Raw genomic sequence first — 72089 nt, 5'->3', positions numbered from 1 at the left:
TTTTTAATGACACTGATGTCTCACTTCAGACAAGTGTTACAGTGTAGGGAAAACAAATGTTGCTAGACAGGTTTTTAGTGAGAAAAACGAGCAGTGAGCCACAAGCAGGTCCTAGTGTGGTATGTGGGCAAAATGTAGGAGAGTACCCCAGAAAAGTCATCACTGCCTGATGGTACTGTATAAAGGAAGGGGACTTCCCTTCCAAACACTAACGCCTCTCCTCCCCACCACCTCACCGTCTTCTATACACCAACATGAGTCCTCATTCAAGGTAAGATAAACATACAGAACTGTATTGTAGCTAGTGCAAAATGAGTGTTATTTGGTATAAAATGTATTTCTAAGTTAATATTTTTGGGGGTGTTAAGTTAATATTTTTGGGGGTGTTCAATGGATTAATTCAATTTACTTTATTTCTTATGGGAAAGTTCGTTTCGACTTACAAATTTTTGACTTACGACCCGTCTTTGGGAACGGATTAAATTCGTAAGTCGAGGCCCCACTGTATAGTAAGTACAGTATATGTGTGTGTGTGTGTGTGTATATATATACTGTATATATATATATATATATATATATATATATATATATATATATATATATATATATATAATAATATATATTTATATATATTTATATTTATATTTATATATTTATATTTTATATATATATATATATATATATATAATATTGATATTGATATTGTGTATCATTCCAAAAATCAAAGGGTTTTCAAAAAATATAATGTGCAGAAAAGCCAAATGTGTGTGATGTGAAGGGCTAATAATGCTAAGGCATGGGTGACTGGGCAATTTTTTACCGAGTGGGTGAATGAAGTGGTTTGCCCTGCCATAAAAAAATATCTGCAGGAGAAAAGGTTGCCACTCAAGGCCCTGCTCCTCAACAATGCTCCTTCTCATCCTCCAGGCTTGGAAGATGCATTGTTGGACAAATTTAATTTTGTTACAATGAAATTCCTTCCTCCTAACACCACTCCTCTAATTCAGCCTATGGACCAGAAAATCATATCCAATTTTACGAAACTTTATAAAAGGGCATCTTTCCGTAAATGTTTCGAAGTGACTGATCCCACAAACCTCACCTTCAAAGATTTCTGAAAAAAACATTTTAGCATTTGTAGTGCTCATTGACAAAGCTCATTGACAAAGCCTGGCAAGAAGTGACTCAAAGGAACCTGATCTCTGGCTGGAGAAAATTGTGGCCTGAATGTGTTTCAGAACTAGACTTTGAGGGATTTGAGTTTGGACCTGAAGTGCCTATTGTTGAGGAAATTGTTACTTAGGGCTAAAAATTGGGCTGGGAGTTGGCTGGTGCTGATGTGGAGGAGTTGGTGGAGGAACCCAGCGAAGAACTGACCACCGAAGAACTCCTGGCCCTTCACAATGAGCAGCAACAAGCAGCAGCTGAGGAAATGTCTTCAGGGGAGGAGGAAGCAGTAGAGAATGTCCCTTCGTCAACAATTTGGAAGTGGTGGGAAGAAATGCAAACTTTTGTTGAAAACTCGCCCAGAGCAAGCTGTAGTAAGCCGTTGCCTTAACCTTTTTAATGACAATGTGATGCCTCACTACAGACAAGTGTTACAATGAAGGAAAGAACAATCCACTATGGATCTTTTTTTTTTTTTTGTGAGAAAATCAAGCAGTGAGCACAAGCAGGTCCTAGTGGCATGCTGGCAAAACATGCCAGAGTGTGTACCCCCAGAGAAGTCTTTCACTTACCTGGTTGATACCTGGTTGATGGGGTTCTGGGAGTTCTTCTACTCCCCAAGCCCGGCCCGAGGCCAGGCTCGACTTGTGAGAGTTTGGTCCACCAGGCTGTTGCTTGGAGCGGCCCGCAGGGCCACGTACCCACCACAGCCCGGCTGATCCGGAACTTCTCTTAGAAAACCGTCCAGTTTTCTCTTGAAGATGTCCACGGTTGTTCCGGCAATATTTCTTATGCTCGCTGGGAGGACGTTGAACAACCGCGGACCCCTGATGTTTATACAGTGCTCTCTGATTGTGCCTATGGCACCTCTGCTCTTCACTGGTTCAATCTTGCATTTTCTTCCATATCGTTCACTGCCTGATGTTATAATGGAAGGGGACTCCCTTTCCAAACGCAACACCTCTCCTCCTCACCATCTTCCATATGCCAATAAGAGTCATCAGTAAAGGTAAGTAATAACTTGTACATACTTTAGTACTGAAGATTTGGGTGAATTAGGTATAAAATTGACTTTGAAGTTAATTTTTTTGGGAGTCTGGAACGGATTAATTCATTTTATATTATTCCTTGTGGGGAAATTCGCTTCGGTTTACTAATATTTGACTTATGAGCCATCTCTGGGTACACATGAAATTCGTAAGCTGAGGTACCACTGTGTGTGTGTGTGTGTGTATATTTATATTTATATTGTATGTGTTTACATATTTAATTGATCAGCAACAAATTTGTTTAAACACTTATTGTTCCTAGTAATAGTGCCTAATTATTTGTCTGCAGGGCGCATGCCAATCATGCTGCGTTCGTCAAACTGTGTGCTGTCAGATTGTCGCACGCACACTGAGCTGGCTAAGTATAACGAATGTCCTCATGACCCTGGTGGCTACTTCATCGTTAAAGGGCAGGAAAAAGTAAGTTACCATAATTATCTGTTGTAAAAACACTGAATTAAAAGCTGCTTATAAAATAATTAGGAGTATTACACTAGCAACAAAATTTAATTTTGAATCTGCCTTGAAAGCTACAGCATATTCATGAGAGATAGAGGACTAGAACATCTATCCCTCCCTTTATTTCTTTCGAAGATAGAAACTTTTGAGAGTAGTACAGGAATTGAATGCTTTCCAGGTTTATTGTAAATAAAAAATAATCTAGAAAAGTATGTATTTTGATTTGTTGCCAATTTATATACAACAAAAATTACCTAATATCTGTCAAATTTACCTTCCCAGTATTTTGGTTGAATTCTGTTTGCAACTTTGGGGTATTATTTTATTGTTGTTAATACATTGCTCTAGGACTTCCCAAGAGTCGATTTCTAGGGAAGAAATTGACTCAACGATTTTACACAAGGCAATTTCCTCAATTTATGAGGAAATTGCCTCGTGTAAAGTCTTCCTTAGATAGCTCAGTTTTATCAAGTGTCTAGGCTTTATTTAGTCACTTTAAAAAGTCAATATGGTAATGGGTATACCCCCTTCCCCTAAGCCCTCCCACTCATCCCTCTTTCACTCCTCTTCTTCTACCCTCTACCTTTCTCCTTCTCTGAGCTTTCTAACATTTCTTAGGTGACCAAGATCACAATCTCTATTTTTTGTGCTAAATAGCTCTTATGTGTTAAGAGTGCTTGGCTTTAGCCTGTGACCCTCCCACAATCAGTCAGTACTACTTCAGTTAACAAATTATTTAAAAACAAATAATGTCGAATATTACTTAACCCTTGGACAGCAGCTATGGAGAAATGGTCATACATTAGTACAAACTGTACATACATACATACATATATTACCCGCTTATGCACAAAATATAAATGTACTTATGTCCAAAATATAATTTTTTATAGAATTTTTAATTTGTATGCAAAATTGAAGAAAAACATGAAAATAGGTGAATATTTATTGTTTCACATGGAGGAGGCGCTTTATAAGGCTGTGTCTGGAACCTGTCAATGCCTGGTGCTTGACTTTTCCGACACTTCCTGTTTTATCCACGGATGTTTCACTGATTGTTTTATCAATTGTTTTTCTTTATTTACATCAACAGAGGGCTATTATATCTATTTGCATCATACATGTAAAACCCAGACAATAATTGTTCAACTCTTCATATAACGATGTCTGCATTACCCTGTGAATCGGCTATTGACGATGTCCACCATCCAAGGGTTAAATTACAATTATAAAATTGAAATACACATATTGTATGGCCTAATAGTTTATCAAAAATACTATGATATTTATTTTAAACACCTTCACACTTTAAGGAGCCAGTCAGTACTTTAAGACAGAAATAGATCACGTTCTCTCATTAATTGTTTGGGTTACATAATATTTTTGCTTGCTAATTATCATGTGCAGTATTGCAGCACTGTTATTAATCAAAAGTTTAGGAATAGTTTTCTTTAACCCACAGCCCATGTAAATGATACAGTAATGCATAGTGATTAATAATTATATATTCTTAATTGTGCATTTATTTTAATAGGTAATCCTCATCCAAGAGCAGTTGTCGAAGAATCGTATGATTGTTGAAGAAGACAAGAAAGGTGGCCTCACGTGCCAAGTAACCTCGTCTACTCATGAGAAAAAGTCTCGTACAAATGTCATAATGAAAAATGGGAAATACTACCTTAAACACAATACCTTAACTGAAGATGTTGCTATTGGCATTGTTTTTAAAGCCATGGGAGTTGCTAGTGACCAGGAAATTGTTCAAATGATTGGAACAGAGGACCGGATAATGACCTCTTTTGCTGCATCGCTTGAGGAATGTGCAAGATTAAATGTATATACGCAGATACAAGCGCTTAAATTTATGGGAAACAAAGTACGTCAGAAAAGATTTTTTGATCGTGGCCCTAAAAAGTCTTCTGTTGACGAAGCAAGAGATTTACTCGCTACCACAATTTTAGCTCATGTTCCTGTTGAAAAATTTAACTTTAAAATGAAATCAATATATTTGGCTTTGATGGCCAGGCGTGTGATTGAGGCTCAAGGGGACACCAGGACTGTTGATGATCGTGACTACTATGGAAATAAACGATTAGAGCTAGCAGGATCACTTATCTCTCTTCTATTTGAAGACTTGTTCAAAAAATTTAATTCTGATTTGAAGAAAAAAGCAGATATTATTCTAGGTAAAAAGGGAAAAGTTTCTCAGTTTGATGCCGTTCAGTACATGCAATCTAGCCAAGATGCTATAACCAATGGCCTAGAAGTAGCCATATCAACAGGCAACTGGACTATCAAAAGGTTCAAGATGGAGAGACAAGGAGTGACTCAGGTACTTGCAAGATTGTCATATATATCTGCCTTGGGTATGATGACTCGTGTGAATTCACAGTTTGAGAAAACGCGTAAAGTTAGTGGTCCAAGGTCTCTCCAACCTTCTCAGTGGGGAATGGTTTGTCCCTCCGACACTCCAGAAGGAGAGTCATGTGGCCTTGTGAAAAACTTGGCTCTAATGACACACATTACTACAGAAGTGGATCCTGAACCAATTATTGAGCTTGCTTTCAACTGTGGTGTTGAGGATATTAACCTGCTATCAGGAGAAGAACTGTCAAATAGAGATGTTTTTCTGGTTTTCCAGAATGGTAATATCATTGGTGTAACAAGAGATCACAAGAGAGTTGTGAGAGTGTTTCGTGCCATGCGACGCAACTCTGTTATTAGTGGGTTCGTGTCAATTTACACCCATTATAAGCATCGTTGTGTTTATATAAGCTCAGATGGAGGACGGCTTTGCCGGCCTTACATTATTGTTGATAATCAACGACTTACTGTCACAGAAGATCACATTATGAGACTGACTCGTGGGTTGATGGCATTTGATGATTTCCTCTATGAGGGTTTAGTTGAATATCTTGATGTAAATGAAGAAAATGATTCAAGTATAGCTATGTATGAAAATGAAATTGGACCCAAAACAACTCACATGGAAATTGAGCCATTTACTATTTTGGGAGTGTGTGCTGGACTGATCCCATATCCTCACCATAACCAGAGTCCTCGTAACACCTATCAGTGTGCTATGGGTAAACAAGCTATGGGCACTATTGGCTACAACCAGAGAAATCGGATTGACACCTTATTATATAATCTTGTTTACCCTCACAAACCTCTTGTGAAAACAAGGCCTATTGAGCTTATAAATTTTGAGCATCTTCCAGCAGGACATAATGCAATGGTGGCTGTAATGAGCTATTCAGGTTATGACATTGAAGATGCCATTGTTATTAATAAGGCATCGCTTGACCGAGGTTATGGCCGCTGTATTGTGTACAGAAATGCAAAGTGTTCTGTCAAGCGTTATGCAAACCAAACTTCAGACAGAGTTCAGGGGCCACTGATGCAAGTTCTTGAGGGAGGTAAACAAAAGCCAATCTGGAAGCATGAAACGCTTGACAGTGATGGCTTAGCAGCTGTTGGAGCAGCTGTTCTTCCCAGACAGGTGCTTATCAATAAGCAAATGCCTACTGTTACACAGTTGTCATATACTGATGAGCAAGCTCCCAGGCAGGTAGAGTTTCGGGATACACCAGTTGTACACAAGGGACCAGGTTCTATATATGTTGAAAAAGTTATGTTGTCAGCAGATCAAGATGAATTCAACTTGATAAAAATTCTCCTTAGACAAACTCGTCGACCAGAGATTGGGGACAAGTTTTCATCTCGGCATGGCCAGAAGGGCGTGACGGGTCTTATAGTACAGCAAGAAGACCTTCCTTTCTCTGATCAAGGACTTTACCCAGATATGATTATGAACCCTCATGGGTTCCCATCTAGAATGACTGTGGGAAAACTAATGGAACTTTTGGGTAGTAAAGCAGCTGCTCTTGAAGGAAAGTTCAATTATGGAACAGCATTTGGTGGAACACCAGTAAAGGAAATTATGGAAGAGCTAGTCAGACACGGATACAATTATCAAGTGAGTACTGTAGTCTGTATTATAAAATAAGGTGAGATCTATAAAACTAACATTATTCAGGTCATCTCATTATACTGAAGTGCACAATTTAAAATTGTTCTCTTTATAAGATATGGTCCAAATTGTTATACTGTACTGTTCTTTACTTTTAACTCACAGTTGGAGAATTTTAAATCCTGATTACAAATAATTTTGAGGATTTCAAACCAACTGACTTATACACATGATGCAGTAACTTCATTATTTTTTACAGCATTAAACAGCATTCTACTAACTCCATACTTTGCTCATCACTCTCTACAGCCCTTCTCTATTTACTGTACTATGTACAGTACTTAAAATCTCACATGCTTTATAAGATGTCTTGGTTCAAATATCTGATCTACACACCCTCTTTCACCACAGAATCTACCTTGTTCATTGATAATTCTCTGTAATCTGATTACTTTCCTGCCATGCACTTTGATTACACTCGGGGGAACTAATGCCTCTAAAATACTTCTCACTGCATTCTCATTTATTTTTGATAAAGTGGCACAGTCACGGCTAATTTCTGCTGAGAGCTCCTTGTGGCTCCCTGAAGCTACAGAGCTGATAGTGACAAACTACTGGCTGCCATAAGTTGCAGAATTCTTTTAGGCCTTCTGGGGACCACGAGCCAGAACCTGGCCCCCCTCTAAAAAGGCTCGGGAAGCTGTGGCACTGATCAAATTGTCAGTGAATTTTAATAATGTCCATCATCACTGGAAAAGGACCCACAACAGATCACTGTTGGTCAAAAGGAAATATTGATGCCTCAACAATGTAAACAAATGATTGAAAAGTTATGAAACTAGCGCACGCTCGTTCGCTGCACTTCCCCCCTCCTTGCTTGGGGAAGGAGGGAGGCAGACCATGTCAACCAGCTGTTCCATCCTCAGTTCTTCCTGATGGTAGACTGTGTGAGGTGTCCTCTTTATCACTCTGGTTCCCATGTTCTGTTTCACCTAATTGATGGTTTTTGCCTCTGAGGCTGTTCCAATACAAGTTTGTGCTGTGCAAGTCTGGAGTATAGTGTTTGGATCTGCATGTGCATAGGGTTTTCTTGCCCGTGTGCTGCCAGTCCTCTTCCCTGGAGTGTTTGGGGTTTGCTTCCTTAGAGGGGTTCCTCGTTTGTGGTGGTCCTCGCCCTGGGTAAGTCGGCTTGTTTTTGGTGTTTTGTCTTCCCTGGGGTCAGAAGCGAGTCTTGGCTGGCAGAGTGCATTGGAATTTGCGCAACCTTCGCATGGCATGCTGAGGTCGGTTTTCTCAGCCTTCGGAGAGCTAGGTTGGTCTACTTATACCTATTTCAGGATCTATCCAACACTTCCCTTCCTCTTTAATTCTAAAATAAGACTTACCTTCATTAAAAAAAAGTGGGGGGAAGGGGGGACCTGTTGCATAAATGGGTTTCAGTGTAGGAATCCCAGTGCCTGGGATTCCTACATAGCCATCCTATACAGTCCCTGGAAAACCCCTGTGGGTTCGGTGGTCCACTGGACGTCCCTGCTGAATCTGCACTAACGAGTTCTAGAGTTGTGCATTGTCTTTGCCACATGGCGATGCTCATACCTTTCTGCCTCAGCATGCTGCTTACTCGGTCAGTAACACTCGATCCTGAGTCGTGTGGAACTTGTTCTCTGCGTGTTGCTCTAACAGTCCCGTGTGGTGATGATCAGGGTTTTCAGGAAGTGACCGCTTTCCGCTTGAGGTCGTTCCAACAACTTCTTTTCATTTGGTTCCCGGCTTTTTCTGTTTTCGAATTGGAATTTTCCAGGTCTCTGGTTCTTCCTCGCTCTGTTTGGGGTGAATTGGTGCTTTCCTTGCCCTCTTTTTGGATGACCCAATTGTTTCTGGTTTGTCTTGTCCTCAAATCAGGTGCTTGTCTCCTTACCTGAACATCTTGGACACATCCTGGCATGCCCAGATATATCTATCTGGGGTTCAGGGATAGGTTAGCTTTGTATTGGGGGCAACAGGTTCTCGTTTTTGGGTCCTCCCGTTCGGCCTGGGTTTCAGGTGCTGCGTGTTTGGTGTTTGAACCTGGCCGTTTTCCCATGGCACTGCCTCTTTCGGTCGGTTTGGTGATGTACCTTGCCGGTTCCGCCTTCTTTGAGCATCATGTTTGGAGTTTCTGATGCATGTTGATCGTCATCTATATGGTGATCGTGTGGCTGGGGTCTTGGTGTCCTACCTGCGGTCCTCCACTTTGCAACAGTATGAAGTCTCGTGGAATGCTTTCCGCTACTTCCTCTCTCCCTTTGTCATTGCTCTTCGGGGTCTGTTTTGGTTCTCCTCTCTTTTCTTTCTGGGCTTTTTCTGGTTCAGCTGCTTATGCAGACTACTGTCGCTTCGTATCATCTGGTGCTGGCGGAGCCACTCCTTTTTGCGTTTGGGGGTGAATGCTTCCTTGGCCCCCCATTTCATAAGCTTTCTCAGGCACACTGTCACATCCAGCCTGCTTGGTCTTTGGACCGTGTTCTTTTCTTTTCTTTTCCTTCTTTCTGCTTGTTTTGCAGTGTCCCTTTTGGTCCAAGATTGTTTTCTTAAGATTTTGGCACTTGGTCTCCCTCACCTCCAGTTGTCACATGGGCAAGCTTCATGCTCTCCTGCAGCACTGGGGTGTTTGTTCCTTCAGTCCTGGAAGTCATTTTGTTCATCTGCAGCCAGCTCCTATTCTGCCGAAGAATGAATCAGATGGCTTCCTTAGGGGGGTCCATTGGTGTTTGAAGCTTGGTTGGTTCGCTCGATGGTGCATTATAATCTTTATCTGGTGGCAGTATTTTGCCACTACCTTTGTGCCCATGCTTCTTCTTTGGTGGACTCTTTGTGACTTTGTCTGCTTTCCCCTGGATCCCTGTTCCAGGGCTCTGTTTCTCAAGTTGTCCGCAGTGCGTAATTAAGGGCGAGAGACAAAAAATTCAAAATGCTCGGAGAACTGGAATTCTAAGAGCTGATATAGATCTAATTCTAATTAGTTCATTCAAGTTAAGTTACACTGTTTTTACTTCTCTCAAGATGTCCTATGGATAATATTCTAACTGATCATGGACTTAACATTTTTTACAGGGCAAGGATATTCTGTACAGTGGCACCAGTGGTGAAGCTTTGACTGGCTACATCTTCTTTGGTCCAGTGTACTATCAGAAACTGAAGCACATGGTCATGGACAAAATGCATGCCCGTTCCAGAGGCCCTCGTGCTGTGTTGACACGACAGCCCACTGAGGGACGTGCTCGCGATGGAGGCCTGAGGTTGGGGGAGATGGAGCGAGATTGCTTGATTGGCCATGGTGCTAGGTGAGAACCATCATTTAACATTGTCTTCTTAATGACCAAAGCTGACCACAGTAATTTCTAAACCTTTGCAATTTTTGCAGCTCTTGTATCACAGTACAGTATTGTAATTTTTCTCTATAATCTTATTAAATTTATTAAACTGGATATTTAGGAACTTGAAAACATTTTATTAGTAGTGCTAATAAGAAAGCTCAATGAAGGTAGCCATAAAGCTACAAAAGGAATGCTTGTTCTCCTTCTTGTATAACATTACAATGTGCTAATGAAGCTCTCAATGTGCCCTCTTCCTATGGACAGTTCCTAATTCTATGAATTAACTGTGTCATCCTTTGTTGTATACATTCAAGTGAATTTGTTCACTTCACCAAAAACTGAATTGTACAATGTAAACGGGCCTAACAAGGGTAAGATAACATTAGATGTCTTATTGCTAACACTTTTGAGTAAGAATCCAAGTACCCCATTTGCTTTATTTTGAACACTTGTATAATGATAATCTAGATATTATTGTCATTGCACTGAATACATTTTCCCCTCCTACAGCATGCTGCTGCTGGAACGCTTGATGATCTCGTCTGATGCGTTTGACATAGATGTGTGCAACTCTTGTGGCCTGTTGGGATACTCGGGCTGGTGTCATTATTGTCGCTCCTCGGCAAATGTCTCTTCTATTCGTATCCCGTATGCTTGTAAACTTTTATTTCAAGAATTACAGTCAATGAACATAGTGCCTCGATTAAGACTGGAGAATTATTGCACTTGAGAAGCACACCGATATTTTGTTATATTTTAGTCCTTATAGTGTGGCCATCGGAAAGTAGTGTCTTAATGAGTAAACAATTATTTGTTTACACATTGATGTGTAGATTATTATTTTTACTCACTTTATCTTATGAAATGGTAAATCTGTATGCTAAAGTATGAATTTCAAAAAATAATCCAAGCATAGAAGACTTATATGTTGGTGATTGATTGATTGATGAAGATTAAGTCACCCAAAAGGTGGCACGGGCATGAATAGCTCGTAAGTAGTGGCCCTTTTGAGCCATCACCAGTATCAATAGATGATACTGGAGATCTGTGGAGGTGCAACTGCACTCTGCGTGACGGGAGATGTCTTCCATGAATGTGCCCAAGATGACGATTAAGCCATCCAAAAGGTGGCACGGGCATGAATACCCCGCAAGTGGTGGCCCTTTTGAGCCATTACCAATATCAAGAGCTGATACTGGAGATCTGTGGAGGTGCAACTGCACCCTGCGTGACGGGAGATGTCTCCCGTGTATATGTTGGTCCCAGATAAGTGCTATAGACATAATATGAAGATGGGAGACTCAAATCTGAAGGCCATGTGACTACAAATTATGACTAGCAAATCAAGAGTTAAACTTGCCACTGTATCAGTGGTTAATATTAAATAACAAATTAGAATTACTGTAATCATCTTTCCTATCTTTTTAAGAACATAAGGAAAATGCAGAAGGCCTATATATATGTATATAAGTATGTATATATGTATGTATATATGTATGTATGTGTGTATGTATATATGTATGTATATGTTTATGTATGTGTATGTCTAACTTATGCTTGAAATCAAGTGTTAAACTGATTTGAGTAGTGTGGGGGCAAGTTACATAATGCCTGGAAATGGAGTTAATTTTTTGCGTGCTCTAGATTATTCTATTGAATCTTGAGCACAAATAGAAAAGGTGATAGAATGGTAATTAGAATGTAATGTTATGTAACATTTAACAAATTAAAAGTATTTTTTATAATAAGGGTTTTAATTTAACTTAAATCTCGGATGTGCTAAACAAAATAAAGTGGTAAGCCGTATGCTTATCACTTATCACAAGGAGAAAATGCAAAAATCCATGTATACTATAGCGCCACTTGTGTTGGCATGGTGATGTGGGCATTAGTCATAATGCTTTGCATGACCATATAATCATTTTAATTGTTCTATCACACTTTTGAGCAAAGCCACAAATGTTGCTCCCCCAAGAGTCATATCAGTGACATGGGTGAACCCGTGGCTAATATGCCAAGTCCCGAACAACTTTGAGCACAAACAAAAGTAAAGTAATTATCGGGAGAAAGCACTAAGCCAGTGTGATTGTGTAGCACATGGATGGAATGGGTATAAGGACGATGTGAAGGAATGGTGCCCAATCAATTTGACCATCACATTGAATGCCAACCCTGTAAGGTAAGACTGTTGCTGTACTGACTGACTGTACTTCTGAACTGTCTAAGTGGATGGACAAGTGAAGACTCCTAGACAAAGTAACTTTTCAAATGGTATTCATACAGGGCTATGAACACAGTGGAGGCTGAAAAGCATACCTTGCTCCACCATTGAGAACGACTGCAAAAGTTGTACCTACCTACCATGTGGAGGTTCCGGGGATCAACGGGCCATTATCAAGTCATTTTTCATCACACTACTACTGAAAGAAAAAGCAATGTAAAAGATTTAATGTTAATTATGTTGGACGACCTTACTTTTAAAAAACACAGCAAATTATCTGTCACAACTGTCACAAATGACAGGTTGGATAATGAGAAGCTTCCAAACAAGAAATACCACACCAATGATACTTTTCAAGTCATTAGTGCTCTATAGAGTGTAATATTGTTGCCTGCTAATAGTCCCATTCAAAGCTGGGGAAATTACTGACTTTAAGAGCATGCAAAGATCCTTTACTCCTAGAATCAACTCAATAAAACATGACTACAAGTTTCTTCCAATTCCAGCCTCCAGCCTAAAATGTTAAATTTGTATTCCTAAAATATAGGCAGGAGAAATGCATTATAATTTACAATTGGAAAATATTAATAGGACTGGTTTAAAAAATGCACAAAGAAATAACATCACATGAGAGTAGAAGGCATTGCAGGATGTGCAATATAGCCCCACTGAAAAGCAGAGGTACAATAGGCATGCTGTGAGAAAACTTCAACATCACAAGGCCCAAGACTTTTCAACACATTTTCTATACACATACAGGGCATAACTGGCCAACCTCTCGCAGTGTTCAAAAGAGAACTCCACAAGCCCCCTCAAAAGATGCCTGAGCAGCCAGATTGACTCGTACGTCACGCTACCATTATCCACATCGAACAGCCTGGTCGATTAGACTAGCAACCAGGAGGCATGGTCAGAGACTGCTGCAGGGATACTAATCCTCAGAATCTTTAACAGGTGGGTCTGTAGCCGCATTTTGCTTTGTCTTCTGGCCATATTGCACAAGTCTCCAGACTCTGCCTTTGGCTATTGTTACATTCCCCACTCAAGCTGCACCATGCACATCTGTTCTGCTCTTTGCTATGCTTACAGGTTTCTCTTGTGTTTTGTCTTGTACAGAATTGTGGTCCCATGGCTTCTGGAAGCTGTAAAGTTCCTGTGCAGATGCTACCTTGCTCTGGTGCTAATTAGCCTATCTCCCTATGCTCATTCTCAGTCTGCTGCTGCTGGAGAATACGGTAGCTGCTCTGGTTCTCTTGGGCTCTAGTAAGTGTTTCTGTTCATTTTCTTTTCCTGTACTGTAGCCTGCACCTCTGATGGGGCCAGATTCTGGTTCTGGTCCCTGGAAGGCTGAACTGAACTTCATGGCTGATGTGATTTAGTAGTTAGGACCTCGGTAGATAGCTTCAGGAAGCCACAAGGGGCTTTCCCCAGGAAATGATATGAAATGCCATATTCATTGTAATATTACTGTACCCTTTAAATGAGTACTCTGCATTACTGAAGCTGGAGTAGTGAAGCTAACTTATCTTAATCTTCCCTACTTCAGCAAAGTTAAACAATTATGACAAATTCAAATACTTGTTCTGTACTGATATCATCGGAGCAGTGCAAGTCTTGATACTCTATAATTTAAAAACTTTAAGTTTTGCTAATTCAAACAAAGAATGTGTTAAGAGGAGGATTAAAATTTTCAGATTATTTGGGTAGATCTAACCACTTGGGTAGATGGCCATGTAAGAAAAGTCATTCATAACATCTAAACTAATTATCAACATTCAAATTAAATTAAAGCTTCCATATTAATGTTAATATTTAAAATTAAAGTACTGTACGGTGGCCCCCCTCTGTTTACGAATTTAATCCATTCCCAGAGACGGTTCGTAACCCGAAATGAATTTTCCCACAAGAAATAATGTAAATTGAATTAATTCATTCCACATTCCCAAAAATATTAACCTTCAAAATACTTTTCATACCTAATACACACAAATATTTATAGTATGTACAAGTTATAGTTTATCTTTATTGATGACTTGTTGGCATATGGAAGACGGTGATGGAGGGGGGGGGGGGAGAGTGTTTGGAAGGGAAGTCTTTTATAAAATCAGACAATGATGACTTCTCTGGGGTACTCTCTCTCTCTCTCCTACATTTTGCAGGCATACCACTAAGAACTGGTTGTGGCTCACTGCCTGCTTGTCTTACTAAGAATCTGTAAAGGTATTTATTTTTCCATACATTTTAACACTTGTCTATAGTGAGACATCATATTGTCATTAATAAGGTCAGTGCAATGGCCTGCTAAAGCTTTATCTGGGTGAGTCTTTTCAGCAAAACTTTGCAGTTCTTCCCATACTGCACACATTTTCTTAATTAATGAGGAAGGGACATCCTTTACTGCTTCTTCCTCCCCTGAAGATTTGTTGTACTGCCTAGCTGGTTCAACAACCCATGTACCATTTTAATGTTTATGAATGATCTCTCTTTTTTTTCCTCTATGGTCATCCTCACATGTGTTTTCTTAGGTTGAACCCTACCACTGACTTTCTTTGAACTCATGGCATGATATATATAGTAATTACTTTTATGTTCAAAAGCCAAAAAACAATGAAATTCTTTACAAAGAATTCATTGGTGACTGTTATTCAACACATATTGACCTACATCTTTCACATATTTGAGTACGAATGCCAAACAATGTTTATTAAAACATACAATTAAATTAATGAATTAAAACTACCTTTATTCATTGTTGATAACTTCAACTTCAATTATCTCTGAAACCAGAGTTTCAACTTTGAGTGGCTTCTAAAATTCCAGTTTTTGACCAATTCTCACTATTTTGACATATTGTGTGCTCAGCTGTTTGTTCTATAATCCCTTCAGAATGGATTTTTCATAAACTTAATACATTTGGAGTTATAATTTTTTTTTGGTCTAAATGTGCCACATATTTCAAATGCCCTATTGACGATTTTTTTTTACAGTACCCCGTACTGAAAACCTATATTCTAATTTGATGAAAATGAAGATATGCTATTATCTGAAAAAATAATAACAATAAATGAACAATTGGTGATAGTTCATATTTTTTATTCTGAATTGAAAATCTTTAGTTTTCAATATTCAATTTTAAAATTAATTTTGATTCTCTTGTTTTTCAAGTTACGCTGTGATCATTTAGACAAAGTTGGAGCATTTGCCTAGTTGATTATGCAAAAAAAAAATTGTAAGGCAAGATTTAAAAACTTGTGTTAAATTATTTTATGTTGTCATATACGTATGTATTGCGCGGTCTAAGGGTTAATATAAGGTGGCAGTGCATTTACAAGCCATATTCTGGTACAATATAACTATTGAGCAACACCTTTCAGATCATATTGAACAACAATTTAAATTAATATTGCTTAAGTGCAGAGAAATCACATTAATGTGATGTCACAGCTCCTACTGATTGATACAAGGATTCAAACCTAAGCTTGGGAGTACCCGGAGCATAGGTTTGCATCCTCGTCACGGCTCCTGCTGATTTTCTCCTTTTTTTTTTTTCTCCATGATTTTTTCCATTTAAGTGATCTAGTGATTAACTGACTAACTCTAGTGATTAGTGATTAACCAAATATAGATGACAATTTATTGTTTATAAAACCTAACCTTTTAGAATGAACTGTTTACCTTCCACATAGTGATGGATAGTAAATAAATGTTTAGGTATATTCTACAACAACAGTCACCAACCGGTGGTCTGCGAGACAATTTTATTTGTGTACAGTATTGTGTATTTTCTTTAATGTTATATTTAATGGCATCAAATAGTTTGACTTTAATAACTATCAATTCTCGTTTGGTGGACTGCAGTATTCACATTAGTGATCCATGGGATTTTAAATTATGAATTTGGTGATCCGTGAGCCCTGAAAGGTTGGCGACCGCTGTTCTACAGTACTTGTGGTGTCCTCCCCTTAGCACTGCCTTGAAGGTCACTCCTGGAGATAGGTTTGAGCTCTTCTGACTGGAGAAAGCTCTCCTATAATGTAGAGATTACAGTGTTTTCAAGGTCAAAATAAAACTAAAGCTTTTATTGAAATAAAAGTATATTTTGAATTTACAATTGAATTATGTGTGAAAATATGTGACTAATATTAGTATGTGAAAATTACAAGGTTTACCATAGAAGGGCAGATGTCTTCAGTTTGTATACTAATAATCACTGTAATTTAAGAAGAGATGCAGCAATCCCATTGCCTATCACCATCATGTACAAACATACCTGTATTCCTTTCACAAAGGAATGGGAAGATTGGACTGGATACCAGTCTTCCTAAACTTCTTCCACATAGACTGCTGTGTAGAATATGAGAGAACATACGGGGCAAAAGAGTTTTTAAAGGGGAATGTCTGATGTCCTGAGTTTCTGTGAAACAAAAATAAGAGGAAGTGAGAATGAAGAAATGAATGTGTTAGGGATTATAAGAACAGGAGTAAAAGTGAATGAGAGGAATGGCGAGGGATAATGAAGAGTGGAATGAGGTAGTGAAAGACTTGTGGCACAGTTAAAGACATTGTGTTTCATATTTAGTGTTAGTGCATATGTTTTGTGTCATAAGTGAGAATAAAAAATACAATTTTTGGGGTAGTTTAGGGAATGAGAGCGGTACACAGTGATCCGTGATCCGACCTGGAATTCATAGATTTATTGGTATAGGAAATTTGAATAAGTACTGAAAGATAAGCTGCATCAGGAATATAACGCCTGTGCAGGTGAGAAGTGGGAGAATGACGATGATGAAGCTTAAAAACAGGTCCTTCTGTAGGTGCATAATTAAAAAAAAAAAGAACAAACATGACAGTTTTTTTTTTTAAGGAGTTTTATAGACTTTGCAAAATTATGGAAGTGCAATCAATATACAATGCAAATTACATGATATTTATTTTTAGTAATTTTGCATTACAGAAAAGAATAAATTCATGCAAACTTAAACAATACTTTTTTTTTATCTACTATATAATTAATTTTAAGAAAAGTAAGTAATTATCAAAGAAGGAACCATGATTAAGAAAAGTAAAATAACTAAAAAAAATGCTGAATAAAAACATTTATTTACTAAATTCACCTACTTAAGAGAAGTCCTCCATCAAGCACCTCATGATTATCATACATCTGAATACCTGTATATCGTCTATTATCATCCATTGCAATAATCTAAGAAATTTATATGATCAATGTAGGTAATGGAAGCATAAATAATGTAAGAGTATAAAAGATGGAGCCTCAGAGAACAGTCATGTGTGCAAGAATACACAGACTGACAGAGGAGGCACGATGCACGGCAGTACACTTGGCAAAGATGATTTAGTTTTGGAAAGAATAACAGTGTAAGTTATAGGGATGATAGAGAAGAGGTAAGCATGTGAGGGAAGGTGGTGGTTATTATGATGGGCAATATTATTAAATAAATAGTTCAATAGTCTTGATGAACAGATTGGATAGATATGTGGGTAAGAAGAAGATTTACACAGGACTCCTCTAATACGGGCCAACAAGTTTGCTGCTGTGCTCCTTAATTTTTGTTCTTACTTTATCTCCTTAGGGGTAGAATAGAGGGTATCACAACTATACACAAAATATCTTACTTTCATTAGTTTTCAAATGGTTCACACACATCCTTTTTTTCCATTGTTATGCCTTATGAATTAAGCATAAGTTATTAAAAAAACTAAGTTTTCAATTGTCTCCTAGACCAAGTAAATTTCCTAATGCAATTCAATTAGCCTACATAGTATATTTTCCATAGGAAGAGCATCCCTGTATTTGGTTGGTAAAAAGATTTGGCGAGGCTGCAGTTGTATTTACAGAATGAACTGTGAATGGTTGAGATTGTAAATATGTAGGCCGAATTTGGTCTGTTTGATTGCCTTGCTGATTAGGAAAGTGTGAGAAATTGTGTGTGACCTGAAGTGGCTTTAAACCCGGACTTATTGCCTGAAGCTGATTCGGTGGTAATAAAGATAGTTTGTTCAGTGAACCCGAGACACTTCTGTGGGAAAAGAATATACAATATATTATTTACTATTAAAAATAAAGGAAGCCATCAAAATTATTTTTAAGAAAGCTGTTTCATGAAAAGTAAGTTCTTGGTTGTTCAAGAAAATTAATTAGATCTCTCACTTAATTATTATTAAAGATTATTCTGTGTTATCAAAATAAAATAATCTGGAAAATGATGGAATACAAAAAGACAACACTCATTTCTTAATTTAGAGTTAAGTACAACATTGTGAAAGCAATAATTGTGCAGTACCTTGTCGGTGAATATGTCCTGGTAGGTGAGGGACTTTGACTCCTGAAGTAGCCAATACCTTAAAATTTATAAGCCTCATTTTAATACACAAATTCATCAATAATTTGGTGTTTATATTCTTATTGCAAGATTTAAGTAGCTCATATCTATTACATTACTGTATTTACATATTGTATGATGTTTTTATACATTTTTTTGCCAATTACATTGTCTTTATAGGTATTTCCTAAGTTAGCACTTTAACAACATGCTTCTGGTGTGTCTACAGTAGCCCCCTTTTATACGATTATGGCGAGACTTGGATAATTTGATTAGGGAGGTTCTTATCATTTAACTACCATACCTACACTTTAATAGCTTAGGGATCACTGTCCCTAAAACAAAGTTTAATTAGGTATGGTTAATGGAATGAGGTGGTGGTCTACAAACATTTCTTAACACTTAAAAATGTGGCTGCATAAACCACTCTATTGTGCAAACCTTGATATCATGGGGTAAAGAGTCTGTGCCACCCTACATATGACATTTGTTAGTACCAGTACTGTATATCATGACTCAAAACTCCTGCACAGTAAGTTGGATAGCAGATAGAAGCCTGAGGCCTCCACTGAGCATCAGCCATCTTGAAACAAATTCCCAGCATACTCCACGAGTAAGGGTAGGCTCATTTCCAAGCTAGCAACCATGGCTGACACGTACATCTTGAGCTCCCAGTCCACTAATGGGTTACATGGTTTAAAAATCACTCTCTAAGGATTAAATACAAGCCTATAATAATACAAGTATTATTTTGATAGGACCCTTATAGTGATGTTGATGACCCAAGACCTGATAATGACCTAACACAACGTCGGATACGAGCGATACGGACATTGATGACGATGATAGAGGCAGTGTGTACAGTACGGGCATCTCGTTAACACCACTACTATTATCACCATCACCTGCACCATCTGCCATTCCTGAATGCTGTGATAATGTGGAGATGACTCTCTTTCTGGGTGCAGATACAAGTAGTGTAGATGAAGCCAATGTGAGCGGCTTTCGTGGTGGCATTAATAGACAAAACTTTGCTGTCTCAGCACCACGTCCAGCCAAGCATCAGCATGTCTCCAGCCATGAAGACAATGATGATGGTGTCACCTCCACTTCAACTTTTTGTAGTCCGCCCAATACACAATGTAGAAGAGCTTCAACTCCTGGCCAACGAAGTTTTAGCATTAGAAACCAGAGCTATGGTGGTGGCACCGTCACAAGCAGCATGGGGTCACGATCATCATGTGGGATGATTGTGACAATTTTGTACCAGAAATAGCAACATTTGAAAATACCAATTTTCCCATATACTGTACTGGTGACAACATGAGTGAAAGTAGTTATTTTATGGCTTATTTTGATGAGCCATTCGTGCAGCATCTTGTTGTTGAAATGAACGATACGCAGTACAACTCATTGCAACTGGTGTAGTACCACCTTGTGCTACATGTTATCTTCTTATTTTGCCATAGTAAATCATTTTTATTCAAGAGAATTGGTACATAAGAATGTATATACCAATATACAGTATGAGAATATATACTTTTGATTTTTAAGTTGAAAGTAACCTAAGAAATATTCAAAATGATTTGATTCAATATGGCTGTTTATGTTATTTAGCATACAGCATAGAGCACAATGGATTAAATACCTCAAATTTACTTCAATCATTGCCCTAGCAAACTAAACAAACTAAATATGAAATAAATTCCTTAGTAAATAAATAACAAGCAATTCTTTTGTCAGCGATATGAGTGGACAAATATTAAATGCGTACCATGTCTGTTAGGTGTGGAAATATGTAATCCATTATTTGAGTGTAGGACTTGCTGATTCTGGTGGCCAATTACGTGGTACGGTTGAGGAGGCGAAGAATGCTGACTGACTGGTGTTCTGGGAGTTTGGACTGTCCCATATGGTATTGCATGTGCTGAGGTAGTTGCAGGTACATTTGTAGGACTACGGTTATGAACACCCAAAACAGATCCGTGGTTTGTTTTAACAAGGGTAAGACGTCCAGGGCTAATTCTCGTTCCTCCAGGAGACACCTGAGGACCATTTATTTGCTATAATGGAAAATAGAATGTGTTTTATTTTTCAGATTATTGGATTAAACAAAGCAATGGAGAAGTAAAATTTTAGAGCATAGTAGGTAACAAAAACGAATACATGTTAGAGATTTGGTACATGCTACATTTGTATTTTTTTGTGCACCCTGTTCTGTGTTAAACGGGTGTTGATCCTTAGTATTATATGTGGTTCTAAGATTAGGTTTTCTGGGAAAACCCCATGGCTCCCCATAGCTGAGATTGCTAGTCACATCAGTTGCATGAGTTTAATTAGCTTACCAGGTGAGGGAGCCAAGAGCTGGCCCCCTATCACGAGATGCAGGGAGCAAATGACATTCCCCCATTTCACTGAGAAAGCATCCAAAAACTCGGCTAACCTTTACAGACCAATTACTTCTGGGTACACAAGACTCAAACCCCACTAAGCTGCCAAATTATTTCCAAACCAATACAAAATAAACGAAAACACAAAACTAGCTGAAACCCATTAGTACCGAGTGCCACCACCATGTGGCCTAGAGCATCTTGGGTCATTTTCCCCGGCCTGTGGAGAAGCTGGTTGTTTCTGCCTTCATTTTTGGGGGTTAAGAATGCAAGGTCAGCTTTCTTACCCACTGCTGCATCAAGTCACTGCACTGTGGTTGGACATGGGTGCAGCCGAGCCAACCTTATCCCTTTGTTGGGTGTCAAGTATGTTCCTGGTTGCCAAGAGGAGACTGAACAGCTTCATTCCCTGTTACCCTCCACATGACCACTTTTTTTGCAAGTTCAGCTGGTTCTTCAACCAAGGACATGGATGGTATCCCTTGCTCTCCAAAATGTATACTGGCACATTCTAGGTTTCTGGGATTGGTTAGGTTTTGTGGTGGGAAGGATGTTGTGCTTACTGCTTTCAGGTTCAGCCCTTCAACTTTAACCAGGTCAACACACGTCGTGGTGGCTCAACTTTGTCTCTTAAGGGTTTAGAGATTTGGTCTACCTTGACGACTGGCTAGTCTGGGCTCCCAACTAGCCTGGGCTCCCATGTGTTGGCTGGCCATGGATCTGGTTCTTACCCAGCTTCGGGTTCCTGGTGAACTGGAATAAGTTCCAGGTTTTTTTTTTTTTTTTTTTTTTTTTAGATATATAAAAGAGTTCTTACATTCTTGTACAGCCACTAATCCTATTCTTAATCCTATGGTCCCTGGAACACGACCCACTACGAAGAATCGTTTTTACTGTTGAGTTAAACAGAGGCTACAGTTAAGGATTTGCACCCAGTAAATCCTCCCCGGTCAGGATACGAACCCAGGACAAAGCGCTCGCGGAACGCCAGGCGAGTGTCTTACCACTACACCACGGAGACTTGTTTCTGTCCCAGGTTCAAACATGGTTGGGTCTAGTCTGAGATTCTCAGCTGGCATCACTTTCCCTTCCTCCTTCAGTTTTGCTCCACTTATAGCTCTGTTGTTGTCTGGTGTTGGAACAGCCCGGGGATGGCTTGACAGTTGTTGAGTGGCTGTGGAAAACAAATTTGGCTTAGGGCTTTGTTCCGACCATTTCACAGCTGCCACAGTCATCGGGTTTGGGGCCTCAGCTGCCCCTCGTGGGTTTCCTCTTTGAGCTTTTTAGGATTTGGTTTCATGGCGCCTTCCAGCTCTGTTGCTCCATGTCATTATGGACATCATCGGCTTTGGGTTGGGGTTTGTGACCAGCGTTCACCAGGATTCCCAGGGTTGGTGGATGGGTCCTGTGCTTCGGGCACACAGTATGGTGCACAAGTTAGCAGCTGTGTGACAAGTGTTACAAATCATTCAACTCCCTCCAGGCACCACAACCCGGCTCCACTCTAATTGCTCTCACGGTGGCTTATTGCCTGAACTATGGGGGGGGGAGTATCTCTTTGATCTTTTCCCCTGTAGTGTTGGATGCTGCAGGTAGCTTGTCTTCTAGATTCTCTAGATTCTCAGGCATGGAACCGGAGCCTTCTATACCATGTTCTGCTTTGTTCCCCGATTGCGGGGCTTTCACGGTTGATTCTTTTTGGTTAGACTGGTCGAAGTTGGGATGCATTTACTTCTTTTCCATGATTCAGTCCTGCACTTGTATTGCAGTCCTGCACTGCACGGAATTTCATGCCTAACATTGTTCCCTCTTATTGTGCAGGTTTCTGGGGAAGTGCCATGGTGGCTTCCCCAGAAACTCGGCATTGAATATAATATAACATCCTTTTTCTGGCAGAGCCCCAGTGGTTCCATCTCCCTTCCTTCCTCCCTCCCTCCCTCCCATGTTCGTCTGTTCACTGTAGTGTTTATTTGCTCCTGAACTAATCTGATAGCTGATGCTGGACTTTGCTGCCACCAGGTGGCCCATTTTGTACTGAAGAGTTCTAGCTAGTTTTGTGTCTTTATTTTGTAATGTTTTGGGAGTTGTTAGTAGCTTTTGAGTCGTCTGAATCCAGTAGTTGTCTGTAAATCTTTGCTGACTTTCTGAATGCTTTCCTTGTGAAATGGCAGAATGTCATTTGTTCCCTGCACCTTGTGGTAGGGGGTTCTGGTCCCCAGTAAGCCAAATGATCTCATGCAACTTATTTGACTGGTAGAGTGGAGCAATCTCAGCGAGATAGCTATGGGGGACTCACCAGGGCTCTACCAGAAAGAGGCATTTCATTACACTGAACACTGAGCTTTTTAGGTAAAGAATAGTTACACATGATAAAATGGAAGGAGAAATAAATAAAGTTAAGATTAAAGTTGCATAAGGACAATCAACTTGATAATGGTCCAGGACGAACCGAAACGTCGTCGTCTCTTCAATTTCTAGTGTGTGGTTTGGTCAACATTTTTCAGCCACCTTATAGTGAGTTTTCATCTGCATAAGGGTATGAGAGATGTGCAAGGTTCTTGATCTCAAACTAATGTGACAATTATACATTTAGGGATTAATGATAGGAATGACTATGTACTTCCAGGTTTAATAGAACTGACTATAAATTTCACCTTCATGAAAGTATATGTATTGTGTTAGTAGGAACTTAATACAGGTATTTAGCTATTTGCTGTAGAGGTATCTACAGCCATAAATCTTAAAATTGTCATTTCACAATTTAGCTACACTGGACCTTACCATTATACCATTACTGTAGAGAATAAATAGATCTCTGATGATTTTAGATTTTATATAGGTTATTTCTGTTTTGCTTACTTGTGGAGAATGTTTGTTGGAGGTGGCTGGCCTCGGGTAAGATTCAAGAAAAGATGAATGATGACCCAGAGAACTGGGCCTCCCAGCACCACCTGCAGTGGACACCATATTGCGAAGCTTCTGGTTTTCACTGGAAAACAAAACAAAATAGCAATGCTATAAAGTTTTTCTGAGATGCTTTGAGGTAAAACACATTTAAGTATAGAAGATATCATCACTACCCCATTTTTTACTTTCATGTGCTGGAAAACATTTGCACAGGAGAAAGAGAATACTTTACTGGATAATAAGATTAAAGATGTATTAGATATCTTCCATGCTATATACTGCTGTAGCGAGTACTGCTGGAGATGGACACCTCAAATGGAAGAACAATCAAACAACTCATTTTATTTCCTCTTAACAAGAGCTACTTCAGTAAATTACATAAATGAATATTAACTATTTGTTAGAATACTTACGCCTCTAACTCTTGGATGCGAGTCTTGGCTGCAGTGTACTTTTTCTCTAGCTCTTGCATGTGACTGAGAGTTGATGAATTCTGTTTTTCTAGTGATTTGTACTTCTGCAGCTGTAAAAATATTTCTGTTCAGAATAAAGTTAAAAATAATCAGGCATCGAGTCAATGTGAAAAATCCTTAGAGTTTGATGCCAATGAGCCTTAAGGGAAACTCAATGAATGTCCCATTGAACTGGTTCATGATGAGTAAACAGAAGTTCATCCATGAGGTTCTATCACCAGACCAACCTATTATTTTGTCACATTCTCTGAACCTTTTATCCAACATTTTATTTCATATAATGAAATAACACGCACTTCCTTCCCCAGAATGTTAGTCATCTGCATCTACCATATGATCTTCATGCTAGTACACCCGTCTTGCTGAATGATCCTTGGGCATGATCATACTACCTTAGTGCACTGTACTTCACGCAGTTCACTACTTCACATTTTATTCCCTCACCCCGTTTATTCATACAACATCTCTTATGTACTTCCTCATTACCATACTCATTCCACATACACAAACTACAGTAATTTAAAAAATAATTGCATTTCCCACTCTTTGTACCCTTGTGCGCATTGCCCCTTTCCATAACTAAATTTGACTTGTATAGTATATGTCAAGGCAGAGAGTAGTATATTATCTGCCAGTCCCTAACTCCCATACTAACATCCCTCACACCTCACAGATATTGAAAACCTTCAATGCTCCACAATAAATCCAGTCATAACCTTTTCCTAAAAATATTAAGTCAGCCAACCAACTTTCTCTTCATTGAAAGAAACTTTTCAGCAACCAATTCTCCCAGAAAAAAATAGTCAGTAAAACAACTAAATATTTTCACAGATTGCTTCTCAATGTGATTTATAAATATAGTTACACTCCCATTTAATTTTTTAATCAATCTTTGATCCCATTATACTATGTTAACTTACAACTCTCCTGTGGAATGAAACAAGACGAACACGATGATCTTTCTGGAAGTCCAGTAGCCGGTTCATCTGTGTGTAATGCCTCTTAAACAGTACTGCTGGCTCCAAAAAGAACATTTCTGCATCTGGCTTCATCTGTACAATATTAAATTTATTATACACTATTTTTCTAAATTATATGCATGTTATTATTTGTCATTCATCTACATCCAAAATTGTTCCTCCAAACATACTTAAATACAAAGAGACTACTAAGTATGGTATTGTTTTGTTAAAACTGTTGACCACCTGGCTGTTACCCCCCAACCTGACATTAGAAGTCACCAGCCACATTGTCAACTGATGGAACCTGAGGAAATATGTTACCCTCATTCCTGCTCAGTAGAGTTGCAAGGGGAAGTAATGGAAGTGACCAAGTATGATGAGCTCAGAAATAAACTTGTCATCTACATGCCTTGCTTTATTTGTAAATTTAAACCACTCGCCCACTCCATTAGGCAAGAATACCCATGGCTAACATGACCCATTGGCAGAACACACAATGGAGTTCTAATTTGAGCCACGGAGTGGAATTGGGGACTTGATACTGCATGATGGAAGCAGTTGCAGACCCTAACTGCAAAAAGAGCTGGGTTTAGTTCAGAAACCTAGGTCTTGTTCCTCAAATCCATTGATGCAAGAGTTAAGAAAGGCTCGAAGGAATAAGGAATTGCAACAATTCCTTATGAGCCATTCTGAGATTCTCTGCAGAATGGATTCTGCATGGAATGGAATTCTCAATGGATGTTTTCTTGTGATTGGATTATCATTAATACTGCATCCACTGATCAACCCATTATTCTAAATTGATGTAGTGTACCCTGGGATGGATGGCTCCAAGATCCTCATGTTTACATATGACCTGTGGCTTACCTTGATGGGGTTTCTTGATCATACCTTGATGATCTTCTGGGAGTTCTACTCCCCGAGCAAGACTTGGGGCCAGGCTCGAGTGTTGACATCATGAGGGTAAGGGGTCAACTTAATTGAAAGGTGATATCAAATGTAGTAATTAAACATATAAAAGACATCATATTCATGTTTAAAATTTAAAAATAACAATAAAAGAACTTACAACTGATTTATATTTCAAGTTCAATATACTGTACAGTTACCAGGTGCAGTATAAGTAAATATTGTAATGCAATAGTTGTGAGTTCTACATACAGTATAAATAAAAGCAAAATCATGACAAAAGAGGAGGCACAGTATCACAAGTACAGCTATTATATGCAAGGATACATTATGTAATTTATTAGGGTGGCAATTATATACTGTAATTAGATCAGATGTAAAAACAGATTAGGTATATGTATTAGGTATATATATATATATATATAAATCTGGGTATATATAAAGTGCAGTCATAGATTATATACAGTGTATACACTACGGTGTGTGTGTGTGTGTGTATATACATATATACATGTATGCATACATGCGAACAAGCCTGAATGGTCCCCAGGACTATACATACATATATATATATATATATGTTATATATATATATATAGAGGGGTACCACCTCTGGTTCACAATTATAGGGACCCACAGCCTCAAAGAAGGGAACACAGAGCATTCAGAGAAAAACTTGCCATTTAACTCTGAATACATATGAGTGTTCGCTTCTCCTACCACCCCTTTTTTATGGTGTACACTTTATTATGCAAGGTTATACAGTTACATATCTGATTTTATAAAAAAAAATGAACATTGAGAGGACACAAGAAAAAGTTCGCTTCCTAGAGGCTGTAGATTTCTTTGAACTCCTCCGACGCCGAGCAGGAACCGAGGACGCAGGGGCATTCCCTCTCTTGATCGCGACACTCAGGTGCTGGGAGAGAAAACTTGCTGCTCTAGGGTCTCTTGTAGTGTCAATGAGCTTGGAACCAAGATCCTTAAGAAACCTTCTTGCACTCTCTCCCCATTGGCCTAGGGACTCAGACCCTATTGGAACGAAGTTGTACCGTTGATCTAATTCCCTGCACTTGGCTGACTTCTATCTTTCTCTGTGTGTTGCAGCGGCTCCTGCTTGGCCGGCAGAGAGGTTGATGTATGTGGTTGCCAGGGTGGATACGCAAGTATAATTCCATGCCAACTGTCTGCCACCCTTCCAAGGGCGCAGTGTGATTCCTTCCGGTAGGCCGGCAAAGCTCACAGTCACGGTTCAATAGGTTGTGGGGCTCTCTCTCTCCGCTGGACACTGGGCAGAAGCAAGGCTTCTTGTAATGATGTCACTGACTTTGTCATGTCTAGTGTGCCAACCACCAGATTTTCCACAATGCAGGCCATGCAATCCATATTCGTCAGCATCTGCCTCACCGCAAATACACTTATGAACAGTGTGGATAGGGGCAGCAAGGCAGAGAGTGACTGAAATACGGAGCTCCTGTGGATCAAGACGTGTGCCTGTTGCAGACAGGGACAAAAGGAAGACCCCTGCATGGGGAGCCTGCACAGCTGTGAGGCGTGCATGATCACTGGGGGTTGTTGCTGCCTCCAGCAAAGCTGTGGGTTCTTTGTTTACAATGGGGCTGTCCCAGCTGGATTGTTTCTTGACTTTCGGCATGGTTGGTCTGAGTGTCTGATCTGCCATGGCACCCCATTTCGTGTTGCATTCTGTGTAGTGGGGGTCCTGTATTCCCGTTACATCACTCCGGGTGTCAGGTAGAATTTCCTTAACCAGGTCATCTGATGCTGAGGAGGAAGACAGGAAGGCTGGAACAGCAATTTGGATGGCGGGGCGGACACCCAAGCCACCGAGCCTGACAGGAAGAGTGGCTTGTTTCCACTGGCATTCGTTGAGGGAGAGGTTAACAACTTTTTCTAGCATGGTCTTAAGTAAGAGGTTTTACTGAAGCTTTTGGTAGCTCTTCAAGCTTTTGGCTGTCATAAGATGGGGTGCACCTCAGAAAGTAGGTTAGCCTCGGAAGGGATAGGTATTTAGTGAGGAGATATAAAGCATCGTGGGCATCGGTCACCTACTCTGTCTTCCATCCTCCTGAGGTCTGTGATTTTCTTATCAAGGATCTCCTCAATGGCGTTAGACCCGAAGTGGGCTCCAAGGAGGGTGCTGTTCTCGGCCCTAATGACATGGGCTCCAGGCAAGGCAGACCTTATTTTTTTTTTTTTTTTTTTGAGATATATACAAGAGTTGTTACATTCTTGTACAGCCACTAGTACGCGTAGCGTTTCGGGCAGGTCCCTGGAATGCGATCCCCTGCCGCGAAGAATCGTTTTTTCATCCAAGTACACATTTTACTGTTGCGTTAAACAGAGGCTACAGTTAAGGAATTGCGCCCAGTAAATCCTCCCCGGCCAGGATACGAACCCATGACATAGCGCTCGCGGAACGCCAGGCGAGTGTCTTACCACTACACCACGGAGACTGTAGGTACCACAGTAGGTAGGTACCACAGGTACCTTGAGGTGCCTCGAGGTACCATTAGGGGCCCCGTAGCCTGGTGGATAGCGCGCAGGACTCGTAATTCTGTGGCGCGGGTTCGATTCCCGCACGAGGCAGAAACAATGGGCAAAGTTTCTTTCACCCTGAATGCCCTTGTTACCTAGCAGTAAATAGGTACCTGGGAGTTAGTCAGCTGTCACGGGCTGCTTCCTGGGGGTGGAGGCCTGGTCGAGGACCGGGCCGCGGGGACACTAAAAAGCCCCGAAATCATCTCAAGATAACCTCAAGAAGGTACGCTTGAGGTACCACAGTAGGTAGGTACAGAAGGGTACTTCTCTGGCTAATTATAACGACATTATTCTAGCTGTCACTGGTTACAAATATATATATTATACAGTATTATATATATATTACAAATATATATATAATACTGTATATATAATATATATTATATAAAGGTACTGTACTGTATTAAAGTTTGTTGAAAAGTATTATTGCAATTTAGTATATCCTACCTTAGATGATAACTGGATTAACTGGCATTGTGAAGAACACGCTGCACACTTGTCACGCGACTCGCCTGAAACATATATTATAGTCAGTCTTGATGTATAGCACATTTTTGTGTTCAAAATGTTTATAAAAACTCTTGAGGGCAAAAAAAATTATCTTTAATAAAGTGTGTTATTAACTTGGTTATTATTAAACACATGCACACTCATTACAAGTGGTCAGACAGGTAAATATCTTTCCTCGCGTTTAAAACAACATTCATATGCTATTCGTACAGCCCAGCACTCCAATGCATTGCATTTACATTCCAGTTTATGCAATCATTCAATCGACTTCAGAGGGGCAAAATGTATTGTTAAAAGTAAGGGTTTCGTTGGACGAAATGTGATCGAGTCTGCTCTGATCAAACATTGTAACAACAGCCGTAATGTGAGCCCTGGTATGTACAAGTTGGATACCCATATAAGCCTCAATATAGCACATCAATACAATATAGCATCCATTTAACCTGTATGGCACTTTTATATATCTTCTGGTTCTGCATATTAATAGGCACTGTATGGGCCAATAGGCCTTCTGCAGTTACCTTCCTCTTTATATTTCCTTTTCTTGGTGGTCAGGTGATCTGCCCTGGCAGGTATAAAATTGTCTGATCAACAATGGTTCATCTTCATTTTACTTTGCTCTGATGAAGGTGAATTAGCCAAAAACGCGTTAAGCATTTTCTATTTTTCAAATGTGATTTTTCTGCAGACTTGGATCAGTGTTTTTGTGATCATTGTTGTATATATGATAACTGGCAATATCACAGCAAATTATACTATGAAAGGTTTGAAATAGCTATCTGACTACAAAACTAGGCATGTACAATGGAAGACACCATTCTGGAAAGGTTTCAGCATAAGATGGTACCTTTTGAGCTTGAGGTACCACAGTAGGTAGGTACAGAAGGGTACTTCTCTGGCTAATTATAACGACATTAACAATGGTTCAAATACAATTCACCTAAAACCATGGAAGGTACCCCTGGTTCCTGCACATTTTAAGAAAACAATAGAATATGGAAGTAGTGAAAAAGTATTATTAACTTTAAAGGCATTATAAATTTTTTCCTTGACAAAAATGTAACCGAGCTGAGATAAAGAACAAACGAAAAGAGAACTGTATCATCATAAGCTGAACACTAAATTTAACAATGCAAATACAGGACGGTATTATAAAAATAAAAAATACATTTATACTTTCAACCCAAAAAATAATTTTTCATCAATCCTAAACTTGTCTTATCGAGTCAAAAGTGTTGCATCAAATTTTCAGCAAATCACTTTTGATTTTACAATGTAAAATGTATATATCATGTAACCTGAGTCCACTACAGGCTCACCATAGCCTGTGCTACTTGGAACATTTGTTCCAAGTAGCTGAATCTAAAACAAACATGTGACCCCTTGCCTCATATCAAACATACTGTATTTTAATACCTTGTCTAAGGCACAGATCACAGAAGATGTGCCCACAACTTGTAAGAACAAAGGTTCGTTCTTTTTCATCTCCCGGTTGTCGACAGCACGAGTTGCAATTAATCCAATCCATTTTATGTTCATTAATCTCTTGATAATAAAATAATTCTGAAAGTAAAGTAAACATTTTTAGTGTTAAATACAGTGTTGAGGAAAAGTATAAATTTTAGCTTTATATAATTTCTGGCTTGGTGCCTTCTCTTGAAAATTACTTACTTCATATATCGTACTGTACTGTAATTTATCATATTCATAAAAACTTGTAGATCTTAGTCTTTATTAAATAGACATTCATGCCATTCTTTCATCTATGCCAAAAAAAATTTAAGAATGAGGAAACAATGCATCAAATAACAAAATATTGCCATTAAAAGAAAATTAGCTTTGGAATGTTTGTGAAGCTCCTTTCTCAGCACATTATTCTGCCACTCCCAAAGATATTAACCTATGCACATTATAGAAGGTATGAGAACTACAATCAGGCAAAATGCCAAATGGGCATCATCTCCACAGACTACTGCACCACTGCTGGATCACATAAGGGTATTGAGTCACTGGAGACTCAATTTAGTCAGGATAACTGGTACAAAAATATCTTCACAAACACAAAATCCTCCAACATTCTCAGTATCACTCATAGCCACCACATATAGTGATGAGTTAGGCTTCACTATGTTGATCAGACAAGGTTTGATTACTATTTCTTGGAATTAGTCTTGATGTGAGCACTTCACGGTGGATGGATGGATGTTGTATTGTTGGAATCAGGTGATAACATATGTTGTTGCCATGGTTAGAAGTAAGAGTATTTTCAATTACTTTTATAGTTTTGATGTAGCTTAATTTTTGTTGGTTTGGAGATATTTAGCCAATGTTTTGACTACTTGTTGTTTTATATAATAATAAATTTTGTTAGGGAGAGGCAGCAACCCCACAAAAAACTTACAAACTCCCAAGTATCTTTTTACTGCTAGATGAACCGAGGCATCCGGTGATAGAAAACATTCATAACCAATTCTGTAGTGGGAGGTCTCCTAATACTGTACTTAATGTGTTCAATGTTTACTTGCCAAAAACGCTGTGTGTACTGTACGTACTTTAGGTATTGCACGTACTTGCCCTATCTGTAAATCCATCATTGTTTGCAACTCGTCTATGTATGTACTTTTACCTGAATAAACATTTGATTTGATTTTGATTTGATTTAAGCTCACTTTGAGAGTGATTAATTAAAGTTTGTTATGGCAGTGTGATGTCTCAATTAGCAGAGGACATAATATTTGTATCTGAAACATAGCAGTAAATGCAATTTTCCTCTCTTGTTTATGTAGCAGTGCTGCTAGTTTCATGTGTGCCGGCCATAGACTAATCTTATATATATTTTTCATTTTTGTGGTTGGTGTGTTCACAAGGATCCCAAGACTGTTTTTTCGTTTCATAGTTTGTTAAGCACGTTTTCCAGTTTACTCAGAAGTCGCACAATTTCTGGGTACCTTTGTGTGTCACACTATGAGGAATTGACTTGTGTGTGATGTGTTGTTTTTGATAATTCAACAACTTTATTGTGGAGTATTTCAGTGTGGTAGTACCCCTGGTATGGGCATATAGTATACTGGAGGGTGTTGCTGCAGCTGTAGGCAGGGGGTAAACTAGCTCTTTGCATATTTTGTAGGGTTATGTAATATAACATTGCTTGCATTTTTGTAGTCACTGCAGAATGTGCATTGCCCAACTAGTAATTTGGTTATTACTGTTTGAACTTTGTACTACATACAATTCTTCACCTTGATGGTATGTGCAGTTTGCATGAAAGTATTAGCCTCCCGATGGCTGAATATTTAATTCTACTGTGAATACTGACAATAGGTTTAGTAGTAGTTAGTAGTAGTTATTTTTGTAGTTAAATGGTGATCTGAAGCTCACAAGGCGCTGGTAACAGCCGGTTCATTATTGTGGTTTTAAGGTAAATTTAGATAAATTATCTAAATCATTTGTTAGTTCTTGTATAAGATGTGACCGAACCTTTTCATAACTATTCAGTGAAGATAGAAAATAATATAAAGAGTTGTCAACACATTTAAACCAACATAATAAAATTAGAGGGTAAAATTAGTAATAATGAGGACGATAAGGAGGAGGGAGAGTACGAGTGAGAGGCGGAGCTGATCATCCCGGGGGTGTTTGAACTGTTGTTGTAGTCGCTTCTTCTCACAAGTTGTACAAGTTACAGAAAACTGTTTAATGGGATAACTATGTTAAAAGATTAAATCGCAGCTCGTACCTTAATTTAATCGTAATAAAATAAATCATAGCTATTTCCTGAATTACAGTAATTATTTATTTCTTATTATTATTTATTTATTTCACAGAGTGGAGGCCTGGTCGAGGACCGGGCCGCGGGGACACTAAAAAGCCCCGAAATCATCTCAAGATATAACCCTGAAAATGGTACACCGCAGGGATCGTTTGGGTCAAAGGATCTCCCGCTGTAGGGGCTGTTCTCGGTGGATGGTTGGGTGTCCAGGCTGGGGAGAATAGGAGATAAAAGTCTTTGCATCAGTGTGGGAGAATGTATGAGGCTGTAGGACTACTTTAAAAGGAGGAGCACCGCTGGGGACGACCCACGACGGGAGACATCCCCCGTCACGTCACGCAGGGTGCAGCTGTTCCGAACCTTAATGGAATCTGACCCATATATCAATCAGGTCAACCCATGTGTTGCGTTTCCAAAAGGGTCGCCCATGTTAGAATCGGTGAACGCCCTAGTAATATTGTTGAAAACATCTTAATAACTTATTAAACCAAAGGTCTTTTTATGTCAGAAGAACGGCAGAAACTGGATCTATATATGAAAACTCTTTCAGGACAAAATTTAAAGTAAAACTAAAGATATTTGTAGTTGTATAAAAGTTGCATTTTTCATCGGTCGTAGAGCCGGAAATCCGCAATATTCATCTCAGAACAATGCTTATTTCACGCAGAATCGTTAATAAACGTAAGATTTTTATACGTCTCAAGAAAGATAGAAACATAATCTTCATTTTAAATGCCTTACCATGGGCATATTTGTATTTAAAGCGAAGATACGTGTATTTTTCTAATCGGCGAGCTCCGATCCCGCACAGATCGAGCAACGGAGTAACTCTCAGAACAATGCTTATTTCACGTAAATTCGTTAATAAACGCAAATGTTTTTATATGTGTTGAGAAAGATAGAAATATAAGCATCATTTTAAATACTTTACCATAGATATATATAAAGTTCTAATGAAGATACATGTGTTTTAATAATCGCCGAGCTCCGACCCCGCACAGACTGATCGACAGAGCAACTCTCTCTCAGAACAATGCTTATTTCACGTAAATTCATTAATAAACACATATGTTTTATATGTCTCAAGAAAGATAGAAATATAAGCTTCATTTTAAATACTTTAACATAGACATATATAAAGCTCAAGTGAAGATACATACGTTTTTATAGTGGCATTCAGTAGCTTGTCGGTCATGGAATGCAGAAGCCTACGCACTTGCCAATATAGTGTGTAATTAACAAAGATACGCTTATAAAGCCTAAAATATTATATGCCTTCAGAAAGACAGAGATATGCTCGTTATTGTGAGTGCACCAAAGGAAATATATCTTGTTGGAGGACAAAGATATATTAATTCTAAAATAAGTTTCGACTCTCGCTCGGGTGAGAGATAGCGCGACTCTCGCCCCATCTATTGGAGATTCTGTTCACCTAATGACCCAAAGCTACTCAAAGCCTCCTAGCATTACTTAAATAATGAAGAAATATGGTATATTTATTCACTATAATGTTGGTGCTTAATGCAGAACACGAGAAAACATATATTTACTATAAAATAATATACTTCCATTATGAAATAAGTAAATATGTGGCCTCATAGAAAGTCAACGGTCCAGGTGTCAATGTTGTGGAGCGACTTATCCAAGATATATTGTTGTCTGGAAAGTGTTTGTTGGCATATCAACCTTCTGTACACAGTGATCCAGTCGTCGCACTTCTCTCCTTAAATGATCGCAAATTTAGTTTATTATATTAACAAGTAGAATACGTATTTCTAATAATATCTAACATAACTAGCCAGAAAATATTTAAGACTTATTGAAAAATACATGTCTGGAAGTTAAATCGACTTCATAGAACAATAGTGTTGGTCTATACTAATCGTTATTCGTTAGAATGCGTTCGCTACTTCAAACATTTACTGTACTGATGTAAAATCTCCCATGTCTCTTCGCACATGGAACACCGAACCTTACACACTCTGATATATTGTTTAATTAATAGAGATTCACTAATAAAGCTTATAATTGTATATGTTATCAAAAAGGCATAGATAAAGTCGTTCTTACGTTTTAGTCACAGAGATTAGATATTAGTAAAGTTCATTTTATTCAGGAAAGTACATAAATAGTCGATTTACAAACATAATATTGGATTTATAGATAGAGCTAGTACATACAATACCTAAAGCCACTAGTACGCATAGCGTTTCGGGCATATTATTGAGAGAGGAAAGATATTTAAATTTAAACAATTTTTTTTTTACCGACGCTCTCCCTATTGATGAGAACTACAACCTAATGAAGATAAATGTTAATTTTATGTAGATACTGTAATAAACGAAAGTTTTTAATGTCATCAGAGAAGCAGAAATATAAGCAAATTTTAAATCCCTTGTCATAAATATAACTGAAGTGAAAGCAAAGATATATGCATTTTGATAGTTACAAAGACAGCTCTTTAACACGGGTGGAACACGAACAAGGGGAACTTAGTACCCAAATGAGCCACAGAGATATTAGAAAGAATTTTTTCAGTGTCAGAGTAGTTAACAAATGGAATGTATTAAGCAGTGATGTGGTGGAGGCTGACTCCATACACAATTTCAAATGTAGATGTGATAGAGCCCAATAGGCTCAGGAACCTGTACACCTGTTGATTGACGGTTGAGAGTCGGGATCAAAGAACCAAAGCTCAACCCCTGCAAGCACAAATTAGGTGAATACAGCTGAGGGGCGGGACCAAACAGCTGAAGCTCAATTCCCTACGCATAACTAGGCGAGTCCATAGGAATTACCGTTTGTCCTGGCGCCATCTATGTTTTGACAGCAGTACTACTAATGTTCCCACGTTATGTGATGATCGCTAAACGGGTGTTACGGTCAGTTGCTCTTCTATATATGTTTATGGACAACGTAGGTGATTTGAAGTTAATTTGCGGCCAGAGTGAAATAGTATCCACGCGGTGAGTGATGGAGGAGGATATATACTGCTGTGTACTCGACCAGCGGGTGAGAGGTAAGTTATATCGAACAATTATGGGGAATAGATGGGTTATTTTAAGCGTAGAATGTCAGGTAACCGGTAACTACATAGATGGGGCAGTGTTTTTTTAAGTCTTTATTTACTAAAGTGGAACATTACATTATGCCTTTAGCTGAACAAGTCTACTGGTGGGGGAAGTAGACAGGTTTTATGAAAGTATTTTACCTAAATATTTGTATTTGGTTAACTAGTTCAGCCGTTACCAGGGAGGGTGTTCCTTTAAAGGGGGCATATCAATGTAAAATTAAGTGGTTCAATTTGCTTATAATTTTTTTTATGAAATGGTTATAGAAAGGGCTGCAGCTGGGCCAAGTTTCATCACACCCTAAACAGAAAAGGAGAAAAAAAATAAACAATGAATTATGCAACGAATTTTCAAATCGTTTCAGGGAACACGTGTCAACTAAAATCATTTCTATAACACTCAGATATTAAATTAAGCACATAATAAAGGATTCTAGTGATCAGTTTTATCAATAAAGTGTTTAGTGCAATAATATAATTTTTCAAAGTTACCCTTCTAAAAAAATATGCAATATATGATATTTATAAATTTTTATGAAATCAACAAATAGACTTTGGACTAAAATGTCTACTAGATTCTGTAGAAGCACAAACGCTACATATAAGGTGTAATTTGCATGTAAATTGATTGATTAAATGAAAGCTCTGAAGTAATTTGAAGATTTAAATTACTTTCCAGATTAAAATAAAGATCCAAGTTCGGCCACCTGTAGCTGAGCTTGACTTCGACAGATTTCGTTCATAATTGGCACCCTTGCAGATAGGCATCCATTGAGCAAGGTGTGAAAGTTTCATGCAAATCCCTTGATAACAAACGAGAAAACAATATTGGCCAAAAAAAAAGGAAAAAAAAATTAAATATAAATATATTGCACATATTACAATTATTACAAGAGTTTGTGCTTCTACAGCATATAGTAGACATTTTAGTTGACACATGTGTTCCCTGAAATTATTTGAGAATGTTGAACATTCGTTGCATAATACGTTGTGTATTTTTTTTCTCCTTTTCTGTTTAGGGTGTGATGGTGAAACTTAGACCAATTGCAGCCCTTTCTATAACCATTTCATAAAAAAATTTATAAGCAAATTGAACAACTTTTTTAATTTATAACGATTTAGAATGATATGCCCCCTTAATCTAATCTAAAAATTCTAGCCGGACAAAGTGATTAAATAAAGAAATTGAATAGAACGAAGTGGTTTGCCAGGGTGCTTAACATTTAGTTTAGTTCACTTACTATGCAGCCCATGCTTAAAGAATGCAAGTTTATCATATTGAATTTACCGTAGTTTTACTGCATTTAATATACCGTTTTTACCCTATTTAATTATGTCGGGTAAAGGCCGGTCGTGGAAAGTTACTAATATAGCAAGTTTTAAAGGAAAAGTTTGAGTTAACTTTAACGCTTTAGTTAGTGACCAATTAGCTTAGTCTATTGTGAGGAAAGTTGCTAGAATCTAACATTGCAAGTGCCATTTCTCTACTCTTTTTTGAGAAACATAACTAGATACATGAATCGCATAGTTTTATTACTAAATGTTCATGGATTAGGTTGCATAGCTGAGGAAATGGTGATAAGGTTTGTGATTTTGTGTACCTTGACTTCAGCAGAGATTTTGATAGTGGTGCAAAATTGATAGGGGCTCGGATCATTGGGAATGCTGACTGAAGTTGATTAGGTCATGGCTATACCAAAGGAAATTAGTATAAATGGGGTTAAGTTGGGAGAAGTGTTGCAAGTAGTGCCTAAAAGCTCTCCTTGGACCTCGGTTATTCGCAAGATTATGGTTTAGACTGCAATAGTTGCAGAATTGGCAAATAAAAAATACCGATGCCCTATATAGTTTTGAAATGGTTAAGACTACCAGATGCAGTTTAATGCTGACAAATGTAAGGTTTGGGGGCTAGGTAAAGATGAGATAAATGTTGTAGATTGTTAAGAGTATTAAATTTTTTGCAGGTGGTAAATTCTCCCCAAGCTGGCACTGCTCTCCAGCCTGGGATGTTGATTGGTTAGTCTTCAACTGCCTCCCAACATGGTAGTGAGGTCCTGAGCTGACATGCAGTGAGGAATGTGGAAAGCTTCCTGAATTGGCACATGGTATGCCTCCCTTTCAAACCAGCAGCTGGCACAAATGTTCCAGCTAACATCAGAATAGTGGATGAAGCCCACACTAAAATGTAAGTGGTACAGTAAATGGACACCCCCCCCCCTCCCTTTTGACACTGAACAGTTGGGAGGAAGGGGGGGGGGCAGATACAGCAGAAGTGTGCACTTCTGCTGTATCTGCCAGTTTGCTAGAAATTGAAATTGGCATACTTGCTCAGCAACTACTTGCCCTCTTGTACCATGTTACTCAACCATAACATAACCACCACACCACTCTTTCTTCTAAAATAACATCCCATATGATAAAAACTTCTGCTTTTAAACAGAATCAGGTGAGTTGTAAAGGTTAATCTGAATAGATTTGCATAAAAGTAAAAAATATAGTAATAACTTAAACAATATAGCATTGGCTAAAGATAAATGTAAATTGCCATTGAAGTGCAGTTGTGGATAGTGTCTCAAATGACATTTACTGAAACTTGGCAAATTGATGCCATATATATTTATATTGCTAAATTAGATCTTTACTACTGCTACTAGAATATGTAGGAAAGGTAAATTCCTTAAGAAATTTTTTCCATATGAATTTGTAAAGTACTGAATGCTAATTTGAAAAGTAAAGCAAGATTGGCTTTAAATCTGAAATAAATTTGTTGAAATATTTTTCAGTTGAGTGATTATGATGCATGGACTGGCTTGGAGTGAGGCTCCTTTACTCTGCAAAAGGAAATCTACAAAAGTGGGTGAGTTTGAATTTGATGTTTTAGCTATATCAATGACCTAATCTTAATTCTCTTATCTAGTCCATTTATAGGTGTGTAACCATGTCCTACTGTTACAACCCACAGGGGATGATGCAGTTTGTACTGATCCTACCCCATTTCATAAAAGGGGACCAGGCAGTCCTGCAGATTTCCCTGGCTTTTTCAGAGCTTTGCTCTACTACCCATCTAATAGATGGACTAGATTTGCATAGGTTTAGGGACCCTTAACAATGGTTACATTGTTAATTTGCACAGGGCTTGTTTGCTGAATGGGTGGATGCATCTAAAACTTTAGTGCCTGACATGCATTGTACAGTGCTTTCAGTAAAGCATATGTACAATGTGTTGATGGCACTAAAGTGGTGGATGTAATGTTCCCATTCAGGAAACAAGTTCTGCTCTAAAATCTGAGGAAGGGATAGGCCTTGCTGAGCCTATCTTAAAAGATAGGCTGTTAGGATTTTTTGGGCTTATTATTAGGCATTGGTGATAATAAAAGTAGTGTCACTGTTTAATGTTTATTTTTCTTTTACAGGTGATTGTCTCTGGAGTTTTCTCGGCCTTTTGGATCTTCTGTTCATCTAGGAGCATCTGTCCCACAACCTGAAACAGTAATAAATATTAGATGTATTATAAATACTATATGTAAAACTTATTAAATAAAACAATTTTAATGAAACTACTTTATATACCTTATCCTGAAATTATGCTGGAAATTGTTTACTACTATTGATGCAATGTTTAAAAATCTGAAAATTTTTTACTTTGAAAATAAATACTTGGTAAAATTTACACCTATTTGTAACTTGTTACATAAGTGCATGCAAAATGCATTGAAAAGATGTAAAAGTGGACTACCTATTCAATTTACATAAACTAACAAATATTGCAAATTAGTCTTAAATATTAAAGTGGAAGAAACTTTAGTCAATATTTTAGTTTTCATTTGAAAGTAAATTTAAAGCTATGCAACGCCTAAGCTTTGTACAAATTATAATTAAATTAACTAAAGATCATTGTTAAATTTACAAAACATTAGAAAAGTGACACTGAAGCATCTATACAACATGGTTTTCACAAAGTCTTTGGTAACTTAAATTTAATCAAAGCTCTTAAATGATTTGTCTGCCAAACTTCAGATATTCTGAAATATTTTACCTAGATTAAAACCATCATTGTTTGAAAGGGCAAAACAGATTACTGTCAATTAGTTTGACCTAACATCTGCAAGGTCCTGAAGGAATGGAATTTTTTTTGTAAAACTGTTTGCTAAAAACAAACCCTGCCTAATGAACCTGCTCATTTTTTTTTAGAAATGGTAATTCCAACATTACCAAAGGCCATTGTTTTAATAGCCAAAGTACCAAATGAAAGACCAAGAAGCAACAAACAGGTACATGGTTACGAGGACCCTTTCATTTGTTAAAGAAATGACTGGGAAAAATGCTGTCATACCACAAGGGGTCTTAACCCTTGTCATATACATCACTGACATTAATCTAAATATTACCAACCACAAAAATTGCTGATAACATGTTATAAAAAAATAAAGAATATAATATTGAGGCCTTAATGCAGATCTCTAACTCTACAAATAGTAACAAGACTGGTAATTTCTTAATATAAAACAGAAAAAAATCCAAGACCTTGCACGTGAGCCAGAACAATCCATATCACAACTACCACATTAAAATGAAACAACAATGAAGGTAAGGTAATTACCAAAAGAAGGCACCAAAGTGCGAAATAATCAGAGGGCGCTAAATATCACCAACAATGCCAATACGAGAACAAAAACGCATAAGGCGAACGATATCAAAAGTATCCGATTCACCTAGAATTCTATCGAGGGACAAGTGACTGCGAGGGACGGTCGGAAAGCAAGACACACGCTCGTCCTGGAAGTCAGGACATTCAACAAGGATATGCACAACTGTAAGAGGAACAACACAATAAGGAGCAGGGCGGCGCTCCATTAAGTGATCGTGGGTTAAGCGGGTATGACCAACCCACAGCCATGCCAAAGCAGTGTCCCACCGCCGGTTACGGTGGTAGGAGGAAGACCACGGGGACACACTAAGTTTGAGAGTACGCAGCTTGTTACCAACCACAGAGGACCAACAACCCTGCCAACGGGGAAGAATGAATAACAGGATAAAAGTCGGAATAAGGAATACCTTTACGGGAGATGGGACAAGAACGGATAGCTTCCTTAGCGGCAGCATCCGCACGCTCATTGAAACACCAATATGGCTGGGAACCCAGCAAAACTCTACCGATTTAAATTTACTAGAAATAAGAAACAGCCAATGTTGAATCTCAATGACCACCGGATGGACAGGATTAAAGGACCCTACAGCCATGAGGGCACTACGAGAATCAACTACAACCACAAAGGAGGAATGAGAATGAGAAAGCAAGAGACGAAGAGCATAGAGAATAGCATAAAGTTCTGCCGTAAAGACACTAGCCTCCGAAGGGAGGCAACACATGTAAGTACGGTCAGGAAAAACAACAGAGTAGCCCACACCATCTGCAGACTTAGACCCATCAGGGAAGATGGAAATAGAGTGGGAGTGCGAAGAAAAGTGCTCAAGGAAGAGGCTTTTCAGAATTGTAGGAGGGGTAAAGGCTTTAGTAATACAAGTCAAGGACGTACAAACTTGGGAAGGGGGACTCTCCATGGAGGTAATGAAGGAACAATACGAGGAGAAACATTAGAAATATGAACAGAAAGAGAATCCTGTAAGCGAGATAACTGGACAGAAAGTGGGAGACAATGAAGAGGAAGAGGAACAGGAACCACAGGAGGAGGAATAGTCAATGCACGACAGAGGCGAGAGGAAGGATGTTGGAAGGACCGCGCAAGATAGCGAAGACAGTAGCAATCACGGCAGTCCTGAAGAGAAAGCCAGTGTCAACATACAAACTAAGGGCGGGAGTCGAACGAAAGCCACCAGAGCCGAGACGCAACCCAGTATGGCGCAAAGCATCAAGATGGCAAAGAGTAGAAGGAGAAGCAGAAGAGTATGCAGGGCAACCATAATTGAGTTTAGACAGGACAAGAGAGGAGTGCAAATAGAGGAGCGTGCGCCTATCCGCTCCCCAAGAAGTATGGGACAAAACCTTAAGGAGGTTAAGGGCCTTAGAGCATTCAACTCGGAGGCAAGAGATATGGGCTGACCAAGACAAATGAGTGTCAAAGACTAACCCCAAAAGCTTCACGGAATCCCTGTACACAATGAGATGACCATAAAGCAACAACAATGAAGTAAAGGTCCTTTCAGTAAGAATCTATCATTCACTGAAAGTTGTTGCAGTTAAAAATAAAAGAAAATACAAGTCCCTAGAAATAAACAAGCAACCTTTTTGACTAAGGAAAAGAAGGTAGTTATTCTACTGTATAAATCTAAGTATTCACTTAGATAACTGTATCCAAGCATAGAGGTTCCCCCCCCCCTCCCTTTCAGAAAAACATCTACTTTCGAAAAAGTTTAACATTGGCCAACAAAAATGATTCCAGAACTAAATTGCCTAATACCAGGAACAACTGAGAGCCATGACAAACACTGCAACTCTCTCCTACCCCCAAGTCTTATGCTATTTATGATCCAAGGTAATTTGAGATACTATACTGTACTGTACTTCCTACAGACGAGTCTAGTGAGAGGGTGATCTCCTGGCGATTAAATTGAAGCACGATACAGGTGTCAACGAACATCAGTCAGCCCACTTGTCAGCACAGTGGATAACTAATGACATCATAATCTGCAGTGTTGTATGCCTCCCTGTGGCCATTTAAATCAATAAAACACAGGGTTGTGGCAATGTTTACAGCATAAGGCAAGGTATAGAGGAATCCTGGAATGTCATGTAATGTGTAGTCCTTGAATGTGCTTTAGGCAACCAAATTGAATAACATTTCTGGTGTTCGGCTATATAATCCGACTTTCTCATTTGGTATAATGTTTTAAACCTAAATAGGAATTCACTTTAAAGGTCAATTTATTTAGAAAGTGCTAACCAGATTCCAAATTACTGAGCTCTGAAAGTACTACAAGGCAAGTTTAACTGAATGAGTGTTTGCCTATCCATACCCCCATGAGGTATGTGACAACACTGAATAAAGAAAGGGTCTTTGAGCATTCACCGTGCAGGTATTTGACATGACCAATATAGCCAAGTGTTAAAGATCATTCTAAGCAGTTCTGCACAATCCATATACTATCAATTAATATAATTGTACAATGGTGCTTGGTGGATGATATTTCCTATTAAAACTCATTGGACAACCGTTTGTATTAGACATTTTAAACCTACAAATGGTAGCCCTAGATATCGCACTACAGTATTAATTACAAGATGAACAATGTAAAATCAATACCACAACAGCAAAGGATGACGGCTTTTCAACAACCGACAAACACACAGGTCTAACACCAGCCATCCCGAGAGAGGACGTCCCAAGCATGTACACCCCACGACTTTACAGCACCTTTGCTACCTCACGCGAGCACGCAACAGCATGAGGATGCCATACTCCCAAACCAACTACATGCACTTTGAGGATTTAACAACTCAACATTTAAAAAGTTGATTTAAAAAATCAAACACCTGAATTTTTCCCTAATTAAATTTACTAGGGAAATGCACACCAAGCCATGAAACTTACAATGAAGATGAACAAACTACACACAACTGTCACCAAACTTCCACATACCACCCCCCTCTCACTCCTGCCATCCCTCCTTAGGTGCTCTGATTGGCTGAGCACCTGAGCCACCACCACTCATCTCTTGTTGTGAGAGCCTAAAGCATGTTTGGTTGCACTTTAAAAGTTACCAAGTGTACTCGCCTAATTGTGAGTACCGCCTGCCCGGTTCACCATTTTGTTTTTCAATCTACCTCAATTTACCCCTTTACAGTCAAATATTATGCAAAATTCTGTTTAAGGCTTGTCCCTTCTTAACTTAAATAACTGCTTTGGCCATCTGCAATCTTTCTAGGTGGGTAAAAATGACTCTTGAGGCCAGAAAGGACTTATCAGACGGCGATCATAACAATACGGTACACACACAAAATCACAACCTGATATACACCAAGCAGAAAATCCACTGGAGCTGTGAGGCGACGTAAAACCTTGCCCAAGGCACTGGCAGCTGCATACTCTACCAGAGTATATTACTGACTTTGTAAAAGTCTTACAACCGGATTTCCCCATAAATCACAGCAAGTTTTGAGGCCCCTCCTTGAGTCAACGTCTTACATAAGACCTACAAGCGCTCAGGTGAAGGCTGAAGCAGTTCAACACCATATGCCCCAACTTCAAATACACAGTTGAGAGGCGGGACCAAAACGTGATTTTCTGTGTGTGCCTGAAGTTGGGGCATACGGTCTTGCTTCACCCTTCACTTTACCCTTCATCGGCGTACTTCAGGGGTTTTATTTAATACTTGGACTGGCTTCAGTAGGGCCTCCAGACTTTCTGTGGCTTCACAAGTGTCACGTGAATCCCCTGCATAGCAGTGGAACTGCCTTTTCCCTTCACCTTCAATGCCTCTGCACTGGAAGTATACATCTACACCAGCCCAGAAGAGTCATCAGTCCTGCCACCTCTCCATACCCCCCAGGGCCTGGCACGGCCTGGTACGACTCAGAGGCAAGCCGGGCGCCACTGCTAACTGGCAGTTTGTCCCCACAAACAAGTAGTTAGCCGCCTTCAACTGACAGTGGTACAGCTCAACACAAAGGCACCGCCAGCCACAACGAGCAGTTTGCTAGTTGACCAGATGTCCACCTCGTGTTGACACTGGACGAGTCATCACCGCCGGACTATATAAAGAGCGCTGCCTCCCTGGAGAGGCAATCTCTCCCTTAGTGCTCTAGGATCACCTTGGTGTCTCTAACCCGTCGTCCACTTCCAGCCAACATCGTGTGACTGATGCCATGGTGGTATGGTAGCTGTCTTCAGAACACCAGTATATCTTCATACTTTTATTCATTGCTTATAGTTTATTTTTTGCATTTAAGGTCATACTAACTTGTTCACCTTTGCATTACATGATAGTCAAGTATTGTCATGTGTTATTTTTGTTCATTACTATTTCAGTAAATTGTTTAATTATTTATTTGATAATTTTCATTTGTTTCCACCTGCAACTTACACACTGCAAGGCCAATAGCAGCATTTCTTTCATTTATGTGAGGGAGAGCCATACCATCTTGGTTCAGTATAGCTGTGATACCATAACCCGTCACACAAGATATCCAGTTGTAAGACTTTTACCATCAGTGGTGGTAGAGTATGCAACTGGCAATGCCTTTGTTACAGGTTCGCTTCATCTCACAGCCCCAGTGGATTTTCTCACACATTTGAATACATGAAACAACTTTATTTGATACATTCCAAACCAAAGTACTGTACAGTACAGTAATTATCAAACCATCAAATGTGTGGGATAATCATAGTGCGCTAAATATCACTAACGTCTCAAATACAAGAACAAAAACGCATACGGCGAACAATATCAAAGGTATTGAATTTACCAAGAATTTTATCGAGGGACAATTGACAGTGAGGGATGGTCGGGAAGCAAGACACGTAAGTCCTGGAAGTCAGGACATGTAGAGACAACGGTTTGGACAATAAGAAGCAGGGCAGCGCTCCATTAAGTGCCCGTGAGTTAAATGTGTATGACCAATATACAACCTCGCCAGAGCCGTTTCCCACCACCGGTTACGGTGGTAGGAGGAAGGCCACGGGAACAAACTACTCTTAAGAGCACGCAATTTGTTACCAGTAACAGAAGACCAACAACCCTGACAACGGGCAAGAATGGGGAAATGAATAACTGGGTAAAAGTCATAATAAGGAATACCTTTACGGGAGATGGGACAGGTGCGGATAGCTTCCTTAGCGGCAGTGTCCGCACGCTCATTTAAGAACACACCAATATGGGTGGGAATCCAGCGAAATTCCACTGTCTTAAATCTACTGGAGATAAGAAACAGCCAATGTTGAATTTCAACTACCAAAGGATGGACTGGATTAAAGGATTCTAGAGCCATGAGGGCACTGCAAGTGTCAACTACAAACACAGAGGAGGATTGACAGCGAGAAAAGAGTTGATGAAGAGCATAGAGAATAGCATAAAGTTCTGCCATAAAGATGCTAGTCTCCGGAGGCAGGAGACACAAAGGTGCAGTCAGGAAAAACAACAGAGTAGCCTACACCGTCTGCAGACTTAAGACCCATTGGTGAAGACGGAAATAGAGTGGAAGTGTGAAGAAAAGTATTCAAGGAAAAGGTGATTTAGAATTGTAGGAGGGGTAAAAGTTTTAGTCATGTGGGTCAAGGCTTACAGAATTTAGGAACGGGGACCCCTCCATAGGGGCAAAGACGGAATGACACGAGGGGAAATATTGGTAACACAAACTGAAAGAGCATTTTGTAAGAGAGACAACCGTACAGAAAGAGATAGGTGGTGAAGGGGAACAGGAACCACAGGATGGGTAAAGGTCAAGGCATGACATAAGCAAGAGTGAGGGTGCTGTAAGGACCGTGTAAGGTGGAGAAGACAGTAGCGATCATGGTGATCCTGTAGAAACAGGACGCCAGTTTCAACATACAGGCTTAGGGTAGGTGTCGAAGGAAAGGTACCAGAGCTGAGCCGTAACCCAGTATGATGCAGTGTGTCCAGATGGTGAAGGGTAGAAGGAGAAGCAGACGAGTAAACAGGGCCAGAATCGAGTTTAGACAGAAAGAGAGAGGAATGTAAAGAGAGGAGCAGTGTCGATTAGCTCCCCAAGAAGTATGGGACATGACCTAAAGTTAGTTAAGGGCCTTAGAGCATTCAACTCGGACGTAAAAAATATGGGGCGACAAAGACAAACGAGTGTCAAAGATCAGCCCTAAAAGCTTTAGCAGATTCTTTGTACAAAAGGGGATGACCCCTGTTACCTAACAGTAAATAGGTATCTGGGAGTTAGCTGTTACAGGCTGCTTCCTAGGGGGGTGCGTGTGTGGGAGAAAAAAATATTTAGTAGTTAACCACTGAACTGCTCTGTCTCCAAATAATACCCTGGTGCACAAGAAATAAATTCTTTCCACAAATTTTTTTTCTCTTCTTATATTGTTAAAATGCAGAGTCTGATCACGGGGAAACTAAACAAAAAATATTGTATGCGACTTACTTTAGCTGCGATGGAGCTGGGAAGTTGAGCAAATTATGGGCGCTGAGCGTTGGAGCGATGGGGGTATGTCGGCCCCGCCACCCCGTGCGACGGCAGTTGCTGCGAATAAAATGTTGCGCAATTATTTTGAAGTTTCTCATTCATTTCTTCTTTTTTTTTGCTGTAATATTATTTAAAAGAGTGTAATTTGTGAAATTTATATAATTCAAAGTATAGAACATCGCTATGCTCAAAATTATGGGCCTCATATATGCGACATATTCTACAATCAAACAGTGTTTTTGCTGTTATTACACTATATACACACATTGTGTATATCCATCTACGTATGTATTCACCATAACGATCCACTATGTTGGTATGGTGAGCCCAAAAAACATGAGTGAGCTGCCACACCCTGCCAGTCCTCCCTCCCTCCTCCAACACATTACTCGCCAACATTCCTCCTCCCAAAATACTGTTATTGTGTTTATTACACTATTTACACACGTTATGTAAAAGTATGTACATATTTTATTCATGTACATACGTACATACTTGCCATCTCCTCACCTCTCTCTCTTGCCTACTTAATGCTCTTGCTTCCCTCATCTCATCACAATCGACTTTATAATGGTCCAGGACGGATCGAAATGTCGTCTATTCAATTTCCAGTGTGTGGTTTGGTCAACAATGAAATCTTCATGCAAGATCTTATAAAGAAAACCCCTAGAACGAGTTTTGCAGATACAAAAGAGTTTAAGGTGAGTAGGGGATGGTTTGAGAAATTTTGAAAAAAGACATGGTGTTGTGAGGCATGGTGAGGGTGCCAGCTCAGACAAAGTAGGGGCTGAAAGATTTGTTCGTGATTTTAAAGATTTTGTAGATACTGTATTGATGGATATATTCCACAACAAGTGTTTAATTGTGAGGAGACATGGCTATTCTGGAAAAAATTGCCGAAGAGGACATACATTACCCAAGAGGAGACGTCACTGCCCGGACACAAGCTAACTTGGGCTAACTTGTGTCAGGATAGGCTAACTCTTGTGCTGTGTGGCGATTTGAAAATTAAACCCTTGCTCGTGTATCATTCCGAAAATCCAAGAGTTTTAAAAAATATATAACGTGCAGAAAAACTGTGATGTAGAGTGGTTTGCCCTGCCATCAAAAAATATCTGCAAGAGAAAAGTTTGACACTAAAGGGCCTGCTTCTCGACAATGCTCCTGCTCATCCTCCAGACTTGGAGGATGCATTGTTGGGGCCACTTTTTTTTTTTTAGGGATATTCCTGCATGGGCCCTAAGTTTCTGGCTAATGAACCAATGACATGAAGGAGGAGTTTTCAACCTACCTTGTGTTAGGTGTGCAGGGGTCAATAGGCTGAACATAATGTCAGGAGCAAAGGGGGGCGTTTGCCTCTTCAAACACAATTGTGACCATCTTCATCTCTTCGAACTATCCTAAATGCTCTCTTCACCTGTCTGACCAAATTGGGTGTCCAGACCACCTTTGAATCTGAAATTGTAAAATTAATAGTGATTTCAGAATATTCAGTCCATTTATACTAACAAAATTATATACAGTATACTGTAATTGAAATTTTACAGAATGATAAAGGCAATTTAGTAACTTTGTTAAAATGCACATGGGGAAAATACATGAAAATAGGTTAATATTGTTTGTAAGGTTGATGGGAAATGTTTATTACTTTTATGATTTAAAAGATGTATAGCCCTGATACTCCATCCTGGGTGCATTCCACCAGGTAATGACCACAGCAAAAGTTTTCCACGAGGCTCTATTGTCACACAAACTTTTCACATTTTCAAACTTGATTCATCTTTCCCCCCCCCCCCTCGTTCCAGGGGTTTTCTTTAAAAGGTCTTCATGCAAATGCCTTGGTTTCTCACAAATGATGGCCTCTGAAATGCTATCACCTGCTAACTCTTTGTTGTGTATTCAAATTAATAAAAAATTTTCAACATCCTCAAGTGTTTGTGTTCTTTGTTTCGGGATTGTTGATATGCCTTTTGCCACTTTAACGCTCATAATGTCCTTTTTCTTAGCAAGTATAGTGCATATTGTTGACATAGATTTGTTGTACTGCCTAGCTAGTTCAACAACCTGTGCACCGTTTTGACGTTTACGAATGCTCTCTTGTTTTTCCTCTATGGTCATTCTCACATGTGTTTTCTTGGCTTGAACCTTACCACTGGCTTTCTTGGGACTCATGGCAAGATATATAATAACAAATTTCATGTTCAAATAGCCAAAAATCCCAAAACAAATGTAATGCTTTATAAAGAATTCAGGCGCGATAGTTACTAGGCAGGAGACACTGGGAAACTGAGGTGCGATCACCATGCCACCACGCGCTAGGTCAGCCCATACGCTTATCAACAAACTCATTTCCCGAGGCAAAGTTTGTAACTCGATTCAAATTTTTCGAAGAAATTAGGCTCGTAACCCGAAAAGTTCATAAATATTCATTCGTAAGCCGAGGTGTCACTATATATAACTAAAAAATTAAACTCAGGATTACTTTCAACCCCCACCCCTTTTGCTCTACTCCATCGCCACCTACCTTCACCCCCCTCTATGATGTACTCTTCCATAGACACCTACCTTTGCCCCCCTCCTCCCCTCTACTCCTCCATCATCACCTACCTTCACACCCCCTCCCTTCTCCTCCTCCATCGTCACCTTCCTTTCACCCTCCTCTATGATGTACTCTTCCATAGACACCTACGTTCACTGCATATAATGCTCCCCTCTACTCCTCCATCGTCACCTACTTTCACCCCCCCCCCCTCTGCTCTACTCCTCCAGGGTCGCAGACAATTTCACGAGCGTGAGAACTACGAGTTCTCTAATTACTCTCACACTCCTACTCTCTCACCAGTGAGGGGGAGGGAAGGAGGGAGGAAATGAAGGAAGAAAGGTGGGGGAGAGAGAATAGGCAGGGGGGAGGAGAGCCTAGATACATTTCTTCCATATAGATAGGTAGACTGAGGGAGAGCTGCTTGCCAAGAGCCCTATCAGACAGGCTTCCTATTCCTCAACCCTCCCTAATATGCCACATCCTGGTCAGGACAACTTGCTCGATTGTTATTCTTGGTGTGACTCGAGAACTGACCTCGAGGCGGGGCATGGGCATGGATTATCTCCCTGGGGCACGCACCTCCCTGCCCCAGCTCTCTCTCTCTCTCACATAATCTATCAAGGGTCTAACATGAGGTCATTGTGCCTACCAGAAGTGTATATGTCCAAGGCTGGCCACCTGTCTGGACCATTCAAATGTATAAACACATAATTAGTCTATTAAAATTATATATAATGCTACAATTATAAATTAATTTGTTCATGGTCATTCGTTTATCAGTATTTTAATATGAGGTATATATACGCATGTATGTATACGTTGACGTACACATATATGATTATGTGTATAGAATGATTATGATTATGTGTAATCATATATGATTATATCTAATGGAATGCATTAGTAAGTGATGTGGTGGAGGCTGACTCCATACACAGGTTCAAGTGTAGATATGACAGAGCCCAATAGGCTCAGAAACCTGTACACCTGTTGATTGACGGTTGAGAGGTGGAACTAAAGAGCCAGAGCTCAACCCCAGCAAGCACAATTAGGCGAGTATATGAACGAATGCACATGTACACTTTCAAATGAATTAAGATACCTTGAGATACACAATGACTTAGTTTAAATAGTTTAAACACATTATGGTACTGATTTTGACATGCTGATGTCTGGAAGGGAGAGGGGGTGTTTGGGGTTATTGTCTGAGGTGGAGGACCAGAGGAGGGGGTCAGTGGAAGGATGGTGGCTGGAGGGATGCCATTGTTCTAATGGTTATGAAAACAATTATTGATGGCAGGAATTCAGTGGGTGTGTACTTCACCCGCACCATCACCATACTGTGCCCTGCTACAACCCCCCCCACTCCACCCATGCTGTGCGGGGCGTATTACACATTATGGGATAACCGACTGTCTGTCCATTCCTGTCTGCTCGTTATGCTGCCCTTCCTTTTGAAAATTGTCTGCTTTATCGACTTCCTTCAAGACCACACGTTAGCCTCTTATCACGCCCTCTTACCACTCTCAGGGAGCCGGCTCTTCTATACAATAGTTACCACTCAGTCCCCAAGGTGAAAGAGTGTCCGGGCATATGACTTGTTACGTGTACTTATTTGCGATTCGTTTGGGCTGTCACGTGTGGTGATTAGTGTTGGGTAAGGCTAGGCTAGGCCAGGTCAGGTCAGACTAGACTGGGCCAGGTCAGACTACGCCAGGTCAGACTAGGCTAGGTAAGGCTAGGTAAGGCTAGGCCAGGTCAGGTCTGGTCAGGTCTGGCTAGGCCAGGTCAGGCCAGGCTAGGCCAGGCTAGGCAGGGTGAGAGAAGTAAAGCGGCAGGTACTTACGTTTCCGAGAAAGTAGCGGCGGTAGTATATTGTTGATTTAGATTCGACGACATCCTGAAGCTAGTAGGTGGCGGCCTCATCGCTCTCGAACCTCTTGTTGTTGTAGGGGATACGAGGCACACCCAATATCCCCCTTACATTGATCACATCGCACACTAATATTTTTACTATTTCGGACACCAGATTTGTCTGTTTCGTATATGTATAATTGTTCAATATTAAAACCACAATAGAATGCTCTAAGTACTTTCGTATATTAATACATCTTCAGAAGGAATGGTTCGCTCTGAAGATGTATTAAGGGGGGGGTCCGGCCAGCTGGCCTGCGGTGGGGGTGCAGCGCCGGTCCCCAAGTGTCCCGCTGTCCGCAGCTAATCCTTTGCCCAGTCTACATGCTAGTAAGAGTAAGGAACCCCTTCTCCTTAATCCTTCTCCCGCTGGCCCTCGCGGGATTGGGGGTGCTCCGCCGGAACCCCCAAAGTGATAAGCCTGCAGATAGCTAAGAAATATTCCCATGAATTGTAATTAGTCTAATTAATGCAACTTTCATTTACTACCTATGGATGTAGTTATTAATTGTAATTGATCTCTACTTTATCATTAAGGATTATTCATTATAATTATTCCTTAATACTTTTTATTTATTAATTTATTATTTATTAATTTATATAATAAATTAACTTATTATATATTAATTTATTATATATTAATTTATTATTTACCATTATAAAATAAACAAGTCCCCAATCTGAGCACGTTTTCTTCCAACCTCAGAAAGATGTATTAATATAAGAAAGTACTAAAGGAAATTCCTGTTTCAATTCTTCCTCCGTCGTCTGACACTCTTATTATATATTGTATATACTGAATTATATATACTATGCTTATATAATATATACTGAAATATTGTTACATTTAACTTATGAAACAAAGTATATATCTGTATTTTTAATAAAATATAAAACATTAATATTTATCAACGTATCTCTGTGAATTACATAATTTATCAGTATTGTACAGCCTGTGATCTCCACCTGGCTGGCCACTGATACCTAAGTAGCTTTCATGTGTCCGGACACCGGCGATAGGATTGTATTATTTAACTTTAAAGAGAGAGATATTTCTTGAAATGTTGTCACATTAACGTCTACATCTTCCTTCCTCCTGACATATAGATTTTAAGGTTAATTAGCATATATGGAAATAAATTACACAATTTATAGGCTGGTGTGAAGGGCTTCACACTCTTAGAGCAAGCCATCAAGAAACTGTACAGTATCAAATGCATATATCTTCGCTTTCACTTCAGTTATATTTATGACAAGTATTTAAAGTGTAGCTTATATTTCTGCCTTTCTGTTGACATAGAAAACTTTCGTTTATTACATTATCTAGATAAAATTAGCATTGATCTTCAAAAGGTTGTAGTTGTAACTTCCATTATAAACAACATTATTATTGCAAACAGTAGGAGTTTCAAAGTCTCATTTGTATGGATACCTTCTCATATAGGTGTTGTCCAGCATGATAACACAAACAAGCTGGCAGCTAAAACTGAATGTGATAAGCCTGAAGTTGAGTGGGATATGGGCATTCCAATCTCTTCTGTCAAAGCCGCAATATTTTAGGAAATTAGGGAAGACAGAAGAGCAGTCACTGACACACAAAAGCCAGAAAGCAAGAGTATAAAGAGCTATGACATGTTTATGTGCCTCTGTAACCTTGTCCACTACCGCCCACAAGATGATATATAGGGTGCATAATTAATGAACTAAACTAAGTAAACATGTTTAGAATCGAGAATTATATGAACGGACAGCATAAAACTTCCACTAGTGTCACAATGACAGTGTGACATTGTAATTGCCAGAATTAGGCTAGGATATCGATATGTATCGCAGGTGGCTGCAGGTAATGAATAGCCCCCAATGGTGAATATTCCAATTGTAAACTATGTGAACAAGAGCTGGGACATACTCACCAACACTATATCTGTGATTGCCGTGTTATAAGTGACTTCAGACCAAATGGTATAAGGTACTTTGAACTCTGTAATTACTTCATACACTTAGGAATATTGGAAGATATTCTTATGCTGTACCCGGATTTTGCTAACGGAGGCTAATAGATCAGCCTTATATTTTATGTTCTCACCTGATTGTTACCTTGAGGTAGGCCCGTAAGTGGTAGTCCTCTTGAACCATTAACAGTATCAATAGATGATACTGGAGATCTGTGGAGGTGCGACTGGACCCTGCGTGACGGGAGATGTATCCCTTGTTTCTTGTGATTGATTGATGAGGATTAAGCCACCCAAAAGGTAGCACGGGCATGAATAGCCCGTAAGTGGTGTTCTTGTTAGTCACAGTTGATTTTTTTTTAATTGAGGCTGGTATTTTATCCCCTGATTCCATGTATAACTAACCATCCTGTGAGATGGGAATATTTAATGAACTTATAGCTAGTTTTTTATATACACTGTGTAATCTTTCATATAGAATAGGGTAGCAGCACATTACTGTGTATACCTAAGCTTGTTAATAATAATAAAAAAAAGTTAGTTTCTATCGATAGGGAGAGCGATGGTTCAAAAATCCTTCTTTAAAATATGAATATCTTTCCTATCTCACTAAGATCTAATCTCTGTGATTAAAATGCAAAATTGACTTTGTCACTGCCTTTTTGATAACGTATACAATCATAAGCTTATTTGTGAATCTCTATTAAACAGTAAATCAGAGAGCGTGTAAGGTTCCGTGTTCCATGTCCGAAGAAACAGGGAGATTTTACATAAATACAGTACATGATAGTTTAAGTAGCGAACGCATACCAACAAATAACGATTAGTATCTATAACAAAAATATTGTTCTATGGAGTTGATTTAACTTCCAACCATGTATTTTTAAATAATCTTTAACGTTTTCTGGCTAGTTATGTTAGATTTGATTAAAAATACGCATTCTACTTGTTAATATCGTTAGATTTGATTAAAAATACGCATTCTACTTGTTAACATCATAAATTAAATTTGCGATAATTTGAGCAGAGAAGTTCGACGACTGGATCACTGTGTACAGAAGGTTGATATGCCAGCAAACACTTTCCAGAGAGCAATATATCTTGGATAAGTCGCTCCACGATATTGTTGCTTGGACCATCGACTTCCTTTGATATTTTTTTTTTTTTTTTTTTGAGATATATACAAGAGTTGTTACATTCTTGTACAGCCACTAGTACGCGTAGCGTTTCGGGCAAGTCCTTAATCCTATGGTCCGTGGAATACGATCCCCTGCCGCGAAGAATCGTTTTTTCATCCAAGTACACATTTTACTGTTGCGTTAAACAGAGGCTACAGTTAAGGAATTGCGCCCAGTAAATCCTCCCCGGCCAGGATACGAACCCATGACATAGCGCTCGCGGAACGCCAAGCGAGTGTCTTACCACTACACCACGGAGACTGCGGATATTACATATTTACATCTTATTTTGTTATAAAATGATATTTTTTCAGAGTAAAATTATGTTTTCTCATTTTCTGCATCCAGCATCCACATTATAGTGAGTAAATATACCATATTACTTCATTGCTTACGTAATGCTAGGAAGGTTTGAGTAGCTTTGGGTCTTTAGTGGACAGAATCTCCAATAGATGGGGCGAGAGTCGCCCCATCTCTCTCGACCGGGCGGGACTCGAAACTTAAATTAAAATTGCTATATCATTGGTCTCCAACATGATATATTTCCTTTGATGCACTCACAATAACGATTATAGCTCTGTCTTTCTGGAGGCATGTAATATTTTAGGCTTTATTAGCGTATCTTTGTTAATTACACAACATATTAGCAAGTGCGTAGGCGTCTGCACTCCATGACCGAAAAGCTACTGAACACCACTATAAAAACATATATATCTTCACTTGAGCTTTAAATATGTCTAATGTAATGTATTTAAAATAAAGCTTATATTTCTATCTTTCTTAAGACGTGTAAAACATTTGTGTTTATTAACGAATTTACGTAAAATAAACATTCTTCTGAGAGAGTTGCTCTGTTGCTCAGTCTATGCGGGGGTTGGAGCTCGGCGATTATTAAAATACATGAATCTTCATTAGAACTTTAATTATGTCTATGATAAAGTGTTTAAAATGAGCCTTATATTCCTATCTTTCTTGAGGCATATAAAAAATTTACGATTATTTACAAATTTACGTGAAATAAGCATTGTTCTGAGAGAGTTGCTCCGTCGATCAATCTGTCCGGAGTCGGAGCTCGGCTATTATAAAAGTACACGTATCTTCGCTTTAAATTTAAATATGCCCATGGTAAGGTATTTAGAACGAAGCTTATATATCTGTCTTTCTTGTGACATAAAACTCTTACGTTTATTAAGGAATCTGCGTGAAATAGGCATGGTTCTGAGATGAATGCTGCGGTTTTCGAGTTTGACGAGCGATGAAAACTGTCACTTTTATACAACTACAAATATCTTCGGTTTTACTTAAAATATTTGTCTGGTAGAGGTTTTCCATATAGATCGCGTTTCTGTCTTTCTTCTGACTAATAAATAATTTTGGTTTAATCAGTTATCAAGATGTTTTCAACAATATTCTTTCAGCGTTCGTCTTTTCCAACTTGGGCGACCCTTTTGGAAGCGCGATACTTGGGTTAACCCATCCTATAGTTGGGTCTGTTTCCAACTGGGGTTCGAATACAGCCGCACCTCCACAGATCTCCAGTATCATCTATTGATACTGTTAATGGCTCAAAAGGGTCACCACTTACGAGCTATTCATGCCCGTGCCACCTCTTGGGTGACAATCTTTATCAATCAATCAATCTGGGGACGACCAACAGTTACATCCCCGCTCCTGTGCCAGGAAAGTCCACTACGGGCTCACCATAGCCCGTGCTACCTTGGAACTTGTAACGTACGTTTATGTTACGTTGTTGGGTAGATTAGATACACATTGTTTAGCGAGTTTTCATATTTACTAGTCTTGATTACAGTAGTCGGTTGGTGGCATTGTCGTAAACGTTCAGACGGAGTTTGGAGCAGAGCACAGCCGAGTGAGGCCGGAGTCGCGGAGCTCTATGTGGGAAAGCGTGGCGGCTCGATTGGGAATTGTGTCTGAACTCTGGGAGAGAGAGCGTGGTAGCTGGATGCGGTCGTAGTCTGCTGTCTGCTCTGTGTCGAAGCTGTAGCGTTTTGGGTCGATTAGAACTGTACACGCCGAATGCTACATGGTTGACTGTGGAAATTGTACTGTCCGCTATTCCGATTGATTGATTGACAAACCTTTTAGCATGGTTGGAACACGAACAAGGTGGAAACGGAGTACCCAAATGAGCCACAGACACATTAGAAAGAATTTTGTCATGCCAGAATAGTTATCAAATGGAATGCATTAAGCAGTGATATGGTGGAGGCAGACTTAAAAACATAAGAATAAAGTAAGTAATTATCAAAAGAAGGCACCAAACCGGGAAGGCTATGTAGCACCAACAAATGTGCGGAATAATCAGAGGGCGCTAAATATTACCAAGGATGCCAATACGAGAACAGAAAAGCATAAAGTGAACGATATCAAAAGTAAACGATTCACCAAGAATTCTATCAAGGGACAAGTGACTGCGAGGGATTTCGGAAAGCAAGACACACACTCGTTTTGGAAGTCAGGACATTCAACAAGGATATGCACGACCTAAGAGGGACAATGCAATTTGGACAATAAGGAGCAGGGCGATACTCCATTAAGTGATCGTGAGTAAGCGTGTATGGCCAATACGCAACCTTGCCAGAGCCATTTCCCATCGCCAGTTACGGTGGTAAAACGACGGCCATGAGAACACACTACCCTTAGGAGTATGCAGTTTGTTACCAGTAACAGAAGACCAACAATCCTGCCAATGGGTAAGGATGGAGGAATGAATAACTAGGTAAAAGTCAGAATAATGAATACCTTTACGGGAGATGGGACAAGAGCGGACAGTTTCCCTAGCGGCAGCATCCACACGCTCATTTAAAGACACACCAATATGCCTGGGAACCCAGCAAAACTCAACCGACTTAAATTTACTGGTAATAAGAAACAGCCAATGCTGAATCTCGACGACCACTGGATGGACCGGATTAAAGGACCCAAGAGCCATGAGGGCACTACGAGAGTCAACTACAACCACAAAGGAGGAATGACAATGAGAAAACAAGAGACGGAGAGCATACATAATTATAATATTTTTCGCTTCCGGCTCGGTTTAAGGGTTAAGACCCCTGTCTATGACATTCCAAGATGACTTTCTACTGCTGCTCTCCCCCTTTGCTTCCTCTTTACGTTGTTTCATATGTTTTAGCTCCTGCATCTGTCGTAGCTCCTCCTGCAGGGAATCCATCTCTGTCCCAGAGTTCCACATTGATTCATCAGTTCCTTCACTACACTTTCCATTATTACTATGATAGCACAATAGGAACTCAGGTAACACAATTTCTCACTTTGACTGCCAATCTAGCCTCTATTACGATCTAGCATCTATTGTAATGTATCGGAAATTTGCGAAAAACGAAATGGAAAGATATGATTAAGTAATAGTGAGGGTTTGAGGTGAGGGAGTTAGAGAAGGGTGAGGGAGGTGTATGGGGGAATAGCGAGGAGTGGTCAGGTAGAGATGTAGTAGGGAGAGGAGAGAGTAGAAAACAAGTAGATGGTAGATACCTAGAAGTAGAGGTAAAAAGGTACAAATAAAAAGGGCTGCCACCATCCATTCTAGTTCAGTACATACATGACAAGGAATGGAACTTGTCTGTACTTTAAGCTGTTATCACATGTTAACATGTGTCATATCTTATCTGGAATCTACTGTAAGCATGTACTCATACTCAGTGTCATACTAAGTCAGTGAACTCAGAGTGCTCCACACTCTAGTTGGCAATATATCAGAAAATCCAAGAGCTAGGGAACACAAAGTCAGATTAAAAAGTTAGTTAACCAGGTATATTTAACATGAAAAGTATCATAATTCAAGCAATTCAACTTAATGTTCACTATATCCAGATTAATAAACAATATGAGCCATTACACAAGACCTTGAGGATACTACTGTACAGCTGTCTGCTCCTGATAATCACACAACCTTAAGTTTGGGAAACACGAAGTAAGTCACCTTCACGTTCAACTCTCAACGGACTGAGCCTAAGTAGAATAGAGAGGGGTTGACAGGGTTGACAGGCAGAGTCCTGCCTGACAGCCTGCCTGACAGCCTGACAGCCTGGGGCCAGATTCACTAAGCAGTTACGCAAGTACTTACGAATGTGTACATCTTTTCTCAATCTTTGACGGCTTTGGTTACATATATTAAACAGTTTACAAGCATGAAAACTTCTCAGTCAACTGTTGTTATTGTTATAAACAGCCTTGCAGTGCTTCAGAGCTCATTAACTGTTCAATAATTGTAAACAAAGCCGCCAAAGATTGAGAAAAGATGTACAGGTTCGTAAGAGCTTGTGTAACTGCTTCGTGAATCCGACTCCTGGACTGGCTGCTGTTCAATCATCCAGTCTCCCTGTCTGATCTGTTCTCTGCTGATGCTGCTATGCTCTCGAATGTACAGTTCCCTGGGTATTTATTGTGAATCTGGGAGCTAAAACCCCGCCTACTAAGTAGATAACCCCAGGTCATCTACCAAGCCAAACCTTAAACGGCGGCTTGTTTGAAGGACACACCCGGCTACCTGGCTACAATTATCAGCTTAGCAGATGCAAAGTCAAATCACATGACCTAACCACAGGTCAACTTGTGGTCATTAACTCCTCTAGGTGTGACTTTTTAATTACTAGGGCCACCAACCTGGTGCCTCTCAAAATCCTGTCTGGCTGACTCATGTACTCTGTGAAATATTAAATAAAACCCAACTAAACACCTTTATGGTGTTAAACTATTACATTACTCAGTACTGTACAGTAATTTGTGCCACAAATCAACAACCATTTCCAAACTAGCATTTACCCAGGTCCTTCTTAAATCTAAACTTATCCAATTTATATCCTATTTTGTGTTGATATATTTAATGATATCCCATTCTTTGCCTTTCTAAGACAATGTAAATTAAGATTTTTCACACACTTTATATGGAAGGTTTCTAATTTGTGGGATTAACTTTGTTTCTCACTGAATGCATTGAAGTTAATTTATGTGCAGTCTATGGTATGCAACAAAAACTGAACTGCATATTCTAAATGCAGCTGTAAAATATACGATTTTTGGTGACAACATTCCAAGAGCATAGTGTTTTTTTTTATGTTTATTTAATATATTCTTGGTTACAGCAGTTGGATGTTGGAATGATGTCTTGATAGCCAAGACTAGGATGCTTGTGCAAGGCCTGGAGCCGAGACTAGAAGTAGAGAGCTCAAAGGAGGATGAGAATGTAGAGCTCAAATGTAGGGCATGAGTGGGTAGCTCAAGTATGGGTAGAATAGCTGTCAGCTCTGTAGTGAGGCTGTAGCACTTTGTGAGAAAGATGGAACTAGACTCTAGTGTTACATTGTTGTTGATGATTGTTGGTGTTGGAAAAGATCTGCAGTACAGTATATCCAGAGCATTTGTCACAACTACTATTATTAGAGTTACTGTCAATTCTATGTTCCTTTCAGTTTATATTCCACACTTCACCTGGTCATGTATTGGATATAATGCTTCTGGGAAGTTGATCATTATATTGTCTGCTAGGAAATTTGGTTACTTTCAGCTGTCCTAAGTGATTCCTTGGAAACAAGAATCAATTGTAATTAGTGCACATAGAATTATTGGAGAACCTTTAAGTGTTTATCGTAGAACTTCTTGGAATGTGGAATTCTTAGGGATAAGTTACATGGAATTAACTGGAACATTTAACTGCCTGCAATGGAATTTGAGAGAAACTGAAGCAACTATATTACTCTTAATATTATTGCTACAGTAGTTTCACCTCTCAGGCAACAAAAAACGTCTGTTGAGAAAAACAGAGCAAGTATGTGGTTATCGCTTCATGGGTCATTTGTGGAGCATGTAGATCCAGTGCCAATTGAGATCAAACAGTGTGCAGATGGGCTTGATCACTAAGATCATGCAGGGTAATTGAAGTAGGAAATATAAGAATGCAGATATAGCATCCTGGGTCGGTGGTGGAGCATGTAGATCTGGTGACAAATGATATGCAGGCAGTGTGCAGATGGGCTCATGCACCAGGGCTATTGGTGGTGATCTAAGCAAAAAAGTGTTGTGTAGTGCAGAGGTGTACTCATTGTGAATTAATGCCATGTTGCAGAATGTGGAATAGGAGAAATAGGCCCCACAAATCCTATAAATTATGTGGACAGGCATTATAGAACTCTGACAGAGATCTAAGAGTAGTTCTGGATAGTAGAATGTCACTAGAGGACCACATAAATGACACTGTGTGTGGGATATATGCTACGCTTTCCAATTTTAGAATAGCTTTTAAATACTATACAGTATGTGGATTCTGACGTATTAAAGGATATTTATGAAACCAAAATTAAAATATTCAGCAGTCATATGGAACCCATATCTCAAAAAGCTCATCAATAAACTGTAAAAGGTTCAAAGGCATATACTAAATGGCTTCCAGAACTGAAAAACAAAAGTTAGGAGGGGAGGCTAGAAATGTTGATTTTGACAAAGCTGGAAGAAAGAAAAAGACACACACATGATCACTACATACAAACCAAACAAGACTCGATAAAATTTACAAAAAGGAATTCTTGAAAATTGCAACCTCAAGAATTCATATTCACAGTAAGAAAACAAAGATGCTGAAAATATATTAGAAAGTTCTCCTTTGCAAACAGACAGTTGGGACATGTTAAGTGAGAAGGTGGTGAAAGCCAAAATCTTCAGTAGTTCAAAACCACCATGTAACAGTACTGGGAAGATGTGACAAATATAGCTCTTCAACCCGTCCTCCTACAAATAACGTCGCTTTTCGCTTGTATGCGCATTAAGGCTAAAAACTGCCGTACTAGAAAATAAAATCATTGAGAAAGTGATGAACTGTCCCCATTTTCTGTTTTGGATCCTCTGGCTTAGTCTTTTAGGTTAGGCGAGGACACTAACGGTTTTCATGACGTTTTGAAACCTTGGGAGAACTTGCTGCTCTCCTAAACTACCAGAGGACCCAAAACTTGCTGCTTTGGGTCCATTTCATTTGGAAAATAAATTTCCATTTTCTAGTATGGCAATTTTTGGCCAACACACATACGGCGAAAAGCGACGTTATTTGTAAGAGGACGGGTTGAGCTCTCATCCTGTAACTACACTTGGGTAATTACAAGGAATTTAGTGTGAAATAATTGATAATTCATTGTGTTGGGGGACAGGCAGCACAAGTATACAGTACAGTATATACAGCTACATGGTAGGTTTATATCAAGCCCACACCACAACATGATGATATCTGGATACCTGTTTACTGCTAGGTGACAGGAGCACTAGGTGAAAGTAAACACACCTAACCATTTCTGTTAGGGTATTCGAACTCGGAATTCTCAACTGAGAGTTGAGAACATACCCAACTGTACTACCGGGAGCCTGAATGCAACAAGTCTTCCCCCCCCCCCCCCACATTAGATAGCTCAGTGGGTGTTTCACATGAATTAACATAATTCCCTTGGTATATTAGCATACAACTACAGTAAAAGAATGGTTTTCCTAGCCAAGTTTAGGATGGTGGCCATGAAATAAGAACAGGCAGATGTATGACTTACAGTCCCTTTTAACTTTAAGAACTCTGTTCCATCACTTTTTTCTAACACGGCATTTGATTCCTGTTAATTTTTAAGTTGAGTGATAGTCTGAGAAGTTGGTTAATTAACTGGTTTTAATATGTTATATTTAATGTATACATTATATTTAATGTCCACAAGGAATTCAATTAGTAGCAAGTTTAAAAGTTGCATATATTTGTTTTTGTAGTTGAAGTAGCTGATATAGATTTCTTTTCTAAAATTACTATTCATTACCTGCCATGTTATAAATACAGCAGTAATAAAAAATTATGTCCACTTTTCTCACTTTTGAGCTCGAAGATATTATATACTAAAATTCTTTCCACCCCCACTGTGGGTTATATTATATCAGTACTGAAAGTGTACTGCAGTATACACTTTATACTGGCAATGTGCAGTACACACACCAGTACAAAGTGTGTACTGCACATATACGCCAGTACAATGTGCAGTACACACTTTGTACTGTAGTGGCGCATGTGCGGTACACACCGTGTAGTGGCGCATGTGCGGTACACACCGTGTAGTGGCGCATGTGCGGTACACACCGTGTAGTGGCGCATGTGCGGTACACACCGTGTAGTGGCGCATGTGCGGTACACACCGTGTAGTGGCGCATGTGCGGTACACACCGTGTAGTGGCGCATGTGCGGTACACACCGTGTAGTGGCGCATGTGCGGTACACACCGTGTAGTGGCGCATGTGCGGTACACACCGTGTAGTGGCGCATGTGCGGTACACACCGTGTAGTGGCGCATGTGCGGTACACACCGTGTAGTGGCGCATGTGCGGTACACACCGTGTAGTGGCGCATGTGCAGTACTCACCATGTAGTGGCGCATGTGCGGTGCACACCGTGTAGTGGCGCATGTGCGGTACACACCGTGTAGTGGCGCATGTGCGGTGCACACCGTGTAGTGGCACATGTGCGGTACACACCGTGTAGTGGCGCATGTGCAGTACTGACCATGTAGTGGCGCATGTGCAGTACTGACCATGTAGTGGCGCATGTGCAGTACACACCATGTAGTGGCGCATGTGCAGTACACACCATGTAGTGACGCATGTGCAGTACACACCATGTAGTGACGCATGTGCAGTACACACCATGTAGTGGTGCATGTGCAGTACACACCATGTAGTGGTGCATGTGTAGTACACACCGTGTAGTGGCGCATGTGCGGTAAACACCTTGTACTGGAGCATGTGTGCACTATACAGTTTGTACTGGTGCCTGTGTGCAGTACACACCTTATATTGGTGCCTGTGTGCAGTACATGCCTTGTACTGGCACATGTGTTCAGTAAACGCCTTGTACTGGTGCATGTGTGCACTACACACATTGTACTGGTGCATGTGTGCACTATACACACTGTACTGGTGCATGTGTGCACTATACACACTGTACTGGTGCATGTGTGCACTACACACATTGTACTGGTGCACTACACACATTGTACTGGTGCATGTGTGCACTACACACATTGTACTGGTGCATGTGTGCACTACACACATTGTACTGGTGCATGTGTGCACTACACACATTGTACTGGTGCATGTGTGCACTATACACACTGTACTGGCATATGTAGGATTAAGTGAAACTTAATCTGCCCTTCCAGGTATATTATCAATCATTCACATGCTTTCAGTGAAACATACAATATTATTACATACAACTTTTATACACATTGCAATGCATTTTGCAAAATAATAACACCAGATATTGTAAAACTATACAATCTGTATAACAAATATATGAATAACATAACAAATAGGAAATTATACATATAAACTATTCACAATAATAAATAATACATAAAGTGCATTAGAGGATTATATTGGGCTTGCATTAACATTTAATAGGCAACAACATACCTCATAATCTGGAAAGGAAATTTGCAAACGTAAGTACATTAGCCTATAAACACCTGTATATTACAAGTTCTGCCCTCCAAGTACAGGTATAACATATTGCACTTACATTCTCCACTCAGTAGCTTCAGGTGCCATATTTAAGAGCTATTAAGAAGTTGGCACACTGATACTCCAGACATGATATTTGTTATTTGATGAACGTCTCAAACATTTAACAAAACAAACCTGTGAAATGTTTAGGATATTCAATACTATCCCTCACTTATAAATTGAAAAAAGAAAAAAAAGAAAAAAACAAAAAGGCGTTGAATGTAATGAAACGCCATTTTCTGGGAGAGACCCGGAGGCTCCCCAGAGCTATACCGGGCTGAAGTGTATATATTAGACTGTGGTAACAGTCAATCAAAGGAGTTCCAAGCCTACCGGGAACCAGAGCCAGAACCTGGTCCCCTCAATAAGAGGCATGAGGAGCAATGGCCTAAAGACACCCTTCATGTAATTGGAACTGGTGTATAATTGTGGCTCGCACACCACCAACACAGAGCAACACCATTGCACTGCACAGAAAGTGGAGTCAGTGTCGACAACTGTCACCAACACAACAGTCTTCTGAACTGAGGAGAGTAGCCGGCGGGGAGGTCTCTTCCCCCTCCCCGGGGAAGGGGGGGGGGGGTTGTGCAGATGGATGCGTGGCAGTTGTGACGTCATGCTTGTTTGCTTGTTTTTGATTGGAGAGTTCTGCTTTTGGTTTGCAATTTTTGACCAGCAGTAGTTTGTTTTGGAATTCCTACCTTTCTGGGTGTCTGAACTGGTAGATGGCAGACAAAGATTGCTTCCAATTACACGGGGGTGTTTTTAGGCCATTGCTCCTCGTGCCTCTCTTGAGGGAGCCAGGTTCTGGCTCTGGTCCCCAGTAGGCTTAGCACTCCTTTGATTGACTGTTGCCACAGTCTAATATATACACATCAGCCAGGAATAGCTCCGGGAAGCCGAAGGGGCTCTCCGCAGAAAAAAATATTATGTTCCCTACTTGCTAAATTTCTTGCAAAACCCTAAAGGATCAGTGCTCATTACCTCAACATTTTGTTCTTTTCGCCGACAGAACTGCCACAACTTTTATTAATTTAATACTCTTGACCTCATTTCTTTTTTTCTCTCTTTTCACGCATCTTTCATTTCAAACATTATTTTAGTGATGGTGAGATCAGCTTCCACATTGCCAGAATTATCGCCTCAACATCTTCAGGAAATTTATCTCCAACAAAGATAGGTTTTGGGCTATCTTGCATATACCACAAATTCTGTATCAACAAATTAAAGACTTCACAAAACTACATGCAATAAATTTAAAATTTGAAAACATCATAGCTACAAGCTATAATAAAAACAGTAATGTTTGTTATAAAAGAGAAAAATAACAAACTTTGGATGCAACAGAAGTCAAAAGTTCTTGTTCAACAAAAAAAAAATGCAGAAACATATGCAGTGTATTTGTAAATATTTTGTAGATTTTATAATGTTTTTTTGCCACCAAATTCCAGTCCAGCAATTACTCAAGCTCACTCCACAAAATTTGTCATTATTTTCACTGCAACTGAATAGCAATTACACTATCCAAAAAGTCTACTTCTGCAGCACTTGGTTTTTCTAGTATATATAATGAATTCCATTCAACTGAAGTCCAACCAAAGTCTCTAGGGGACAGGCTTCAGATGAGTTGAGGTAGGATAACAGCTCTTGCTTGCAGTTTCACTAGGTTCCTCAACTGACAGCCCTTATGATCCCTAGTCTTAGATAAAAACACAACAAAAATACTTTGTCTCTAGAATCTGTACTTCTTTACAACATAACCCTCCAAACAACGTAAACATTTTACTGTACTATTAGATTTCCTCTTTGGAATCTGGATTTGGATCAAATTCACTGAAACGTTAACTGTAAAAATTCAGGTGACACTATGTGCATTTAGCAGTACTGAATATATTACAAAAAATATAAATATTTTACCTAACATGTACTATACAGTACCATAGTGTGTGCAAAACCCCAGCATTGAATGTAATGAAATGCATCTTCCTGGAGGAGCCCCAGTGACTCCATGAAACTAACTTTTTGAGAGCGCTACATACTAAAGGGTCACAGTCACAGAAGTTCTGCTTGGCCTACTGGGGGACCAGAACCAGAACCTGGCCCCCCTCACAGAGGCACAAGGAGTGAGTAACAATCAGCCACCCAACCAGAAGCCATCTCCAGAAAAAGAAATTCACTTAAACTTGAAACTCATTACTGTAGTATCGATTAATGCCACCAGGTGGACTGGTCTTGACCTGCTCAGTTGCCTCAGCACTTCAATTCTAGAGTTGATGAACACCTCACAACAAACCGATGAATCTGGAGGGAGGGGGGGGGGGGGAGGTGGCTGGGTCAGGGAGCCACCGGGGCTCTTCCAGAAAGAGGCATTTCATTACATTCAATGCTGGGTTCTTGAGAGCTACCTGGTGGCACACTAAAGCTAACCACAGACCAAAAACAAGACCTACCAGGGAGGAGGGGAGGCAGCAGGCACTAGGATAGAGAAATCAGGCTGGGAGACACGGCCCAAGGTAACACACAGCCGATTGGGACCAAAGACATTGATGGTTATCTTGAGATGATTTCGGGACTTAGCGTTCCCGTGGCCCGGTCCTCGACCAGGCCTCCTTTTTGTTACACACCCTCAAGAAGCAATAATTATGAAATAATGTGCTGCCTGAACCCTGTTAGAATGCTAAAACTCCCCCCCCCCTCCCCCATCAAGGCTAAATATCAGCCCAAGATGTGTTAGAGAAGACTGGTGCTAAAGCTGTATATTTGTGAACATCATGGGTCCAAAGGTAGATTGCAGGCTGGCTAGATTTAATAACACTGTGGATGACTATAGAAATGCAAGCCTTGAAACAGGGAATGAAAGAAACTGGGGTCAACTAACAAAGCATCCTCCAAAAACAGAACCAGTGGCAAAGGGATGGAAGCTGCAGTATGCAGCAGTTGTATGATGCTCGTATCTTAAGAAGCATGTCAACAAACTGGAAAAGGTGTAAAGGCATGAAACTAAATGGCTCCCGGAACTGAAAGACAAATGTTACAAGGAGAGGTTAAAGGCATTAAATATGCCAAAACTAGAACATAGAAGAAAAAGTGGTGATATGATCACTACATACAAAATAGCAACAGAAACAACAAAATTGATAAGGAAGAATTCCAGAGGCCTGGAACTTTAAGAACAAGATGTTATAGATTAACTAACTTGACTAAACTAAACAAAACTGCCAAAGAAATGTAAGAAAATTCACTTTTGCAAACAGAGTGGAAGATGGTTGGAACAAGTTAAGTGAGGAGATGGTGGAGGCTAATACAGAGTGCTGTGAAGACAGGACACCATGAGCATAGCTCTCATCCTGTAACTACACTTAGATAATTATACTTTGGCAATTACTACACAACATGATAAAAGCATTGCAATCTGGGATTCAACTGAATCCTCTATAGTTCCTGAAGCTTACACTGAAGCCTAACACGGTTTCACACAATGCCCCATGTACTCTGGCTTGTAGTTTAGGAATTCTACCTCCTATGCTTCTTTTTAAGTGCACAAAATAATTACATTAACATGTTGCATCAATGAGAAAATCAGTAGGAACCACGAGGAGGTTTTAAACCTATGCTTTGGGTACTCCCATGCAAATGCCTTAGACCACTTCACCACAACATGGTAAAAGCACTACTACCTAACCATTGTGTGAAACCCTGATTAGGCTTCAGTGTAAACTTCAGGAACCCTTGAGGATTCAGTTCAATTCCAGGTTGCAATGTTTGTGCCATGTCATGGTGTAGTAATCTGAGGCGCTTGTTTAGGAGTACCCAGAGCATAGGTTCAAATCTTCCTCATGACTCCTACATATTTTCTTAGTGCATTATATCGCACTGTGTGGCACATGATATTCAAAAGGTTGAAAATCATGTAGGGCGGCAATATGCGAGCAAAATATGAAAGATGAGCAACAACAAAGGCATCAGATTTACCAAGGGTTCTATCAAGGGACAACTGATTGGAGGGATATTGGGGAAGCAAGACCTTCATCCTAATCATCAATCATAGGATAATCATCCTAAAAATCAGGACATTCTATGAGATGTACAATGAAGATGAAAATTTCAGTCAAAGCTGCCAAGATATTTAACTGTGTCACAATTCAAATAAATCTTCCTACAATAGCTGATTTTATAAATAATTTATCAAAGGTAATTCATACCATCCCCATTCATTTAATATTAAGAGATTAAATACTGGTGGCAAAGGTTTAGAAAAAAATCCTCAAACAATCAAAGCATGAGTAGTTAAAGATGCTTATATATGGTTTACAGAGCAACATACAGTACTGTAGTGTGTAATGCCTACTGGTGGTGGTGAAATTAAGGTAGCTGCAAAAAGACTGGCTTGCAACTTGATAACTGAGGAGTTTAAGGGTAATGCTGGCTTAAAAATTTTAAGACAATTCATGCAATTAGTAAGAGGTAGATATCTGATGAAAAGTTAAGCGATGATGTAGACAATGTGGAGTCATTCTAAATAAAATTACAAGAGTATTGATGCCCAAAAATTCAGTTTGCTTCAGATCAAATTCAGTGTTTGTATAATGCAGATATAACTTGTTTCTTGTGAAGAAATTTGCCATTCAAAACACTGGCTAATAGATTGGAGGAAACTGTTTTGTCTGTCATGCAGATGGCTCATACAAAACAGTAACAGTAAATTTTGAGAAACCTACAAGGTCAAAAAAAAAAAGAACCCTACCACTATTCAAGTAATCACTGGGTCACACAAGGTCATTCAACCCCTAGAAACAAAATTAGCTAAGTATCCTACAAATGATTTCTGATGACTTGTTTCATAATACATTTCATTAGGAAGTCCCAAATTAAAGAGTGAAGGCTGATGAGGTGCATGTTTTATTGTTGCTGGATAATGCTCTTGCACAACATGGAAATAGTTTAAAATCAGTGAACGGCTAAATAATGTGTACAACTTTTGCTCCAAAAGCGATCTCTCTGACCCAGCTTATGGTTTAAGGTGTAAGTCACACTGCCTATAGGTGTATAGATAGGAACTGCTAAGCAAAGTATTGGTGCTGGTTCACAGTGAGTAAATGAAAACAGAATTAAAAAAAAAACAGCGTTGAATGTAATGAAATGCCATTTTCTGGGCGAGTCCCGGAGGCTCCCCGGAGCTATCCAGGCTGATATGCTAATGTCAGACTTTGGCATCAGTCATGTGTATGGAGTTCTTTGGGCCTACCAGGGAGCACGGGCCAGAACCTGGCCCCCTCAGAGAGGGGAGGGGAGCAATGGGCGATAGAAGCCCCCATGTGGTTGAAAGCATTCTATGTCTGCCATCGACTGGGTCAGGCTGGGTCAAGATAACCAGGCACCCAGAAAGGTAAACGCCCCAAAACAAACCCTTATTCTGGTTAAATTGATACCAAAAGCCGAACTAGTGGATAGAATTCTCCAAACAGAAACGAGCAAACTAGTATGATGTCATCCGTCGTTGCGCCGCTGTCTGTGCAGCTCCCCCCTCCCTGGGAGGGGGAAAGGGGAGCCCCAGACCGCCCCCCCACCCCACCCTCCGGTGGTGATCCACACCCCAGTTCTAAGGCTGGATGTCAAGAGAAACGCGAAAAAAACGCCGACCGGAGTGGAGGGAGGGATGCCGGGGAGCCTCTGGGAATGACGTTTTATTACATTCAACGCTGGTTTTCTGGGGGGGAGCCCCTATGGCTCCCCGGAGCTAACTAGCCAGAGGAATAATGGGACTTACCCGGGAGGCAGTAGCCACTCACTAACTCGAAGACGAGACAATTGGCTGCAACCACCGACTCAAAACGACACAGGCCCGACTAGGCCCAGGAACATTCACGAGATAACGAGCTGCCAGGACCCTGTTCGACCGCCAAAATCTCCGCGCCCAAATGTCAGCTCAGGACATATTGCCAAAGACAGCGGCAAGAGCCGCGAACTTGCGAACGTCATGGGCACGGGGATAGACCGCAGGCTGGCTAGCTTTAATAATCCTGCGGACAAAAAAAACCTGCACCCGGACAAAAGGGTGCCCACTGGTCAGACCCAGAGGCTTCAGCTGGGAGACTAGACTCAAATGCCTCTGTCGTCACACCGGAAGGGGCATCCCCCGAGGCTGCCCAAGTCTCAAGACCGACTAACCCCTGCCTCGACTCCAAAACCCTCAGACATTTCGGGGCCGGAAGCAGGGGATGCAGTCCAGAACGAACAACAGGAGGGGAAGGACGAGGAGAGAGAGACTGAACCAGGGTCAAGGCGACCCCCACCCCCAAGTCCGGATCCCTATAAGCAAAACGGGGAGCCGCGGGGCATCCAGGTGAGCAACCAACCGAGCGCGTTGCAACAACCGAAATGCATGCAACGCCTGTGCTGCCTGTACCCTAAGATGATCATCAGTAGATTGGGTAAATTCAGTCACCAGCAAGCAGCAAAACTCGCAAGACTCAGGGTCGAAAGTGTCACCGATCCAACAGACAATGTGACGGAGGCAAAAACAGTGAGGGTCACCCTGAGACAAGGGGGGACCAAACAACCCTCAAACTCACATGAAGCGAGGAGGGACTCCGGGGTCACATCCATCAGACCCGCGCACCCCCAGGGAATTCCCAAGGGCCTGAGTGTTTATTATAAGAGGAGTCACGCCCAGGTAACCCCAGGCAGGGTACTGCTAACCGGCGCCAAACACTACCAAACAAACTGTCTACAGCCGAATCCCAGGAATGTGTACACTCACGGGGACCGAGCAGGGAGAACCACCAAGGAAAGCCGTATTAGGTCAAGCATTAGTGGCAAGTGGGGCAGATCGCCCTACAAGGTGAAAACAAAGAAAAACAAATCCCCGCAAGAGGACAACGTACCCCAAGGAACAGAGCCGGCCGCTGTAATTGGTGAAAACAAGCTGCGCAGCACCCTGCACCCCTGACCAGTGCAAACCACCTCTTACCCTAAGGTAAACAGTTGAGACAGAACACCCAAGCACCCAAAGGGTGGCCGAAAAACCGAGCAGTTGAACGGCCCCGCAGAGGCAGGCCCCGAGGGACTTGTGGAAGGTAAGCCCAAGCCCCAAGGGCAGTACTTACAGGGCACCTAGGTAAGGTACTGAGGACTAACTCCTGGCTCTTGCACCCCTGGAGAACAGCCACCACACACTAAGCACAGCGCTGCAAGAACTCTTGAGCCAGAGCACACGACCGTTGCCTCTAACATCAGCCTAAGAACTGTGTGTGGAATTCCGGCGTGTGGGGTCTGGGGCTCCCCCTCCCGGGGAGGGAGGAGCTGTGCAAACAGCAGCGCAACAACGGATGATGTCATACTAGTTTGCTCGTTTCTGCTTGGAGAGTTCTATCCACTAGATCGTCTTTAGACCGGGTCAGGCACCCAGAAAGGTAAGTTTCCCAAAACAAACCTCTGTTCTGGTTAAAAATCCTATCTACCTTGAGGTTACCTTGAGGTGCTTCCGGGGCTTAGCGTCCCCGCGGCCCGGTCAAGGTAACCTCAAGGTAGATAGGATTTTTAACCAGAACAAAGGTTTGTTTTGGGAAACTTACCTTTCTGGGTGCCATCGACCGGGTCAGGCACCCAGAAAGGTAAGTTTCCCAAAACAAACCTCTGTTCTGGTTAAAAATCCTATCTACCTTGAGGTTACCTTGACCGGGCCGCGGGGACGCTAAGCCCCGGAAGCACCTCAAGGTAACCT

General features: G+C 40.0%; 2 protein-coding genes and 2 long non-coding RNA genes across 9 annotated transcripts in view; 2 read left to right on the top strand and 2 right to left on the bottom strand.

Moving 5' to 3' along the window:
• Window positions 1–11752, top strand: part of Polr3B (RNA polymerase III subunit RpIII128) — a 24078-nt gene extending 12326 nt beyond the window's left edge. Inside the window, exons 4-7 of the mRNA XM_045752748.2 lie at window positions 2506–2636; window positions 4210–6654; window positions 9742–9971; window positions 10515–11752. Coding sequence (XP_045608704.1) covers window positions 2506–2636; window positions 4210–6654; window positions 9742–9971; window positions 10515–10734 — 3026 coding nt within the window. The 3' untranslated portion in view covers window positions 10735–11752. The remainder of the gene's footprint in view (window positions 1–2505; window positions 2637–4209; window positions 6655–9741; window positions 9972–10514) is intronic.
• Window positions 11753–16308: 4556 nt separating this feature from the next.
• vilya lies at window positions 16309–33407 on the bottom strand. 5 transcript variants are annotated; one of them, XM_045752750.2, is made up of 9 exons: window positions 32879–32952; window positions 30693–30839; window positions 29214–29278; window positions 25257–25388; window positions 24277–24386; window positions 23816–23945; window positions 20341–20611; window positions 18528–18585; window positions 16309–18263 (listed from the first exon to the last, which is right to left on the bottom strand). In XM_045752750.2, the coding sequence occupies exons 2-9, from the start codon at window positions 30802–30804 to the stop codon at window positions 17999–18001; spliced, it is 1143 nt and encodes a 380-aa protein (XP_045608706.1). In that variant the 5' UTR covers window positions 30805–30839; window positions 32879–32952; the 3' UTR covers window positions 16309–17998. The 5 variants fall into 5 exon arrangements, with proteins under 5 accessions (XP_045608706.1, XP_069158609.1, XP_045608705.1 ...); XM_069302508.1 differs by lacking the exon at window positions 32879–32952 and adding an exon at window positions 33323–33407 and having other exon boundaries at window positions 16310–18263; window positions 20341–20629; XM_045752749.2 differs by having other exon boundaries at window positions 16310–18263; window positions 20341–20629.
• A 1081-nt stretch (window positions 33408–34488) lies between these two features.
• On the top strand, window positions 34489–39341 carry LOC138351022 (uncharacterized). Of its 2 annotated transcripts, XR_011222324.1 has the most exons (3): window positions 35727–36064; window positions 38080–38300; window positions 38899–39341. It is a non-coding gene; the product is annotated as an uncharacterized lncRNA (long non-coding RNA). The 2 variants fall into 2 exon arrangements; XR_011222323.1 differs by lacking the exon at window positions 38899–39341 and having other exon boundaries at window positions 34489–36064; window positions 38080–38516.
• A 156-nt stretch (window positions 39342–39497) lies between these two features.
• Window positions 39498–52071, bottom strand: LOC138351021 (uncharacterized). Its single transcript, XR_011222322.1, has 4 exons — window positions 51617–52071; window positions 48520–48683; window positions 47187–47285; window positions 39498–39596 (listed from the first exon to the last, which is right to left on the bottom strand). It is a non-coding gene; the product is annotated as an uncharacterized lncRNA (long non-coding RNA).
• Window positions 52072–72089: the final 20018 nt, after the last annotated feature.

Source organism: Procambarus clarkii, chromosome 48 (assembly GCF_040958095.1).
Source record: "Procambarus clarkii isolate CNS0578487 chromosome 48, FALCON_Pclarkii_2.0, whole genome shotgun sequence".
Lineage (NCBI taxonomy): Eukaryota > Metazoa > Arthropoda > Malacostraca > Decapoda > Cambaridae > Procambarus > Procambarus clarkii.
The sequence above is the reverse complement of the archived record's forward strand: the minus strand, read 5'-3'. Positions and strand labels throughout refer to the sequence as shown.

Excerpts from the sequence above, each read along its gene's own strand:
- vilya (XM_069302508.1), bottom strand. The coding sequence starts at position 30,804 with ATGGATTGGATTAATTGCAACTCGTGCTGTCGACAACCGGGAGATGAA. Across the intron at positions 24,387-25,256 it reads TTTCATTCCACAGGAGAGTT|CTGCAGAAGTACAAATCACT; the intron begins GTAAGTTAACAT and ends ATATTTTTACAG. Across the intron at positions 18,264-18,527 it reads AGGACATATTCACCGACAAG|AAGTGTCTCGGGTTCACTGA; the intron begins GTACTGCACAAT and ends CTTTTCCCACAG.